Source organism: Squalius cephalus (genome assembly GCF_949319135.1).
Source record: "Squalius cephalus genome assembly, chromosome: 10".
NCBI lineage: Eukaryota > Metazoa > Chordata > Actinopteri > Cypriniformes > Leuciscidae > Squalius > Squalius cephalus.
In genome coordinates this window covers 2,721,150-2,793,238 of record NC_137131.1, presented here as the reverse complement: position 1 = coordinate 2,793,238, position 72,089 = coordinate 2,721,150, and the positions used below count along the sequence as shown (strand labels likewise).

General features: G+C 36.9%; 3 protein-coding genes across 8 annotated transcripts; 2 read left to right on the top strand and 1 right to left on the bottom strand.

Moving 5' to 3' along the window:
• The first annotated feature begins 14,443 nt into the window (after positions 1–14,443).
• On the top strand, positions 14,444–57,538 carry rtf2 (replication termination factor 2). The gene is made up of 9 exons (XM_079884346.1): positions 14,444–14,643; positions 15,687–15,781; positions 18,651–18,744; positions 22,643–22,782; positions 24,250–24,328; positions 47,413–47,526; positions 47,755–47,806; positions 50,853–50,927; positions 56,905–57,538. The coding sequence occupies exons 1-9, from the start codon at positions 14,575–14,577 to the stop codon at positions 57,102–57,104; spliced, it is 918 nt and encodes a 305-aa protein (XP_079740472.1). The 5' UTR covers positions 14,444–14,574; the 3' UTR covers positions 57,105–57,538.
• gcnt7 (glucosaminyl (N-acetyl) transferase family member 7) lies at positions 30,184–42,981 on the bottom strand. Of its 3 annotated transcripts, none has more exons than XR_013822597.1 (4): positions 41,944–42,208; positions 36,234–37,211; positions 35,463–35,747; positions 30,184–34,386 (listed from the first exon to the last, which is right to left on the bottom strand). XR_013822597.1 is itself a non-coding variant. In XM_079884345.1 (4 exons), exons 2-4 carry the CDS (start codon positions 37,174–37,176, stop codon positions 34,139–34,141), a joined length of 1,287 nt encoding a protein of 428 aa, XP_079740471.1. In that variant the 5' UTR covers positions 37,177–37,211; positions 42,877–42,981; the 3' UTR covers positions 30,184–34,138. The 3 variants fall into 3 exon arrangements, 2 of the variants coding, with proteins under 2 accessions (XP_079740471.1, XP_079740470.1); XM_079884345.1 differs by lacking the exon at positions 41,944–42,208 and adding an exon at positions 42,877–42,981 and having other exon boundaries at positions 35,652–35,747; XM_079884344.1 differs by having other exon boundaries at positions 35,652–35,747.
• A 1,212-nt stretch (positions 57,539–58,750) lies between the features above and the next one.
• tfap2c (transcription factor AP-2 gamma (activating enhancer binding protein 2 gamma)) lies at positions 58,751–71,445 on the top strand. Of its 4 annotated transcripts, none has more exons than XM_079883773.1 (7): positions 58,751–58,847; positions 63,006–63,411; positions 63,519–63,602; positions 66,114–66,336; positions 68,084–68,202; positions 70,042–70,183; positions 70,394–71,445. In XM_079883773.1, the coding sequence occupies exons 1-7, from the start codon at positions 58,818–58,820 to the stop codon at positions 70,686–70,688; spliced, it is 1,299 nt and encodes a 432-aa protein (XP_079739899.1). In that variant the 5' UTR covers positions 58,751–58,817; the 3' UTR covers positions 70,689–71,445. The 4 variants fall into 4 exon arrangements, with proteins under 4 accessions (XP_079739899.1, XP_079739898.1, XP_079739896.1 ...); XM_079883772.1 differs by having other exon boundaries at positions 63,006–63,461; positions 63,551–63,602; XM_079883770.1 differs by lacking the exon at positions 58,751–58,847 and adding an exon at positions 61,295–61,635 and having other exon boundaries at positions 63,006–63,461; positions 63,551–63,602.
• Positions 71,446–72,089: the final 644 nt, after the last annotated feature.

The following is a 72,089-nucleotide window of genomic DNA, read 5'->3' as shown; positions in this document are numbered from 1 at the left end:
CTCTTCATGCAACACTGAAAACAGGCTCGCTGCCATGATAATGATGATGATGATGAAAGCAAAACTGATCTCATTTACTTTCTGAATAAAATGCACATCATTGCAAAGAATAAAAGAAATTGTGATCTTTCAAATGAAGATGAACTTTCTCCACCTAAATTGTTTAATATTTTTGTGATCCTGATGGATAAATTCGAACTCCTTGCTTAATATTGTTACGATTGGAAATGTATCATATTATAGAAACATTTAATTGTGTTGCAAACACTGTTTTGTGCTAATGCTGTAAAATATTTAAGTAATAAATAATAATTTCAACAAAAAATAATAATAATTTGAATTTAAATATTTAATTTATTTAAAAAAAAGTTAACTTTCACAACTGCTTAATAAATCGAAAATATATCTAATAAATAAAAATAAATATTGTATTACAGAAACATTTAATTGTGTTGCGAATACAGGTTTATGTTAATTATGTGAAATATATCATATTTCTAATGAAGTTAAGATTGGTGGGTTTCGAGCGAAATAAACTAATAGAACTAATAGTGTTGTTTGTTTGCACATGCTGTCTATGTTGTTTTAGCACCCCACTGACTAAAGGAATTATGCAAATTAGGTAACATCGCAAACACGCTCACAAAATTAGTGCTGAATGCAATTAACATGACGCCATTTCCCATCTTGCAGGCTGGATTTGAGTGGAGGATGTCGAGATGCTGAAAGTGCACTTGACTATACTTAAGTCTATACACAGACTATAACTGACTATACACAGACTATAACTGACTATACACAGACTATAACTGCATAAGGACAGTCTTTAATAATCCTCATTTACATAGAAAACATGTTTGTTTGTTGTATTCCTCATTAAGTAGCTTTAGAGAAAAGCATCTGCTAAATGAATAAATAAAAGAAATCATAATTTATTGTAAATAATGACATAAATACTCACATTGGAGCGCTATTCCAGCACAGATGCTTTGTTTAGTTTGTCTGTGGGTGATTAGTGAAGAAAATGCATGTGCACATAAATATAGCAGATACAGTGAAGTTTTCAGTGAACTTGGACCTTTGAGTTTAAGGATTTTGAACTCACTTTAAGTTGCATCTTCATTGCAAGTAGCATTGGATAAAAGCTTCTGCCTCACGAATAAATGTACATTATTTATTGTCATTAAGGATATAAATACATAAATACTCAGTGCAGTGCTATTACCATCACAAATGCATTTTGTTTAGTTTGGGCAATGGATAAAATGCATGTTTTTGCACTTAAATAGCAACGTTTAGTGAGCTTGCAACTTGATTAGATACAGATTTTAAACTCACTGAAAGTTGCATCGTTCTTGTTTCTGACATCACGCCGCTCTGAAAGCATGGCACAGCCGTGATGCCCCGGGAGCCTGAATATAAACCACAAACCTGAGACGACTGCCAAAGCAAATGAACTGCAAAGCCTGTTTGGAGAGAGAGATGGATGGCAAATACGCTCACCGAAATTAAGGCCATCAAACCTTTCAAAATAGTCATTTTGCACGCTGTCCAGTTCCGCAGAGCTCTTCATTGTTCCACCATGACATCTTCTTCTCTCAGTGTAGACGTGACGGTGGGTAGAAAGCCCATACGTTGGCGTGCCTCCATCGGGGCACAGAGAGAGCTGAGGGTAATTGGTAAAGACAGATGTTTGATTTAGTGAGGTGTCGGGCTGTGCTGTGCGCTCGCTGCAGGAGAACGTGTGTGTTTCTTGTGTTTGGCTGTAGTTTACGGTGACTGTGTGTTCGAGTAAACGGAGAATGTGTGCTGGCGAAGCAGACGAGAGGAAGAGGCAAAGAACATGAAGAACTAGTCCAAACAAAAAATGACACTACGATGCTTGGGCCAGTAAGGTAAGGCCATATTCAGGTGTCTAAAATATAAAGGTTCTTTATTGATGGTTCCATGAAGAACCTTTAACATCCATGGAACCTTTCCATTGCACAAAAGGTTCTTCATAAGGTTCTGAAGATTTAAAATATGTAGCAAAGAAAAAAGTGGTTCTTTTAAGAACTGTTCACTGAAAAAATGTATTTGTAAATGCATGAGTATTTTTTCTCCCATGTTTTATCCACCAGGTCCAAGCACACCTTTAATTAAATGTTTTAAAGACTATTAATATCTAGTAATATTATCGATTTAACTGCACTGACACTATTGGAAAAGAACTGAATTGAGCCGAATAATAACACTATTATCTTCTAAAGCGCTGCTGAAATTGAATTTATTTTATAATTGATTAAAATTTACAACAATAACCCATAACATGGATACGTTCTCAGAAACTTCTCTCAAAGTTATAAACTTCTTTCAATTGCATTAATAGAATGTTCATTTAACGGCACTGATAACGTTCTTAAAATGTTCTTGGACGTTCGTCTATCATATTCAAAATGTTCAGACATTCTATTATGTTTGCAAATGTATAAAATGGAATGTTCGCATATGCACGAAAAATAAGTAATAACATTTTCCTAACATATTTTTGCTTGCTTGAAACAATCTGTATTGTATAAAGCACTATATAAATAAATGTGACTTAACTGACGAGCTTGATTTGAGGCATCATTCATGTCCGTATAATAAAGTTTAATGGTAGACTAGATCAGCACTAAACCAGCAAATAGAAATATACTAGATATACACTCACCTAAAGTATTATTAGGAACACCATACTAATACTGTGTTTGACCCCCTTTCGCCTTCAGAACTGCCTTAATTCTACATGGCATTGATTCAACAAGGTGCTGAAAGCATTCTTTAGAAATGTTGGCCCATATTGATAGGATAGCATCTTGCAGTTGATGGAGATTTGTGGGATGCACATCCAGGGCACGAAGCTCCCGTTCCACCACATCCCAAAGATGCTCTATTGGGTTGAGATCTGGTGACTGTGGGGGCCATTTTAGTACAGTGAACTCATTGTCATGTTCAAGAAAGCAATTTGAAATGATTCGAGCTTTGTGACATGGTGCATTATCCTGCTGGAAGTAGCCATCAGAGGATGGGTACATGGTGGTCATAAAAGGATGGACATGGTCAGAAACAATGCTCAGGTAGGCCGTGGCATTTAAACGATGCCTAATTGGCACTAAGGGGCCTAAAGTGTGCCAAGAAAACATCCCCCACACCATTACACCACCACCACCACCAGCCTGCACAGTGGTAACAAGGCATGATGGATCCATGTTCTCATTCTGTTTACGCCAAATTCTGACTCTACCATCTGAATGTCTCAACAGAAATGGAGACTCATCAGACCAGGCAACATTTTTCCAGTCTTCAACTGTCCAATTTTGGTGAGCTCGTGCAAATTGCAGCCTTTTTTCCTATTTGTAGTGGAGATGAGTGGTACCCGGTGGGGTCTTCTGCTGTTGTAGCCCACCCGCCTCAAGGTTGTGCGTGTTGTGGCTTCACAAATGCTTTGCTGCATACCTCGGTTGTAACGAGTGGTTATTTCAGTCAAAGTTGCTCTTCTATCAGCTTGAATCAGTCGGGCCATTCTCCTCTGACCTCTAGCATCAACAAGGCATTTTCGCCCACAGGACTGCCGCATACTGGATGTTTTTCCCTTTTCACCGCATTCTTTGTAAACCCTAGAAATGGTTGTGCGTGAAAATCCCAGTAACTCTTGGTTTAGTTAAATAATTCTTTGTCAGAAAACATGATTTGTACATGCAAATTGAACGTAATGAAACAAATGAGTTTATCATACATTAAGAGTATAGAGCTATAAAATGAACGTGGATGTCACACATATTAGTTTCGTTTTCATGGACTTTTAGTTTGTATTCATTAGTCACATGTGTTCCTTTGTCTTAGTTTCCCGCCACTTTAATATCTTTCATTTTTAAGTGACCCAAATAGCATCAGTATGATTTTACATCCTCATTATTATTAATAAGTTGTACCAGCTAGAAAGGTTACAGGTTTGCGAGCTACATAAACAATTGTTGAAGTTACTGTAAATTATAGGCTACTGTACTGAGTAAAGTGTACATGACATACTGTAACATATTAGAAACTATTCTAAATCCCAATATTAAACACTTTAAACTTAAACTACTAAACTACTTAGAAAAACAAATGCAAAAACAAATGAACCCTGTTGTCCACACAAATGAATTAAGTAAACTTCCTTTTGACAATTTAAGTGGATTGAATGCAATGAAATTAAGTTGTGGCAAAATCATGAAGAATAGTGTTGCATTAACTCATTTAATAATATTAATAATAACAATAATAATAGCAATAATCAGCACTCATTTTCATGTCACTCAGATCAGACTCACTCATTATGACTGGTTGTTGCTATTGGCTAGTGTACAAACATGTCTGTGATTGGTTATGATGCTCCATCACTGCAAACAACAACAGCAAAAACACTAGATCCCAATGCTATAATCAACACTTTCACAGCTAGTTAACCACCAGTCGTTATCATTGTCCTTATTATTTATTTAATTAATGTGCAGCACAGCCTCATTGACTCAATAAAGTGTGATATTTTTCTCTCACACGTCATCGTGACAGGTCACCGAGGAGGAGTGACATGGAAAGATCTTCAGAGCTCTGGTGTGTGTGTGTGTGTGTGTGCGAGAGAGAGAGAGAGAGAGAGAGAGAGAGAGAGAGAGAGAGAGAGAGAGAGAGAGAGAGTGAATAATGAGGTGTGTGCTAGCACGACATTCATGATTTGCAGATCACTTCACACATACGGACCATTAAAGTTCTGAAATATGTCAGTATGTTGGACTGGCAGGACTAACCGCTGTTAGGCGTACAGTAGCCCACAAACAGCAGGCAATTTATAACACTTTCTGACAACCCAGCAGTCACGGTTGGGATTATTTTATTTTATTTCATTATTTTTGTTATTTATTTTATTTTAGGCTGATTTTAGTGGTATTTTCTTCACGGGTTTATTCAGGGAGGTCCTGAAACCAAATTTTCTGCCATGTTTATTATTATTATTATTATTATTTTGATATGTGTCTGGGTTAACACCCGATGCAGTAATATGTTTACTTTTATTCTAAACCTCATTCGTTTATTTGATTTGATTTTGTTTAATTTTATTTTATTGTAATGTCATATGATGCAGTGATTTCACATTTTAAAAGGTAATATTTTGTTTTTCAAGAGTAAATCTTGGGAGGTCCTGAAATTGAATTTGCTGCAGTCCAATTTTTTTCTCTCATTTTATTTTCTTATTTCTTTTTATTTGAAATGTGTCAGAGTTAACACCCAGTGCAGTAATGTTTATTTTCTTTCTAAAACACATTAGTTTGAATTTGATGCTGTTTCAACAACTTTAAATAAAAATAAAATAAAAATTAATATATATATATATTTTTTTTTTAAATGAATGAATGATTTAATTCACTCTTAAAAATAGGTATCTTGCCTGCTTGGAGGAAATGTGTTTGTTTTATCTGTATGCCACACAGACGGTTGCTCTGACATCATAAAAGTGAGAATGAAAGCTCTTTCACGCATCTCCTCATCTGTCTCCTCTCCTCTCCTCTCCTCTCCTCTCCTCTCCTCTCCTCTCCTCTAATCTCATCTCATCTCATCTCATCTCATCTCATCTCATCTCATCTCATCTCATCTCATCTCCTCTCCTCTCCTCTCCTCTCCTCTCCTCTCCTCTCCTCTCCTCTCCTCTCCTCTCCTCTCCTCTTCTCTTCTCTCCTCACCTCTCCTCTCCTCACCTCTCCTCTCCTCTCCTCTCCTCTCCTCTCCTCTCCTCTCCTCTCCTCTCCTCTCCTCTAATCTCATCTCCTCTCCTCTCCTCTCCTCTCCTGTGTCCTCTCCACTCCTCTCCTCATCTCTCCTCTCCTGTCCTCTCCTCTCCTGTCCTCTCCTCTCCTCTCCTCTCCTCTCCTCTCCTCTCCTCTCCTCTCCTCTCCTCTCCTCTCCTCTCCTCTCCTCTCCTCATCTGTCTCCTCTCCTCTCCTCTCCTCTCCTCTCCTCTCCTCTCCTCTCCTCTCCTCTAATCTCCTCTCCTCTCCTCTCCTCTCCTCTCCTCTCCTCTCCTCTCCTCTCCTCTCCTCTCCTGTCCTCTCCTCTCCTGTCCTCTCCTCTCCTGTCCTGTCCTCTCCTCTCCTCTCCTCTCCTCTCCTCTCCTCTCCTCTCCTCTCCTCTCCTCTCCTCTCCTCTCCTCTCCTCTCCTCTCCTCTCCTCTCCTCTCCTCTAATCTCATCTAATCTCCTCTCCTCTCCTCTCCTCATCTGTGTCCTCTCCTCTCCTCTCCTCTCCTCTCCTCTCCTCTCCTCTCCTCTCCTCTCCTCTCCTCTCCTCTCCTCTCCTCTCCTCTCCTCTCCTCTCCTCTCCTCTCCTCTCCTCTCCTCTCCTCTCCTCTCCTCATCTGTGTCCTCTCCACTCCTCTCCTCTCCTCTCCTCTCCTCTCCTCTCCTCTCCTCTCCTCTCCTCTCCTCTCCTCTCCTCTCCTCTCCTCTAATCCCCTCTCCTCTCCTCTCCTCTCCTCTCCTCTCCTCTCCTCTCCTCTCCTCTCCTCTCCTCTCCTCTCCTCTCCTCTCCTCTCCTCTCCTCTCCTCTCCTCTCCTCTCCTCTCCTCACATCTCCTCTCCTCTCCTCTCCTCTCCTCTCCTCTCCTCTCCTCTCCTCTCCTCTCCTCTCCTCTCCTCTCCTCATCTGTGTCCTCTCCTCTCCTCTAATCTCCTCTCCTCTAATCTCCTCTCCTCTCCTCTCCTCTCCTCTCTCCTCTCCTCTCCTCTCCTCTCCTCTCCTCTCCTCTCCTCTCCTCTCCTCTCCTCTCCTCTCCTCTCCTCTCCTCTCCTCTAATCTCCTCTCCTCTCCTCTAATCTCCTCTCCTCTCCTCTCCTCTCCTCTCCTCACCTCTCCTCTCCTCTCCTCTCCTCTCCTCTCCTCTCCTCTCCTCTCCTCTCCTCTCCTCTCCTCTCCTCTCCTCTCCTCTCCTCTAATCTCCTCTCCTCTCCTCTCCTCTCCTCTCCTCTCCTCTCCTCTCCTCTCCTCTCCTCTCCTCTCCTCTCCTCTCCTCTCCTCTCCTGGAGTGTGTAAAGGTCTGAGTGACCCGGGCTGACCCCAAGAGCTCCCTCCTCTCCTCATCTCGGGGAACAACCGCCCCCTGGCCAGCGCAGGTGAACTGCTTAAATCAGCTTTAACTGCTGACTAACCAGCCAGGATGAATGGTGTGGGAAAGTGAGAGGACGTGACATTTATAGGCTCAAAGGCCGAGCGCTTGAGAACGATAACAGAAAGCAGAAGAGGCGAAGCTTGCTGAAGAAATATAAAAAACCTGAGCGGAGCAGTAAAATGTGACATTCAGAGGCTTATATGAACTGTTGTTCACTTTGTGGCTGTGCTGAAAAGATGGAATTACTCTAAAGAACATTTTGTCACTCACAGGTTGCTCTTTAATGGCTTAATTAAACTTTGTCTGAAAATGTATAATAAATGAGTCATAAAATTGATTTGGAGAAATAAAAACTGCAAATGAGTCAATAGTTAGATTATAGAGGAATTAAAATGAATGTGGAGAGCAGCTCAGATCGTTTAATCTTGGAGATCTCTGCACTGCAAAAAAAAAAAAAAAAAAAAAAAAGTATATTTGTCTTGTTTCCAGTCCAAATATAAAAAAAAAAAAATGCAAGATGCATTTACTAAAGTAGTAAAATGCCATAAGATATTATGTCTTGTTTTCTGGGGAAATAAATCAAAAGTTTCAGCAAAATTATCTGTCCATGGGGTAAGAAAAATAATCTTGTTTCTGTTTGAATATTAAGATTATTTTTCTTACCCCATGGACAGATAATTTCACTTGTTTTAAGCAAAAACTTATATTCAAAAAGATAATATCTTATCTAATTTGACTTATCTAGTAAATGCATCTTGATTTAAGAATTTTTAGATATTTGGACTGGAAACCAGACAAAAACACTAAGTAAGAAAAGCATTTTTTTGCAGTGTGACTTTTAATTGCAGACTTTAATATCTTGGCAAATCTGAGAATATTGTCTCTTTTGTAAGGATTATATTTAATTTGATCAACTAAATATCATTACACCACACTACAGATTTCTGTAGCACAAAACATAAAAATGTTGCTTATAAATTTTATTTTGGTAAAAGGTTTGGTTTTAAATGAATTTTACTGTTGTTTTTGGCTTGCTCATTAGTAGTGCTATAAGGCACTGTTTATCTTTTTATATTTAATTTAATTTAAGTTTTATTTATGCTTAAAACATTATTTTTGTACAGAATAGTGTCATGGCATATTGGGGTTGAACAGACATAATTTTGTATTTTCTCAGAAAATGCATTAAGCGTTTTATAAAAAGGCAGTATATACACATGCATCTTGTTATTATACTTCTGTCTCTTTCTCTCTCTCAGTTCCAGACCGCCAGCTCCTGATGATCTTCCTCATGTGAGCTACTCTCAACTCTGCAAATTTATTGACAGCCTTTAAAAATATTTACCCGTACACTTCCTCTTCCCAAAGGGCGCCTGGCCCATAATCCTCCTGCCCCTTTATTAGATCATTTGTCAAACCCTAGAGCTCTTTACTTGTCTTCTCTTTCTCTCTGGCCCCTCCTTCCCATCCCTCTCCTGTCTTCTGAGAGAGTTGTTGTGTAATGGCCGTTGGTGGTTTAACTCCTTGTCTCCTTCTCCTTTTTAAAAGAAAAATTTACAGCTGATTAGTCTGTGCTGTAAAGACAGAGCCTGTCCTGAGAGGAAAGCACAGGAACATGTATGCAAGACTAGACGCTCAATTTGATGAGAAACACATGGAAAGACAGAAAGATTGCTGCAAACATTATGAATATTGGAGAAAACCCGAGACTCTGTTTCAAAACTATAGTGAGCGTTGACTAGACGGCATCATAGACATGCGCTTAATGCAAAAACTTATGCTGCCTTAAATAAGTAACTTTGTTTTGGCCAAAAATAAAACAAGAAACATATATATATATATTTATAAAAGTTTCTCAGGGGAACACAAAACTTTAGCAAACGGGCGCAAAGGCATCAAAACATATTTTCCCCCCATCATATATTTTTTTCCATCAGCATGTCCCTTTAGCGGCCCCGTACAAAAACACTGAGTACGAATTTTTTTTGTTTGTTTTTTTTGCAGTGAAAATGCAAATAAGCTCAAGATGACACAATGGCCAAAAACGATGGTTTTACAGACGTGCATGCAAACTAACAATCAAAAACTATCTCAGATGGACATGAACATGTGTTTGAGCACCTATCAGGACAGCATGACAGTTTACTACGTTTTAAAACAGAACGACGGTTTCATTTGTTCAAGACACCATAATAAACACAGCAAAGTTGTGCATACGTGAGAGCTAAACCTCATGGAAATTCACAGACAAGCGTCTTCCCCATACGACTAGCGTAAAATGGCATCCATGTTCATCCATTTGGCAAACACACACATGCAGATTCCCAATGTGGAGAATTTCCCTCTCGGAGTGGTGAATGTGGAAAAGCAAAGTACTCCTCATTGATATGCAGAAGCATGCACTCAGACAGGGAGTGTGTTATTATTGGGGTGCGCGGAGAGGAGGTCTGGCACGGCTCTGCGCATGTCTGCCAAGCTCTCAAACACACACACACACACACTCGCCCCAGCCACAGGTATGTCCCGGGCCCGGTGGGTAACCTCTGCCTGGCCAAGGAGCTGTCAGAAACCCTCTCCTCTCCCATCAGCCTAACTGGAGTGGAAAAGGCCTGAGCAGCCGGTGAGGAGTTGGGGGTTGCTCACCGATGCACTTTCAGACGTATGGGTTTCCCTCTGTACTCGAGGCTTCAGGAGTTCTTTATTAGCCAATTACGGATATTCCACTGCAGTGGAAACAACAACTTTATCCTGATGAGGGAAAATTGGTGCGAGCGTGCATCATCCGTATGGATATAATATTCGCTGGAATACTCTGTGGTGGGCCTTCCCGTTTTGGTGATCCTAAACAATCTGGAAAATTTCAACCACTGGACTACGTTACCCACAATGCACCACAAAGACCCAGCAGATGGTGAAGTGATGCATTGAAAGCATGCAATCTAATTCAGACGAAGGACATTTTGACTTAGATAATAGGAGTTTGTCACGAGTTGTATTTCCTAACTTTGCAGAAGTGAGTTTTGATAACTCAGGAGACACAGGAGAAGAAAAACGAGGGTGGAGTGATGATCAACGTGTTATAGGCCCACAGTCCCCCCCCCCCCCCCCCAAACCTTGTCTTGAAAACTTGGAAAAATGTGTGGCATTGTCTTTGTAATTGCATATTTCGTTATTGTTCTTAGTAAAATGAACTACAAGCAAAACCATTGTTTTTTCATACACTGGTCAATTTTGAAACTTTGGGATATTTTGCTTCCATATAACTTGACATATATAACATCTATATAATTCAGACTAGTGGAAAGAAAACATCCAAAGTACATATTTAAGTATTTATTTTATCTATTAGATATCCCTCTATAAAATCCTTTAAATCTAATATGTCAACAAAATGAAACAATCCAATGTTCATATTTCTGTTCTGGAAATGTATACAAGTGTGTGGCTCATTTGCATATTTAAACATAACATTTCAGAATACAAGTAATACAAAACAAATGTCTTCATGTAATTAATCAACTGGGGAAGTATATATCTGTTAGTTAAAACACTTGCTTTAATGCTGTGTGGGATTTTTGTGCACTTAAACAATATTGTTCATTGACGTGACTGTGACATATGCAACACTGAGTTATTAAAAGAATGAATGATATGCAATCCGATTATTGAAAAACTCACCAGCACAAGATACTAACATTTGTTAAAGTTACTACAGTATATGTGGTTACAAGATGTTATAATATGACAGTATTCAACACAAACTGATAAACCCTGAATGCATTGCAAACTGCTGTAAAGTGGTTGTTATAAAGTGACTACCAAATAAATTAACATAATACAGTCTTTTGCTCTGACTGGTTGCTTACTGGCCAAAGTGAAGAGACTTTGTGATATTCTAGCAAGTATTGTAAGTCTGTGGGGGTTTTGTCCATTTTTAAGTCATAAACATTAGCAAGAACTACTACTAATTATTATAAATGATTCATAGGAAATTAAGTCTGTATTGGCCCTGTACTAATGAGCTCTTTCTGGAGCGAATTATAATGACTGTTATTTAATGACCTCCTTAAAAATCCACAAATATTTGCCGTAATAACTGACAAATTGGCTCCATCCCTCCTTTATCCAGGTGCATCCAGAGGAAATAAGGCGCAGAAAGCCTCTCGTTTTCAAAGTGTCTGCCGTGAAATGCACATGGCCCTCGATATTTTGATGGACTACTTCTTGAAACCTAATCAAGATACGCCTCCCCCTCCCTGAACGCACTATGAGGCTTATTATTTTAACCCTGAATGCGCTGCATGATGTCTATACAGTTTCTGCCGGCCAAGATTTCTTCGGTATGCTACGCTTCCTGCTAAAGCATGAAAGAAAAAAAAAGAAAAATCAGCATTCCTCTGGGTTTCACAATTTGGCCTGCAGAAGACCGGTCGAGTTGGGATGGGACACGGCCAGTCCAAACACTGGGATGCCTGGCCAATTAGACATGCTACATGCATTTGATTCAGTGCCCTGTGAACCCTGATGTGTTCAATTAAACACGCTTCATCTCCACGCGCCCGTTCAACCTGATTACACCTCGGCTGAAGCTAAACGTCTCAATCGCTCCGAGATTCTCTTGAAACACATTTTACTTGATGTGGTTTCACATGAGGGTTTGATGTAGTCACAGCATTTTTAAATAAATATAAAACACAGTTCTGATCTCTTTTACTTCCATCATTTGACATATTTCTTAAACAGTGAGACAGTAAGCTTGAACTTGACTTGATCTAGTTAACTTTTTTAGCACCTGCTGGTAAATTACCATTGTGCACAAAGAGCTTATTTCTCTATTGACAAGCATTTAAAAGTAGCCATGTATTTTAAATTTTTTTTTAAATAGAATTTGCATCAATGTCTTTATATTGAAGTTTCAAAACTGACCATTTTTGATGACTTGACGACATTTTTTGATAAAGAGTGATCAGTCACAACACATTTTTCTCAAAAAATCTCAAAAGAAGTCTCTTCTGCTCACCACAGCTGCAATTATTTGATCAAAAATACAGTAATATTGTGAAATATTATTGCAATCTTAAAGATCTGTTTTCTACATGACTATGTTTAAAAAATATTATTGATTTTCTGTGATCAAAGTTGAATTTTCAGCATCATTACTCCAGTTTTCACTGTCACATGATCCTTCAGAATCAATGATATTCTAATATATTTCTGATTATGATCAATGTTGAAAACAGTTGCGCTGCTTCATATATTTGTGGAAACTGATCCATTTTATTTTTTCAGGATCCTTTGATGAACAGAAAGTTCAAAAGAACATAATTTATTATATTTTGTAACGTCGTAACTTTTGATGCATCCTTGAAGAATAAATTTTGCTATTGTTTTGAAATACCTTTGGAATCACGTGCACAGTAAAACCAGGAACATGCATAAGAAAGTGCATGAGGTCAGTTTTGATTTCATGTTGACTTCAAGCTAAACTCAATTTGAAGGGTAAATGTAGTGGCAATTAAATTCAGATAAATGGCTGTACTTCTAAGAGCGCGCTCAGACGTGAGTCTAAGGGAGTGAATTTGTTTATTACAGCTTGAGAGCGCAAGAAAACGCATATGGATCCGCACCACTGTGTTGAAAGACACTTTAAAGTATTTGAAAGAGTGTACTAACAGATTAGAGCACTCCTTGATCTAATGAAAATCCATATTGCAAAACATTTAGCCATGAGAGAGGCATACATAATCTAATAAGACTCATAACGTAATTTCTGAATTACTGGTAGAGCAAATAGATAATGGAGATGAACTATATGGGCTTTATTTGATAAAGTCAAACTAAATGAAAAATGACCCATAAATATTCTCATATTCATTATTATTATATCTCATATTATAAAAAATAAACACACATTGTCATTAACACTGACTTAACCTTACTCATGTTTTACACCATGCACTGTAATGAATTATATAGCCACAGTCGTACCTTACATACCACTGCACAAACTAATGGTCACTCTGATGTGCACGTCAATGTTAAACCAATCAGTCGTTCCTGAAGGCACAGGAAATAGACTTTATTAGCACTCACCTCCTCTCCTAAGACAACTTTTAGCTCTCATCTACACAATTAGACTAAGTGGCCTGTCACTGACCATTTCGATTCATATTCATTGTCCACACAGCGCCAGAATTGCCATGCAAACACTGCAACATGGATGGGTCTGGTCGTACACGCATGTGACCTCAGATTAAGAGTCGGTCAAGCCATTCCTAAAAGACATCAGTTTGCTGAAGAGCCAAAACAGGGTGACTTAACATGCATTAAACACATTTGCAAGCTTGTTGCAACACCTTTTTCTTACTATGGCAGTACAGTGATGGTATGAAAACATTATGGAACTCTCATTTTAGCATAGTAGCCTACATAAAACACGAAATAACAATGGTACAAAATACAAAAAAGTAATAGTTATGCTACTTTTTTGCAGTGCATTTCAAGGTATAAGCCTATACTATCAAAATACAATGATAACATCACTGACTGCAAGTAGATTTGGCCATGTACCATACCATGGTATTCTTGGAAGTACCTTGGGGAGCCATGTAAGAACCATAATAGAACATATTTTATTACGAATAACCATAGTAGTCAGGTAGAACTTTAGTATTGTTGTTAGTGTTTTGTGCAGGATCAAGAACTGGAGCTCTGAAGAACAATATTCACGTCACATACGTCTCCAATATGTCTTTTAAAGAGCGCTTCATCTGGATACACATCTGATAAGAGCACTTCATCTGGATAAACATCTTTTAAAAAGCAGTTTTACATACATTATAAATCATAAACATCTTCAAAACATCTTCCAAATGTCTATAGCCTATAACATCTGACATGAAACGTCTTTGAGACGTATTGCAGATGAGCAAACACTAAAAAATACATCTTGAAATAGACGTCTGTGTGCTATCAGTGTATTAGGCCTATTGTTATTCTTTAGCTCATGAATGTAATTTAACTCGTTGTTTTTTTATCCCAGTTGCACAAGGATATGTAAACTATTTGTATTCTTTATGCCATTATCAGCTGCACGACATTATATTAAAGGCAATGATTATTTAATTCCAAAATAGTAAATATAACTGTTTCTGAACTCAAAGATCGCTTTCGTCATTTCCTTTCCCGTCATGTGATTTGATCTCGACCCTCTAGCGCCATCAAGTGGTGTGTGTTTAGATTAACATGTAACTGAAGTGCACTTTTTAAACCGCCCTCTAGGCGGCGGTATCTGAAAAACAAACGGAAACTCACAGCTGACGCTCCTCACTGAAGCTCCTCGGTTGTTTACAGTTACTCTGTTAGCTTCAGCCATAGAGTTCTCTCAGTAAAATCGTTTAAAACGTATTTTCAACATGGGATGCGACGGCGGAACCATTCCCAAAAGACACGAACTAGTTAAAGGACCGAAAAAGGTTGAAAAGGTAAAAAACTTGCTTTAAACGCTCGATTATTTGTCATTAAACCTCATGATATTAGCATGTAGCTTTGTAGCACGACTTGCCTATAGCTAGTGAGTTGACTTTAAACATTTATATTCTGTAGAATTTATATATACATACATACATAAATACATACTAACAAACACACATACTAACAAACACACTATACATACTAACAAACACACTGTAGTATCTTGAAATACACAATAATACTACCGTATAATTTTTTTGTAAGTGATGTTTAGCCTATATTATGGTAATGTTACATGAATGTCAGTATCATGACATAAGTATTGCCATAGTACAATGGCATTTCTTACAGTACAGTTTAAATACCTTGATTTATGAGTATGGAAATGCAACAGTACCGTCATAAATATTAAAATACTTAACTATGTTATTTATTTGCATTTATAAACCCTTCCAAAGTTACAGATACTGAACAACATGCAAATACATACAATGAGGTTCACAAATAAATGTAACATTTTACACAAAAAATAGATTCACACAAATCAAATATTATATTTAATGTTAAATATTTAAGTATAATAATTATCAGTATCATTTTACTGTTTCATGTCAACATAAGTTAATGCTTTTGACTAACAATGAGCAATATATTTTTACAGCATATATTTGTTAATTACTTAAAATAAATGTTCATGTTAGTTTGTATACAATCATTGATCTTAAAAATGGCATGCATTAGTACATGTTGAGATTAACATGATCTAAGATTAATTAGTGCTGTATAAGTAGTATTAATTGTTAGTTCATGTGAAGTGTTACCAAATTATGTAACTTTGGAATTGAATACTTGTAAATGCGATTAATTTTTTTTTATCTCACAAACTTCACTACATTCATTTATAGAGTCTGTATTAAGGCTTTTTGTGAGTGCCGTTAATATTTGTAAATCTCATTCTGTTGTTAGTGTCATTTTATTTAGGGCCCCTCATAAATCAGACATCTTTAATTTCTAGTAGTATTATGGCTAATAAATCCGAACTTGTGTTTTACAGGTCGATAAAAATGCAGAACTCGCTGCCAAATGGAAATACTGTGCATTGAGTCAGGAGAAGCTGAAGCGGCCTATAGTCGCCTGTGAGCTGGGCAGGTACTGATTCATTTATCTTCATGATTTACTTGTGTGTTGTGCTTAAAGGGATACTTCTCCGATTAGCATTAAGCTTTGTATCAGTAGAAACCCGGTAGTATTCTGGAATGACTGTGCTTCCCTCCCTCATGTCCCCCTGAGACGAGAGATTTCTGGATTGTGTGTCTGGAAAAAAAACTCAGATGATGCAAAAATCATCATTTAGCATCATCAGAGGCTCTTTTGTCCAGAGGCGAGAGACTCCAGCCAGTAGGAGGAGCTCGTCCCGCATGTCTTTAACCCGCCCATAGGGGGGTCTCACCATAAAACGCCATCTTTTCAGTTTCGAGTCGACTAGTCATCATTTCTCCTGATACTGCCCTCTGTAACCGGGAGGCGTGGCTTGGGAGTGTCCTCGTAGGGCAGCGAAGCAAGTGCATTCTGGGAGTTGTTGTCTTTCATCCACATGAGCCAAAAACACATTTTCTGGCTTTTCTCAGTCTAGAAGGCACCAACTTACTAAAATAATTTCACATTTCTACTACATAAATGACCCAATTTAAATACACATTCATCTTTCCAGCGGTGAAATATCCCTTTAAGTCTTTCGTGGTCCAATTTTTACTATTAAAGGGGGGGTGAAATGCTCATTTTCACTCAATCTCCTGTTAATCTTGAGTACCTATAGAGTAATATTGCATCCTTCATATCTCCAAAAAGTATTTTGTTTTATTAAATTTTTAACATAAAGATAGGCTGTACCGAGTCTTTCCGGAAAAAACCGAGCGGCTGGGGGCGGGCCCTGTGGGCGAAGCTTAGCTGTGCTAACGCGCCAAGCTAGTGACAACACACAGAGACATTTGTTCAACAAACAGTTTTACTCACCGTCCGGTTCCAACGCACGACCGCAAATTTTTATCATTGTGACTGCTCGATCCTTAAGCATTAGACGATCTGCAAATCCGTAGATCTGGGCTTTGTTTATAAAACAATCATCGTCGAAATGCAGGGAACAACAGTCTTTACACAACTCCGTTTATGCTCAGGAAAACAAACTCCATCCACGGGTTCCTTAACGCTGGGTTCTTTGGGAATCTGTGCAGGGTTGTCTTGCCCTGGCCACCAAAAACACACTTCTTTGGTGACATTGACTTCCCAAAAGCCGGGCAGGGCGCTTTGATGGCGAACTGCTTTCACTCTCTTGCTCTGGTCTACGAGTGCGCGCGCGGCCGTGATCTTACCGGAGAAGTGCCCTTAGGACCCGTATAAGGAAATTCCGCCCTATCTTACGTAAGACAGAGCCATAATCGAAAAAAACTTTCCGAAACTTGTGACAAACCGGAAGGAGTATTTTTGGAACAAAAATACTCCTTCAAACGTACAACTTAGTTTTTGAAACTTTGTCCATGTTTAGCATGGGAATCCAACTCTTTACCAGTGTAAAAAACTCAGTATGCATGAAATAGCATTTCACCCCCCCTTATGACTTTTGCCTCAATAAACTCATAATTACTGCTTATTATTGCTTATATTAATAGTTAGTTAGGTATTTGTTGAAATATGAGGTGAAATATCCCTTTAAGCACAGCCAGTTAAAGCAGTTGTTTTTCTAGTTTAAGGTTTTTGACATCATGTGGCCTGGTAAAATAATTCACTGTGCCAGTTCGATGTTCATATGTACAAGTAATACGCAGGATGAATGCATAACAGAATTATCATCCGATGGGCATTACCGCAAAATTAAAACCCTTCAGGCTGATACAAGACCTCTGCTTAATGTCATGATTACCTTGTTGGGATTTATTTGGACAGCTAATGACATTCTACCTTACATAACCTCTGTTATAAAGATTTACCATCATTCTTGCATAAAAAAACCCAGCCATTGTTTAAATGTGGTATCTGAAATAAGATCTGAGTAACCACAGGTCAAGCCATGGATGGATCCTCACGAAAAAGCCCCACAGTTTTCAATAGGATTTGAATTTTTATTTTGAATAAGCATCTTTCAGCAACCAATAAGATTTTACCATATTTAAATCCATTCTCTGCAGAATTTAATCTATTACACCTAAATCAGTGTGAAATGATGGTCATTTTTTTTTTCTCTTCATTATTTAGTATGTACATATAATATTTCTGTCAAAACACTGTTACTTACTATAGTGTTAATATATGGGTCAATGACGTGACGGGTCATTTTTTTTGTCCAAAGGCCTTAATAATAATAAAAAAACAAATATATAACATCCAAAGTATGTAAGGTAGTACAACTTGATCTCTTTTACTGAATCCAAAAGGTTTTAATTATATTTTACTACATATAAAGGTATTTTAAAGATTTTGAAGTGTCAAAAAGTCATTCGGCAAAACCGATATAGTAAATATTTAAATGGAATAATATTGTTTTTAATAACTAAAGACTACAATAATACAAATATAAAGCAGATAAGGCTCTTTTTTTTTACATTTCTCCTTTTCTCCTTTCCCTGTGCAATGTTTTATTTGAATATGTTGGAGTGTTTAGAGTAGTCCAATAAATGATTACATTTATGAGATCAGTGATAATTTGTTTTAATATTTCTTCTGTGGTACACACTATATACCATCTCAACAACAATGTCAAATCAGTTTTTAACTTTCAAATCAGTGGTTAAACCGAATGACTTTTTTGGTGACATTTCTTCCATCTTGTAAAAAATGACAAAAAAACAGTGTAAATTAATTGTACAAACCACAAAATCTTAAACTAAAAAAACTAAGTAAACTAATAAAATGGTTTCAAATATAGCTATATCTCCATTCTATTTTTTTACACTTTTAAAAACCTTATTCGTCAATGACCCATATAGTAAAGCAATTTAAAGTAAAGTATTTTTTCTCCCTCCAGACTGTATAATAAAGATGCGATCATTGAGTACTTGCTGGATAAATCAGCGGAGAGGCCGAACACTGAGGTTGTGACGCACATTCGTGGCATCAAGGTCGGTATACACTGACAAATGATCAATGACAGGCTGTGAAAATAAGCTTTTCATCGGGCGATACGCCTCCACACGTGTGTTTCAGTGTTATTATAGCATCATAGTTTCTTTTCAAAAAACACGGCTGAATAAGGTCTCATTTGTTAACATTAGTTAACTAACATGAACTAATAAAGAGTTATTTTTACAGCATTTATTAAACTTTGTTAATGTTAGTAAAAAAAAAAAAAATCATATTCATGTTAGTTCACAGTGCATTTAGCGAATGTTAACAGATAGGCCTAACTTTTGATCTTAAAAAATTAAGATTAACATTAGCTAAGATTTATAAATGCTGTAGAAGTATTTTTCATTGTTACCGGTTTTATACATATATTTTCTATTTTAATTTTGGTCACACTTTAGATTAGGGTCCAATTCTCACTATTAACTAACTATTAACTATGACTTTTGCCTCAATAAACTCCTAATTACTGATTATTAATAGTTATCAGGGTAGTTGTTAAGTTTAGGTATTGGGTAATTACTGTGTGCTTGAGACAACACCTTTTTTGCAGATTTGTGCTGTTGTGAGGGATTCTGTTCACGGGTTGAATAATTTTGAGACTGCAGAAGTCATTAAAAGTTGCATTTTCAGTTGAATTTGGGGAAACCACTTGAAACATTTGTTGTGTTGAGCTATTTCAATTACTTTTTTTTTATTTGTTCATTGCAAACAGCTGAAATTCTGTAAATTTTGCCAATAAACCTGATTTGCAATGGGGGTTGAATAATTTCGATTGAAACTGTATATACATAAGCCGCTTTCCGACCGGAGAAACCTTTTCACAGTTCCTAGAACTATTGGCTAAAGTACCCGTATGTTCCTGCGGTGCGAACACGCCGACTTGGAACGACTTTAGTTCTAGGAACTCCATTTGGAGGAACTAATTTAGCTCCTACTTCAGAGTAGGGTCTAAACCAGCACTATAGGAACTACCCGGGACGTTTAGTGTACGCTGATGACCAAACGCACGCAAAACACCAGCACCTGCCATTTTTAAAACAGCTATATGTAAACACACAGATTATAGCCTATATATTTACTCCAGAAACTAGATACAAACATGGAAAACAGTGATAGATGGGTCTCTAAACCTTTATGCTGAAGAGAAAATCCAACGCAACTTTGAGGGGACCAAGTCAAACATGATTATGTATTTCTGCTCAGCAACACTGGACATCAACCACACGGAATAGGCTAATAACTTTTTTTTCATATACTGTGTACTTTCTATAACAATTCTATCTAATAACATGTTAAAGCTACACTGTGTGATTTTTACCCCCATCTAGCGGTGAAATTGCATATGACTACCCAGTGAAAATTAGTTTCTGTTCCTCTCAATTCCGGGGGCGTTTTAACTCCTACGGTGGCCGTATTATTCCAAGATTAACATGGCTTCCAGTTATCACTTCGTCCATGACAATAATAAACAATACGTCTAAAATGAATAAAACTACAGGACAGATGTCAGGAGGTAAACGTCACCCTTGGAATCGGCTATCCCAGCATAATCAGATTAGGCTAATGTTACAATGTGTACAAAGTAAAAGCAATTAAAAATAACTAAAATTTACAGTGTCCTTTTTTTATATAGCTTAAAAAATTGCACCTTTAAAACTATTCATTACCTGTGATCTGTCGCAGCACAGATTTATGTTACAAGGTAAACAATACTTTTTCCCCATTGATGCGAGGATGAAGTTATACTAGAGGTCGTTCTGGCGTTATGCACAACCATGCTATGGTTAGACAAGCAACTATAAAACTTCGAATTTACACAAATGAATTACAACAGGCTGAATTACCTAAGAAAGCAGGCAACCTCGGCGTCCATTTTAAAATATTTTCTCCTCATGAGCTCTTTCCATCTGGGAAAAGTTACTCCAATATTGACTACGGTCTTGCTGATTTGTCTGTCGCGTTGACGTTTTAATTCTCTCTTTCAAATGTGAGTACGCACGCACACACACACACACACACACCACACTATCTTTCAAATCTGCCGGCACTCGCGAGTAATCTCCCCCTCGCATTCGTCTCTGAGTCACTGAGTGTAAAGCGCGAAAGGCGAAGCTTGAATTTACAGGTATGTCCCTCTTTGGCTAATGTAGTTTCAAGATGGAGGGGCAACATGGCGACCGGCATACGAACCCCTCACCCGTATGTACTTTCAATGGCAGATTATAAACTTAAGAGAATACTTTATTACTTGAAAGAAGTAAATATACATTAATGAGCACATATATTTTTGAAAGAACTAAGTGTTTTTTGCTAAGAATCAACTAAAAAAGTTACACAGTGTAGCTTTAAGCAGTACTGTTAGACAGATCGCTAACTAATGAACACAGAGAATGCGAGCATTGTTTGCTCTGGCGTTCTTAGCGCCCCTAAAATAAAGGTCCGTCGCTCCGTCAAAATAAAAGTCGCCGTGCTTGCGTTACTCCCTTACCCCTCCTACCAGTTCCTATGGCCACTTGGCCAGTGCGAACGCAAACAGCAAAACCGAGTTTGGGGGAGAGTAGTTCATAGAACTGTTTAGAAGTGGACAGTTCCTATAACTAAGTTCCTGTAACTACTTGGTCGGAAAGCGGCTATAGATCCCTCATTAGCAGCCCATTGAAACGACGCTAATTCTAGAGGATTTAATATATATCTATGGTTTCTACAAGCGAAAACCACGCATATTATTACGTCATTGATAGCCGACAACGACAAGGGACGAGACATTATTTAAAACTGGAATTTCTCTGGATTTACAAATCCTTGGGAACTTTTGGGATAATTTAAATACACAACTGCATGAAATAAACACACTGTGAAAGTGAAAGAATATTTTATTACAAATATCCTACATATTGTACCTTTAAAGTCGATTAGTCTGTTCAACCCCTATTGCATACAACATTTCTTCCACATGCTGGAAACTAGAGTTTGCTTGAGCACATAGTTATACACTTTCAGAGACAGAATTCAGAACAAAAAACTCAAAAGCGCCTTTTGTTGGTCGGGCAACATACAATAATATTTATTATTTTCAGCAGTGTTTTATGTAATTTCAAAGGTTTTCTTGCAAAATGACACCAAAATTGTGCATTTACTTTTTTTTAAAGGGGAGGTTTATTATGATTTGACTTTTCTAACTTTAGTTAGTGTGTAATGTTGCTGTTTCGACACTCAAAGTTCAAAGCAAAGGGATATATTTGCTTTTAGAGAAATCGCTTTCTAAGGACTACAACAAACGGCTGGTAGAGACTACACGACATTCCTCCATGGTTAGTGACCTCACCAACCCTACAATTTACATAAACCCCGCCCTCGGGAATGCAGATTATCATGACAGAATATGCTAATCAATGACTAGAAGATAACTACAGATCATCTACATAAATTCATCAACTAACCATTCAGAAATGTCCTGTTGCTTCTACATGTTGTCACTTCTTCTTGAGTCTCTCCATCATCTGACTCCAGCTTGACCATAAAAGGCTAAAAGTTTTTGAAATTTTCAGTGCATGTCTGTGTGAGGTAAAAGGACACAAGCTGTTGAAGCTCCGCCCCCTGTGCCGGGAGCAGCAACTCATTTGCATTTAAAGGGACAGACACAAAAACGGTTTTTTTTTTTTGCTCGCCCTCAAAAAGTGACAATTTTAACATGCTATATAAAAATATCTGTTGGCTATTTTGAGCTAAAACTTCACATACACACTCTGGGGACATCAAAGACTTATTTTACAACTTGTGAAAAGGGGATTTTACCACCCCTTTAATGTATAGTAGGTAGGGCAAAATCAGGTGGAAATCCCCTATTAGAGATTCACAGGTTAACTATAATAATCCTGGTGTGTTTCACAGGACGTGAAGGAGCTGAATCTCACTGATAACTCTGCATGGGAGGGTGAGAGGAGGAACATTAAAGGGGACTGTTATGAAGACATGAACCTCGCCATGTTCATCTGTCCTGTGGTGGGACTGGAAATGAATGGAAAACACAAGTAAGGCCACATCCGTTCAAGCGCAGTGGCTGTTGACTTCAACCACAATGCAACTGAATCTTCTTTTGATAGCAGCGATCATATTTCAGGGCTCGACATTAAGCCTTGTCCCGTGCTTGTCTTTCGGACAAGTAAATGGTCATTCGCTTGCTTGTCCGATTAAAGACGTTAATGTCGAACCCGGATGTATACTATGCATGTATGATCATCACCTGTTTTTTTAAGCAATCGATACTGAAAACACTTGCTTTTAACGGGCAATACCAATTGGCTGATACATCGGTGCACTCCTATTAAACATTATTAAATCTTATTGCATAAATAGAAAATACACTAAAACTTTACAATATGTTAAATTGATTAACATTAGTTAATGCATTTGGTATCATGAAATAACAGAACAATTTTACAGCATTTATTAATCTTATTAATCATTTATTAATATTAAAATAATATTAGTTTAAAAATACTGTTAATTCATGCTCATTAATAGTGCATTAACCAGTGTTAATTTACACAACTGTTAAAAATGTATTATGTAGAAGATTATTAAATAAATGCAGTACAAGTATTGTTTATTGTTAGATCATGACACCTGACGTATAAACTGTTAACAAATTTAACCTTATTGTAAAGTGTTACTGAAAATATCAAAGCGAATGTCATCTAAAACTAATGCGGCTAGAGCTTTTCTCAGAACGAATGCTTTATATTAATTAGTTTGATCTGTGAACAACAGCATTTATTAATAGTTGATGTTCATTTCAGCATTTGCTAACTCATTATTAAAATCAAAAGTTGTATCTGTTTACATAAGTTAATGCACTGTGAGCTAACATGAACAACAAATAATAAATGCGGTAAAAAATATAGATTTCTCATTGTGAGATAATGTTAGCTTAGCTAATGCATTAACTGATGTTAAAATATCATTTTATTAACTACTGAAATATTGGTATAATGACAATATTGGTATATTGACCCTGTTTCTAGCTATTTGTGATTTAATATTATATTAATATTAATGTGATTAATATTTAATAACTAATGTGATTTACCGTATACTGTTACTGTGATATTACCGGTACTTACACCATGATAGAAGATTTTGGTCATACTTTCGACACCAATTTGTGCTGTTTCTTAAAAAGAAAGATTTCTCAATTTGATATTTTTCTTGGTATTGATATATCTAATAACATTCATACATTTTAAAGTGTGACATTTTAAAATGTGACTAAAGTGCAACAGTAAAATTGTTATACTTGTTCCTTGTGGTTATTGACATGACATACAAAAAAACCATAACTATAGATGCTTCTTTAAATTTGAAGCAACTGTTTACTAAATGGAAAATGTGTGCATGTTCAGCCTCTTAACTCGCATATCAAACCTGCTCTTGATGTTTTCCTGTTTCCGTGAGATGGCTCTTGTGGTTTCATTGCAGTTTGTTTTTCTTTCTTTGAGGTTTTTCTACCTGCAGACCTGTGGGTGTGTTTTCTCGGAACGAGCTGTCAAAGAAGTCAAGACAGAGATTTGCCACAAGGTGAGTGAAAAGCAAGTCAAGTCAAGTCATCTTCATTTATATAGCGCTTTTAACAATGTAGATTGTTTCAAAGCAGCTTTACAGAGATAAACGTATAATTTAAGGTAACAGAGATTGTTTTGGCTTTATAGCGGTTCTTTAATAAAGTTATTTTCCAGCTAAAGTTAGTTTTGATTGATTCGCTTCCGTCGCAACGATCATTTGTTATTAAATTATGGGCCGCTAAGACGACACCATTCTCTCTACACAGACTTTAAATGCGAACCTGTGAGAAACGCTGATGGCGTTCACATGCGCATTAAGAATTGGTTCTATAGTTATGTGCGTTTGAATATATGTGCGCAGGTTTGGAATTCCCTACAAACCAAGCCTAAACAAAGTACTGGTGTTTCCTTATAATTTTTGATACAGAATTTTATTTTATTTGATCAATTCGGGGTAGATACGCGAATTGAGTTTCCCGACGACGCTTTATCTGTAGAGTGGTAAAGGGATCCTCCATAGGGAGAGACTAGTTGGCACTTCAGCATCGGCATTGTCATTGGGTCCAGGCGAAGGTCCTTCATCAGATCTGGATACGGCCTGGATCCGGCAGGCTGCGGGAAAACCTCGGGATAAACAAAAGACACTAAAATTAGCGTAGATGCCATTCTTCTTATGATGTAACGAGTACATCAGGATTTATGGGAAGTGTTCCCGGTTCCAATGATAGCAATGCTATCATTTTCTTAAAGGGATACTTCACCGATTAGCATTATGCTTTGTATCAGTAGAAACCCGGTAGTATATTGGAATGACTGTGCTTCCCTCCCTCATGTCCCCCTGAGACGAGAGATTTCTGGATTGTGTGTCTGGAAAAAAAACTCAGATGACGCAAAAGTCATCATTTAGCATCATCAGAGGCTTTTTTGTCCAGAGGCGAGAGACTACAGCCAGTAGGAGGAGCTCGTCCCGCATGTCTTCAACATGGGGGGATCTCACCATAAAACGCCATCTTTTCAGTTTCGAGTCGACTAGTCATCATTTCTCCTGATACTGCCCTCTGTAACCGGTAGGCGTGGCTTGGGAGTGGCCTCGTAGGGCAGCGAAGCAAGTGCATTCTGGGAGTTGTTGTCCAAAAATAAATTTTCTGGCTTTTCTCAGTCTAGAAGGTACCAACTTACTAAAATAATTTCTACTACATATATTACCCAATTTAAATACACATTCATCTTTCCAGCGGTGAAATATCCCTTAAAGTCTTTCGTGGTCTGTTTTCATTTTCGTCTGACAAATGCTCACAATGACTAATACAGAAAAGTAAGCCTAGAATAGTCTTCTTAGCCTTCCTAAAATTATGGTCATACTTTAGATTAGGGTCCAATTTTCACTATTAACTATGACTTTTGCCTCAATAAACTCATAATTACTGCTTATTAATAGTTAGTTAGGTAGTTGTTAAGTTTAGGTATTTAGTCGGATTAAGGGATATAGAATATAGTCATGCAGAATAAGGCATTAATATGTGCTTTATAAGTACTAATAAACAGCCAATATTATAGTAATATGCATGCTGATAAGCAACTAGTTAATAGTTAGACTGGGTAAACCCAGCCCGATCTGCTGGCGATTTGATTTTTGAACCTGTACTTTCTTCTATCCTGCTACTAGGGCTGGGTAAAAAATATCGATTTCTATATTTTAATCGATTCTCATTTTTATGAACCGATATCGATTCTTAAATCCCAAGAATCGATTAGTCATCCTGTTTTCAGATGATGAATGAATGTAACATTGTAGCGCGCATGAATGAGCATCTGAAAGTGTGTTAAAAGGTAGAGTACTACTTATCGAAATCCGTATCATGTGACATGGAATCGCTCAATCAGTGTTTCAACCGTGGAAAGACGTCAGTAAATCAGCTTGTAAACAATGTCATGTAACGTCACATTTACCTCAGAAAAACCATATATCCAGTGACCATAAACTCGTTAGTCAGCTAGAAAAATTAACTCTAGAGAGGAGCATTTTGCTAAATATATGCACCATATTACATATTCATTATAATTTTTTATATTCTTCAATTTTTAATGCATGTTTGAATAAATCTGGCAGGTTTTTATGACAGCCACCATTTAAATGTTTATATTTCATATAACTTTATTATTATAAAAATAAATAAAAGTGTAATTTAAGTGTTTGTATACAAATCAGTAAATTTTTACCTTCAATATTATAGTAGGCTAATGAAGCCTAGTAGACTACCACTGACTCCCATAGTTTACAGCATTAGTTAAGAGATTTGTTTTCCTTGAGAAAATTTGCCATGTATTGTACCCAGGGTCCGAAATTAACTTTTTGGCTCACCTGCCACGGGGACTGGTAGATGAAAAAATCCACCAGCCAAGCATATTTTTTACCGGCCAAAATAATAAACAGCCTTTTTTTTTTGGCACATTGTCACATTCATTTCAGTACATTTAATTGAGATAATAAGGTATTATGTTGAATATAAACGTAAAAAAATTGTCCAGAGCAAAATTTGAAATGTATAATAAAAAAAAATCTATATATTGATCAAAATGAGAGAAATATATGAAATATTACTATCATTGGGGTGAAATAAAAAAAAAAAAATTGTCAGTTTTGTTACCTGACTCATGTGGAAGGGAAGGCAGAACGTAGCCTACTCGGTTACTTGCGTAACCTCGGTTCCCTGAGAGATAAGGGAACGAGTATTGCGTTGCAAACGCTATGAGAAAACTCCTTTTCGTGAGAAAAAACGGCCATGGTGTGTAAAGCAGAAGCAGCCTGGCCAGCGGCGGAGTATGCACGATCCGCGAGTGCTGAAGACGTTCTGCGCGGCTTAGATGGGTGTGCGGCCTTTGCTCTCCGCTTCTTCCAGTGGCGGGAGCTTCACATATCCTTTTTCCTCAGCGCCGTCAACAGATGAGAGCGCGTGCGCGCTGAATATTTCATATTTTGGTATGAACATTCACCCGCCAATGTGGCGGATAGCCTTTTGAGATTTACTCGCCAAACGGAAAATCTACCCGCATTTGGCGCTTGGCGGGTGTTCATTTCGGACCCTGATTGTACCTGATATCCAAAATAATCAATATTGAATCGGATCGAATTGAAAGCTTGTGAATCGAAATCGAATTGTGAAATTTGTGTCAATACCCAGCCCGCTTCCGTTACAAATTTGCGGGGACCAATCACAAACTGGTTTATGCACCTGGCGCAGGTTTAATCCAATCCAATTCCTTTTAACCTCTTGACAATGCTCAATGGCTTCTTTAGTTCAGCAAACAAATCGCTCGAGTGGGTGTAAATACCACTCACTTTTTTTGTGCACAACCTGCAAAAATTGCTCGATGCCATTGCTGCTTCTGCAAACCGCTGATCAATGCTGCAAACCAATATGCTTGACACGTTTCTTGCTTGGAGTTTCCGCTGCAAAGTATGTCACCTGGATCGTTGGTCTGATTGGTTGAAGGACTATCAAATTGCGTACAAAGTCATTTGAACTATGCCCGTTGATCACGCCTCTTGTGCAGTAGAAAATACTGATAGCCAGACTAGTTAATAGTGAGAGTTGGACCCTAAACTAAAGTGTTAACAAAATGATTTATATAATTCACTTGCCAGCATGTATAATTTGTCAAGTCATGGATGTTTGCAGCACAAATCTGACTTTTTCATTTTATTTAATCTATGGTTTGTTAGATCTAGAATTCTGAAGTGAAATAAAGTAGTGCTGTGATATTACATTTATTTAAATGAATTAACAAGAGAGAAAGATATACATTAATAGTGTAGATGAGAGTTTAATTACAAAAACAGCAAAGTTATATCACCACGTCGCTGAGAAAGATAAGGTAAGGTAAACTTTATTATCCTCGAAGGGGGAATTTAGATTACAGGCAGCAGTAACAAATATATTAATCAAACAACAACAATAAACACAACCACAAAAGAACATAATTTAAATATGAATTTACAGGGTATTGTTAACAATGGTGATTGTCGGAACAGTCGTAATAAATGACTTTTTTAATCTGTTTGTTCTGCATCGCAGCAGACTATATCTGCGCCCGGATGGCAGCAGCATAAATTCATTCCACAAGGGATGACTATGGTCAGCCAGGATGGCTCTCGCCTTCTTCAAGGATCTGACCTTATACCGGTCATTTAAAAGTGTGTCAACAATTTTGCTGCATACCTTTACAATACCTTGCATGCGATTTTTCTGTTTAATAGAAAGTGACCCGTACCAACAGATAAAAGAGAAAGTGAGAACTGATTCAATAAAACAGGAATAAAACATTTCCATAAAAACAGTGTCAACATTAAAACTGCGAAGCTTACGAAGAAAGTGCATGCGCTGATGTGCTTTTTTACACACAGCATCAACCTGGGACTCAAAGCACATTTTATTGTCGATTACAGTCCCAAGATATTTGTACTGCTGCACTAGTTCAACTGGCTGATTGTCCATCACAACAGGGGAAATGACAGTGGGATTTCTTCTGAAGTCGATACACATCTCTTTAGTTTTTTCCACATTAATGTTTAAAAAGGAGGATTTGCACCAATCCATAAAATCATTCACTACAGGACCGTGTTCGGGGTCATCACTACTGAGGAGGGACACAATGACAGAATCATCCGCAAATTTAATAATATGGCGCCGTTCATGATGGCTTTGGCATTCATTTGTGTATAAAACAAATAAAAGAGGGGAGAGGACACAGCCTTGGGGGGACCCAGTAGAAGAAAAAAGTGCATCTGATAAGACACTGTTCACTCTCACCCTTTGTGACCTCACTGTTAAAAAATCCATTAGCCAGCAGATCAGTCCAGTATCAATGTTATAAGTGTTCTTCAACCTTTCTGCTAAAACATGGGGCTGAATACAATTAAAAGCAGAGGAGAAGTCAATAAATAGTAGACGGACAAGGGACTTGGCCCCCTTAAGATGTTTAAAAACCATGTTTAAAAGTGTCCCTATTGCGTCGTCCACACCTCTGCCCGACCTATAGGCGAACTGGAGAGGGTCTAACTTATCCTGTACAGTGTCCAAAAGTGCATCCTTCACTAGCCTTTCAAAAGCTTTCATGACAAGAGATGTAAGTGCCACTGGTCTGTAGTCATTGAGGGTCTTAGGAGTTTGAATCTTAGGCACAGGAACAATTATTGAGTCCTTCCAAAGACAAGGGACCCTATGCAGCTGTAGTGACAACTGAAAAATGAAGCAGAAGATGTCTGCCAGCTGGACAGCACAGTTCTTCAGAACACGACCCCCGATCCCATCGGGACCTGGACTTTTCCTTTCTTTTACACCACAAGAGTTTCAAGACCATGAATTTATCAATGGGCACAATAATATTCACAGGATTTAAATCAACATTTTTAAAAACAGACATCTCCTCACTAAAATCATGGGTATTAAAACGATACGTGTCCGGGGGTGCAAGAATTATTATTATTTTTTTAATAACCCCTTAAACCATGAATTCTGGCAAGTTTTGTGGATAGAAATGGACATTTTGAGACATACAAATTTGACATACCATCAACAGAAGGCATGATTATTGCAGCACGTACCTTGAACTGGTCACAAACAGGATTAGGACAGGATTATTCATGTTTTTCTTTTGTGTTAATTTTCAGATGTAAGGTAGAAATTTATAGTGGAAAAATGAAACTCTTTCCTCCCTCATCTGCACTACTGATCTTTTTTTCTGTAACACACTTTTGCACTTAGATACATCATCATGTAACCAGTACTTTCATTTATTTTATCCTGTAGACATTTTGAACATTAAAATCCAAATGAAACTTTTCATTTGTTTAAAAGGTGACTAGCTTGCATAGCCTATTTTACTTCACTAACCTCCAGGGACGTGCAAAGAGTTCATTAGGGGCAGGGGCTCAAATGTAAGAAAGACAATTTGCTGTGATTAATCGCAATTAATCGCATTTCCCCCAAACTTGTAATCATCAATATTTAAATATAGAATCACTAATTAAATTAAACAACACACAAAAAAGGGGGAAAAAAGAAAAGTGTCCACACAAATTGGACAGAAAATAGCCCTATATTAAAATATAAAACATCAATATATTATTCTTCATTCAGTTCTATGCAACATACTCAGATTTAACAGATTTATTTTTTGACTAATTATCAAAATAAAGTATAGTCATACAAAGCTCTTATTACCAGAGCATGTGATCAGAGCAGGTAATTTTACCATTGTTGCCCAGCATTGCTATACCAGCTCAGCAAACAGAAGTCTACTACTGAGAAATTTCACGTTATTTGAGCGGACTTTGAGAATGAAACCTAATCGCCGAACACGGAAGGGCGGGACAGCATATTTTCCATAGACAGTAAAAAAATGGACACAGCGACCCCATAGACTTAAACGGAGAAAACTTCGTACCGCTTTCTCCTTTCCACAAACACTTGCTCACTCTCCCGTGGCGTCTGTCATTGTGTCTGTCGCCGCGTCGCTTCTATTATGAGTGTGCTTTCCGCGCGCCCACATTTGAAATATTTTCATGTGAACGGCCCCTTATGACAACATGTGTAAGTCAATGTCGTGATATTACTGATCATGTGAAGATTTTGCAGCGGCGCTGAAAATCCATCGGCGCAATACATTGTAGGTGTCATTGTTACAGTGTAATTATAGATTTAAGTACTGAGTAATATTAAGCAACTACATGTACTTACTATAGGGTTAGGGTAGGATTAGGATTTGGTTGAGGGTTAATTGCATTGTAATTATGCATAAATTACTTGTATTACTATGGTAAGTACATGTAACATATATGTAACAAGGACACTGTAAAATGAAGTGTTACCCTGTTTTTTTCCTTTCAGGATTTGTTGTTAAATAGACCCTTAACCCCAGTTTTTGTGTGTGATGATTTAAGTTGACAAATTGATTCCTAATTTGAAATGTATGTAAATAGAACATTTAATTTACCAACAAACATATTTTTTGTATTTCTGCCTGGGAGTGATTCATAGAGGACTTTTACTGTATTTTTAATATAGCATGCGCTCAGTTGCGTTATGCCGTAAATACGTTAGTTTTATAACTGTGCCACACTTTCATCCACTCATCCAGTGCCAGCTGTGGACATGGATAATGATTTATTATCATAGGTGAAGATAAACTCTGTAGTTAAGCTGTCAGCAGCTTTGGCTATGTGCTTCTGTGTGCAGGTGATTTGTCATCTTGTAATGTGTGCACTTTCTATTGTGTGTGTGTTTGCATGTTTGCGGTCGGGATTGGACTGAGTTGGACCGTGGCTAATGAGTGCGACTTGTCTTTCGCTCTCAGTAGTGAATCATTAACCTCACAGTCCCCTGCCTCAGTCTAATTGTTTTCAGGCTCAGCTATCTGACGTTTCTCTGTGGCATTTGTCTCAATTAATTCAAGCATAATGGCGGAAATGGGGGGGGAACTGCATCCTGAAGTCCATCTCTTCTCCAAGCCTGCAGACTGGAGCGTGCCTGTTGTGCTGTGCTTGGACAAACATTCACCAACATTTGAATATAGAATATAAACCCCTAATGGTTATCCATTTCCAAGCAAATTTTTAACTATTCTTGGTGCTGTTAATCATAACCTGTGGTTATGTATTGTGTTACACGCATCTAGCTTTTTCTGTGTTGAACATCTGACCAGAAATCAGCAGAAATCACCCTGTAAATTATAAATATTTAGTAAAGTATCAGCTAGGGCTGCTTTTGGTAAATATGAACAAAGAAGCCTGTGAAAATAGATTTGGAGTGTTAATCCTTTTGATCTTTTATTTAAAAAATGGACAAAAATCAAACCTTTCATTGAAGTAAAACAATTGAAAAAAGGGGTAAAATCTCATTATGAAACATTCTCTAATTGGCCACAATTAATGGCACCCTTTTATTCAATACTTTTTGCAACCTCCTTTTGCTAAGATAACAGATGAGATGCCATTCCTCCATATAGAATCTCTCCAGATCCTTCAAATTCCCAAGTTCTTGTTGATATACTTTCCTCTTCAGTTTGCTAGAGTTCAGGTCAGGGGATTGGGATAGCCATGGCAGAACCTTAATTTTTTTAGTTAAGGTTGACCAAGTGACCAATTTTTTTATTAATTTTGAGGTTTGTTTTGGATCATCGTCCTGGTGGAAGATCCAACCACGGCCCATTATTTCTATTTCTATTTCAATCCATTATGCCATGTATCTGAACAAGATGTCCAGGATCTCTGGCAGAAAAATTGGCCCACAATTTCACCAATTTCTACTATGTAGATCCAGCGTTAGGAATGCACCGATACCATTTTTTCAGAACCGATCCGATCCAATACCAAAAATTCTGAGTATCGGCCGATACCGATCCGATACCAGCGCAGTTCTTTTTTTAATTAAGTAGAATTTCTCTGTGTTGAACTCATAATCACTCTTTTGTGTGTTAAATACAATCCACTTAATACAGACAACTTCATTATAAAGAAAAACAACAAATCATAAATATATATGGTCATAATCTATGACAAAAATGCTATTATAAACTAGATTAGTGGATAATTCAGCAGTAAAATTTACTCTAGAAAAATCACGAGTGCACAATAATTTTATAAAATCTGAACATTTAGTGAAAAAAACATTATTTAGTGGGGAACAAATAAGAGACAATAAGTGTAGCACTAAATCATGAAAAACAAGATAAAAAATCTAAAAGATATAAACATTTTTGGCTATATATACTATAAAATTAAGACTTTTTTTAAATGTATAGCACAGCTGTTTAATGAGGCAGCAACATATGATAGGACAGAACAAGAAAGGCTATTAATATTCTTTCATTGCGCAAAAGTATTATGATACTCTCTACTCCAGTGTTGTTGTGAACAGACACCTGATAGAAAGTAACATGATTAAGGTACAGCAATACAGTCCAGCAAGATAAAGTAATTTTATGTGAAACCATAGACCTTTATCTACAGATCAAGTATAATAATAGTAACATTGAATCACCTTGGAGAGAGTTTCAACGTGTTGACTGTCGTGACCGAGCTGTTTGATGCTGAATGGAGAATGACTGACAGCCGCAGCTGAGGGAAGAGTTTACGTGAACTTGAATTTAACGACTTAAATATTCATTTCTACCTCACATTATACTATAGAATGGCTTCAGAACACTTATAATAAACTTTTTAAATATAAACTCTTATAATAAACTTTTTATAATAAAAATTAAAGCTAATTTGCATTGGCTCCATGTTGTAAAAGAGAATTTTCTAAAGTTACTAAAGAGGCACATTTATTAAGACCACAGTGGAAATGAAAGTACTTGATGTATACAGCAGTTGAATGACAGCGCTAAAATATGTGAACAATGTTGAAATCATAATTTCACAATATTTACTTCTTTAGAGATGTTAATTTCAAAGGAATTTTACAGTTTATCAAATTGAGAAACAGTGCATTATACAGCAGTTAATAAATAAAATAAATTACTAAATGTACACCACAATACTCAACACTCACATAACAATCAGTGTGTTTACAACATTTAAACATCATGAGCTGCACTGCCACGTGACGTGAATATTGTCATGACACATTTACACTCTAAAGCAAAAAATGTTTCTGGTAATCCTATTTCACCATGCACAATGTGGTGATGGTAGTTTGACCTCAAGGGGAACTGACATTTGCTGTTTTTTGAGGTTTGTGAGCATGCAGAAGTTGAAAAGTCTGTAAACGGTGTGAAATTCTCTTTCTTTGTGACTTGTCTCTGTCATTTCTGTGATTATTGGTCAGACACAGTCCTCAGGAGTTAAAGTGAGAGTGCTGTTGCTGATTTCCACCTCTGTGGTGAGACGCCATGATGGCTGAATGGGAACAGAAGCTTGCTGGAGAACTTTATGCCTGTGCCACAGTTCCAGACAATCCACGGCCTCTGGGAAGCTTGCGGTCTCAAATTTATTAGCAAACATACCATCTCTTTCGATAATCCATGGTAAATCGCCAGTCCCGAAAATGCAGATATCTCTGATGTATTTTCCTGTAGAAACAAACAGTTTTTTTGATATCCATTCACACGAAATTGCAACCCTATGTCTACCTCAGGAAAATAAAGTCTGTTATTGGGAAGTTGGGTAAATGGTAAATGGACTGCTTTTAAACTATACTTAAATGGGTAATTACACTGTAACAATGACACCTTAAAATAAAGGGTTACACTTTATTTTAAGGTGTCATTGTTACAGTGTAATTATACATTTAAGTACTGAGTAATATTAATTAACAACATGTACTTACTATAGGGATAGGGAAGGCTTAGGATTTGGTTGAGGGTTAGTTGCAGGTAATGATGCATAATTTACTGTTATTATTATGGTAAGTACATTTAACATATGTAACAAGGACACTGTAAAATAAAGTGTTAGCAAATAAAGTGTAACCGGAATAAACTACATAAACTTAAGCCTGCATTTAAGCGGTTAAATGCACTTGAATCACCAAATGCTTTAATGATGCATAATTAATGTATATAAAGTTTTTACTTATGTCTTAAGGACAGGACAAAACATCTGGGGCCAGATTTACTAAACGGAGCAAATTAGCGTGAGATCGCAATCCCATAAACAGATTGCAGTGGAAAGGTCTGCGGTGGATCTACTGATGATGCACAAATTAAAGGTCACAGATGCAGCTGCTAATTTCCATTACAACCAATGCAATCTACCAAGAGCAGCGCAAATTAACTTAAAAAGAGTAGCGGCGATGATAATAGTTGCAGGTAATCTACTAACAACATGCACGGCACATTAAAAATAACGTGGATTGGCAAACGATATGTTCGGATAACATCTTCCTCTGGCATTCCATGTAAATAAACACGAGTGGAGAAAAGTCTCTCACACGCTCTTGTTCTCTTGCGGTTTCTCCTCCTATAGCAGCATGTCAAGCGCAAAATGTTTTAAGACATGCGGCGTTAAGTAATGCTTCAAATTGACTTCTGCAAATCACGTCGCATGATTTATTTAAATGCTCTCCGCCCATTAATTTGCCGTATGAAAGGGAAACTACTGCAAATGCATATGCAATAAGTTCAGTTGCAAAAATACCTGTCCACACCTTTTCATTAATTTTCTCACTGCATTTCTCTATTGAATCCTGACTTGTAGTTTTTTAGTGCCAAAGGAGGGTTTGTGCTGGCACAAGCTGATAGTAAATCTGGAATCAGAATCGGATCTGATCGTGAGGTGCCTAAAGATTCCCACCACTTGATATAAATCCAATGTTTTAGTCAAGAAGTGTTTGCACCTTTACATCCCTGGTGTGTTCTTCCTTCTTGGTCCCTCCATTTGATTGCACGAATGTTACCTTCCCATTCGCCGTCTACGCGGCTGCCAGGTGCTTCTAAAACAAAAAAACAAAAAACATGGAAGATGAGTTTTATGATTTGGAGATTATATGCTTCTGAACAGTTCTTTGTCATCAGTATTACTTCTCATATCTTGCTTGATCTCTTGAACTAACATGCAGTCAACAGCGCTTCTAAAAACCACCCAGTCTTATGATTATTGACCACACTGACACTATCACATGAGAGCACGACTTAAACTAAATTGAGCTGCGTGATGGCACTATTGTTTTTTTAGAGCTACTTTATGGCTGAATTAAATTTGTTTCATAACTGATAAATTTCTCAGCATTGACTGTTATTGAACTGAATTGAATCAACGCTGAACTGCTTGAGCTGAATAATAGACACTATTATCTTTTTCGAGCTGCTTTACAACAGAATTTGTCTCCTATTTGATCAAGTTTGCATCATTGGTTGGTTATTGCTGTGAAGCTGCTTTAAAGCGATTGGCTTGACCTGATTATTGCATTTTGGCTTACCCTTAATGTGGTTTAGCGTCACCCAGTAATGCTCATCTGGGCTGAAGGTGTCTCTAGACCACTCCAGCAAGTCTTTGGCCACTGGGTCGCTGAGGACAAACTCCACAAACGGTCTCGTCAAAGAATAATAAGCGGTCCCGAAGTAAATGGTCAGATTGTGTGGAGGTGGTCCCTTCTTTGGACCTTTGGCCCTTGGTGCCACATGGTTGCCCTTTTCAACATATGAAAACACTGTCCTGTGCTTCATACTGGGTGGCTGCTTGACTCCCGGCGTCATGTTCCTGTCTTTCCATTCAGATCCTTGGCTATACCGGATTAACTCCAGGTTGCTCTGGGTGGGGAAGTCCTGGCCACACAAATTTATAACTCTTCTCCATTTTATGGGAGACTTCACCAGGTCTTTCATGCAGTTGATGTCAGCCTGCAGACGGGAAAAGCCAGCATAGGTCACCTTTTCGCTGACGGACGCCAGGAAGACGTTCGGGAAGCACCCAGATAGGCTTCTGACCCTTGTCTTGTATTCTTCCAGCGCTTTATCGTCGATGTGAATGCAGTAGACGTTCTGCGGCGCGTAGATGGCTCTCAGTAGCCGCACAAACGTTTCCAGCTCTTTGTGTATGGTGATGATGAAAGCCAAAGGAAAGTCTTCCTCTTCTTTGCTCAGTGGTGCCATAATAAAGTGTAGCTCTGACTGCAGTCGAGTGCAGTTTGAGTCTGGTTTAGGCTCATAGCTGATTCTCTTACAGTCTTTTCGCTGCCATTGAAACCCAGGAGTTGCAGGTGGAAGAATGTCACAGGTCTTGGAGGCTGACAGAGATTGGCTGTCATTTGTAGGAATGGGTGCATTGGATATATTGGCTTTCAGGTAGATGGCAGAACATATTAGGACACAGATTCCCAGGCAGAAGAGAAAACTGCACTTGGTGTTCTCAAGCTGGACCATAATAGTCCAACATCTGAAAAGCAGCTATAGACCTCCTAAAACAGAACAGAAGAGCAAAATAATCAGAGAAGCAATTATCTCAACAAGGGGGAGTATTAAAACATTAATTGCAATCTATATAATTCCCTTTCCACCTAGAAAAGTAGTTCTAACTCTAAGGTTTAAACATCTAAACATGCAAAAAACTAATCAAATCATCTAATTATGCCTTCAGACAATGACATAAAGGTGGATAATGAACATTAAACTCCCAAGCAGCTTTAGAGTAGATGTGTGTTTGAGCTCTCCTCTAAGCTGTTTTGTGAATTCATGGGCAGAAGTAATCATATCATTAAGTACATGAAGAAACATCTGCAGTATTTTTGAACAGGGTGTCTTCATTCCTCAGGAGCATTTTTATCTCTCATAATGACGCATAGTGATAAAATATCTCAGTGAGAGGACGAACGTCTTCTCCCCTGGATATAACTCTCTCGTGTCACTCTTTTCTAAGCACAGAAACCCTCGGGGTTCGTTTTAATAGCGCCCCAGAGAGCTGCGTTCACCACGAGGTCTGGTAAAGGTCCCAGTTGCTGGACACAAAGGAGCTGTGGATATCAGTTTTGTCTTGGTAATGTAAGTTGTTTAATGAACCCGCGGGGGCTTGTATAGCACGCTGACATGGTCCATTGGCACATTAAAGAATGAAAAGCACACACTGTTCTATCAGCATCATATAGTGTTTAGAAGTTTAAGATATGGCAAAATCAGTTCTAGTTTAAAGCCATCCAGCGGAGTGAAAAAATGGTGTAGTGGGATTTTAAGAACATATTTTCGATGATAGCACCGTATGACATAACATTTAATTAGAAGGTGTGACTGTGAGTTTCACTTGATGTATAATGTACACTTTGTAATAAATAAGATTATTATAATTTTTTTTTAAGTAGTATTTTGTGCTCACCATAGCTGCATTTATTTGATTATAAAATACAGTAATATATGTGAAATAATATTATAATTTAAAAAAACTGTTTTCTAATTTAGTAAAATGTAATTTATTCCTGTGCTGCAAAGTTGAATTTTCAGCATCATTACTCCAGTCTTCAGTGTCACATGATCCTTCAGAAATCATTCTAATATACTGATGTCTTTTGACCGATAGTGAACGTCACAATATAGTAAGGGTGTTTTGCGATGAACAAAATAACAAATCAAAGATTGGAGATGGTTTCATTTCAAACTATTTTATCAATACATTTTATTATTGAAGGATTAACTACTTGTTCTGCACAGAACGCTTATTAATGCTTGCTGCTTCTCATTGTGTAGAGTGCAAATCAGCAAAAACATCAGAATTGCAGGAAGGATGCTGTGGGTTTTCACGAGCATTTTTGAGAGTTCAAAATGGAGAACAACACTAGTTGATGCTTGTTTGTTTTTTGAAACACACATTTGCACAGATAAGCTGATTAATGAATTATTAATTATAATTTTTTCTTGTAATAGTTGCTCAGTATTGTTGAAAAAACAATTGAAACATCTAAAGCAAATGTTTATAGTTTCAAAAGTAAGCCATTTTATATCTCGGAATGATTAATTAAGGCAATGTTTAGATGAAACATGAACTTGAACTATAAACTCGTACCTAATCTACAGCAAAATGTACTTAGTGCTGTATGTATGTTTCAGGCACTTTGAATTAGTGTTGGTACGATACTGGAATTGCCTAATTCGATACGATACCTTGAAAAATATTGATATTTGTTACCATTTTCAATACCACAGGAAAAACTGTCATATATATTCCGACATGCAGATCTCAATTTTTTTTGATAATTTGGGTAATTTTGTTCTAATAGCTTACACACCACACAGGGAAGCTTTATTTGAATCGTTGACTTACATTTACCAAAGAAGACAAGTAAGCAGTCAGTAATAAAATTAGAACAAATAAACAAATAGCAAATGATAGCGCAAATAAATACAATAGATTAAAGAGACAAGATAAGTAAACATGGCTTTAAGTTTTTTCAGGTGGGTCTGACCGTATCGTATATTCAGGTAAGAAATACTACAGAAATGAAAGGAATCAAATGGTTTAGTAGGAATTTACACAACATTCAATTTATTTTTCAACTATTTACGTTCCAAAACTGACTGTATTTACCTGAATGCCCAGCAAGACAGGCATTTTTGATGTGTTTGACCATTTAAACACAATACGCCACAAAAAAGAAGTACATTTTGTTCTCCCAGTACCACTTCTATAGATCAGTGGTGTGCGCACGAAACAATTATGCACAATACAAGCACTATTAACCCTCTGGGCTTCTTCGCCCGAAAACGGGCGAAAACTTGAACGTTTCGAATTGTTTAATTTTTTTGCTTCATCGGATGGGGGTGAAACTTGGTGACTTTTCTTTTATTACCTATATGAACACACAAAAAAATCAAGGAGATGATTCTGATATGTTAAAGGGTCGTAAAAAAAAAAGTCACACTTAGCTTCCTCCCGCCAGAAAACGGGCGACATAGGAAATGAATGGGAAATACGAAAAAATAGGAAAACTCAGAGAAACTTTTGGTGGTACAAGCTACAGATCAGCCACTGTGCTGAAAAAAAGTGTACAGCAATGAAGGGGTGACACTCTAAAACATCAAGAGTGCAAAAAAGACACCCTCCCCCCCCCCACACACACACCTACACACACAAACACACACACACACACACACACACACACACACACAGAGAAATGAACTGGTAAGACTGAAACAGCACATTTTGCCCCAAACTATATAAAAATTATATAATCATAATAACTCCAAAACTATAACAAGGAGAGTCAAAAGGTAGGTATCGTTTGAAAGAACTCTTTTTAAATTTTTTGAAAATATAAATTACATTACATTTGGACATTGTCCTGCCAAGAAACGGCGGATAAAAGACAATATATATATATAATTTTTATTATGATTTTGCATATCTTTCTTATTTGTCATGGAATAACTCAGGAAGGAAATAAGGTAGGAGGAAAATTCTTTTTTAGTGAAGTCCCCCTACATGTTAGCTGCATCTGGATAAAAAATTAATAATTTTTGGATAAAGGAATAAAAAATTACAGCATTTTGAAAAGAGATAGCCTTTTTGTACAGTCTTTGACCCCCTTATGGGCAATTTTTTCTCCATGAAGAATATCTTGTCATAAAAGCAATAGATTATGTTAATTTTGGGCTCATTTTAATTGTAATAATATGCTGTAAAAAATGAAGTGCCATTTTCAATTATCTGAGAATGTTTCATGAGCTGTATGATGTTTTTGACACATTGCAGTACATTATTTTATAGATTATGAAAAAAAAGAAATTCTATTTATCAGCAAATTACTCAGCAATACTTAAGAGTTTTTCAAAGTGGATACATTCACTGTAAAGTTCAGACTCTAAGCTTTCAAATGACATCAACTTTGTGTTAATCAAGGCAAGATTTTTGAAAAATATGGTAATGAATATTTTCGCAGCTAGGTGGCGCCTGCTGGCGGTACACTTGGTTTTAGAGGGATTACTCAGCACTCGTTAGGAATTAATAAATGTAATTAGATGCATTAATAAGATGAGCTCCTAAGCTTTAAAATGATATATAATTTGTGTTGTTCCATTCAGTGGTTGATTAGTAATAAATTGTTTTCTTTCCGAATGGGAATAAATCAAATAAATAAATAAAAAAGCTATAGGCCGCCTATAGGCGGTTATAGGACATGACACAAATTAATAAATTTTGAAGCCACTAGGTGGCGCTCTTCTCACTTGAAAATTTTTTTTTTTAGGCCTGCACTCTAATTTGATGTGAAATGTTGCATTTATTGAAAAATAAAATAAATAAAATAAAAATATATATATTAATTCTAATGGAAAAAATAGCTAATAAAAATTATATAATTAATGCAAACTATCATAAAAAATTCTAAAAATTCTAAATAATAATCAGAAAACATTATAGAACAAAAATATATTTGATTGGTTATCCTGGGAAAAAGTAAAGTAAGATTTTAAGGCTTCGCCCGTTTTCGGGCGGGAGGAAGCTAAGTGTGACTATTATACGAAGAAGCCCAGAGGGTTAAACCGCAGCGAATGAGACGACCAAGAGAGGATGTGAGAGGAGGCTGGTGTGTGTGTCGATTTGCCATCAGAGAGAAGTGAGCAAGAATGCACAGTTGATAGCAGTGTATCGATCCTATGGAAAAGGAGTATTGGAACCGTTTCAGATAATATCAAAATATTTATATTGACAACACTACTTTGAAAAGAAAAACACCTGTGCTGTGCTAGATTTTTATTGGTAATGCAATCTCTTGCTTTGTATTGAAACATGATTCATGTGAATTTTTTTTTCTTTTCTTTTTTTTCTAACGGAGTAGTTGTTAGATATCAAACAGACTTGTAAAGCACCTGCTAAATTTACAAAAGTAAATGTACAATCAAAGATCAGCAGAATTAGAGTATCGATTTCATGAGGTAACAACGTGCTGATGGAAAGACATTAACAGGTTTTCGGTTTGTCGTTTTACTAATAGTGTATAACCAGCCTTTAAATGCAGATTAACATTTTTATGTATTTTTATATATCAAATTAAATGCCTGATTTTTTTTTTTTTTTTTCTTAGATTTATTTGTAGTTACAAGGAAAACAAAACCTCTACACAGTCTCTCTTCTACATGTTTTGGTTTTCTGAAACATAAGCAAGTGTTTTTAGACAGCCCAACAAATCCATGATTCAGTGACCCTACCTTTTAGCTCAAGCCGTATCCACTCCTGTTAATGGGAAATGTGATTAAGCATTCACAGATGTACTCGGGGACGCCGACTTCCGCATTACCTCTATCTAAAGTGCTCCACCTTGACTAGAAATCCACATCTAAGCAGCTACTGTCAGTGCATCTGCGTTTCTGAGAGGAAATGGCTTCGGGTGTTGTTATGATGTCGACACTGTCCTCCCACGACTGTGTGATTTGGCTGCTCGGTTACACTCCCCGTGAGAGGAGAGGAGGAGCATAAGGAGGTGAAAAATGGTTGGTCCAGCTCAAGCAGTAATTTGCACCTCTTTTGGTCTTTAACACTCCCACGTTTCTTGTCTCAGAAGATTGTAACAGTAATGGCAGTTTAATATTAGCAATGTCTAACCCGTTCTGTAACCTGTTGTGTTGAGAACTGGTTTATCCACATCCAACTTTACGTGGTTTCAGACTTGCCAAGTTGCCTAGTGAACGGCTTTGGGGGATTAGTTGCTAATTGGTTTGACTCATGCATAAAATTAAAATTCTGTCAATATTTTATTCATTTATTTAACCTTTATTTAACCAGGAGAGAACTTAAAATCTCTTTTACAGGAGTGTTATCTAAATACACATATAACAAAAAAAAACAATACAACACTCAATAAGATATCATTGAAAGTACAATCTTTGATCTTTGAATGTGAACATGGACTGTCAAGCTTTAAAAAAAAGAAGAAAACAAAAAAGAAGCCCTGTAAAAATATCCCATACAACTACTTCAGCTGTCCATATGAATTAGCTTTGTGTAAATAAAAGATCAACATGTACATTATCGCAAAACAATTTGGAATGATGTGCATTGACTAAATTGACTACGATATGATCAGGTTTTGTATCATTTGTTTAGCAGATGTGTTGCAGATTTGTTTCTCTCTCCATTTTTACCTTCATACTTTTCAACTCCGTTTGCTCGCTCCGCCTCCTGTACTCTTTGTCAGGCACTTGGTTTCCAGATAAATTTGATTCCAGAAGCATTACCTCCTTGTTTTTTCCCACCTGAGCACAGAGAGAGAAAAGATGTGACCTGTTGTGAGCCCAAGAGCCGACAGCCAGTGTTTGCTGATCAGCGAGAGAGATTAGCGCTTTTGTGTTTGCCAGAACTGCTTGTGTGCAAGACAATGGCTACTGCTGAATTCCTCACATTAGAGTGTGTGTGTGTTTGGCTTTCAGTTAACTTAGTCATTGGTGAAACATTTTTTCTGTTTTTCAAGCATAGCAGGTTTACCTGATTTGTACGACATTTTCATATCTGCTTTTTGACCCATTTTGTGACTAGAGTTGGGAATGTAATATCAACTCCAGTTCTGGAATCTTACTTAAAGTCAGGAATTGGATTCCTCTTATCAATTCCTTTGTGTGCATTTTAAAACAATTCAAGCTTAAATTATAGTGTGTGCAACTACTGGATTTTGAGATCTTATATATGTGTTTGTTTCCTATCAAAGGGAGTGAAGTGCAAACTAATAATCGAAGACCAAATTTACTACATGTTTGTTCTCCTTGCACCCACAGTTGGAGTACTTTGTGGGTCTAGCTCAGTCACCCAGTATATCATTTTCTGAACAGTACTTGCACAATAATAACATAAGAAATTAGTAAAAGTCCCCCCCCCCCCCACAAGATATTTTGATCTTTGTTAAAAGGCCTTTCTGATACAAGAGATTTTATTCTCCTACAGAAAGGAAGAAATTAAATTGTTTGATTTAGTAAATAAACTCTTTCTTATAAAAGAAGGAATATTTGAAAAATAAGTACAGTAAGCATGGGGCAATTCCACGCAAAACTGTCACATCCATAACGCCAACTCAATACCATGGCATTGAGTTGGCGTTATGGATGTGACAGTTTTGCGTGGAATTGCCCCATGGCAAAACTGACATTTTAACTAGATTAACACGGTAAATACAAAGGTAAACTGGACCACTTCATTAAATCATATTTACAACGACCTAAGAGTGGGCAAAAGTTAGCTTTGAACAAATCAGTAAATTATCATGTGACTTGTATACCCATGTACTTAAAACCCTCATGCACCACTCTAAACGGGATAGAGGAATAATCTATGCGGAGAGACGGACTGGGAATAAATCACTTTTATGCATGTTGAGCTAATAGCTTGAGAATTCCAAGCTCCTGTAAAATTGAGGTAATATGGGCTACTGATGAATCTGCATTAGAGACATATAGCAAAATATAATTTGTATATAATGAAATGTAATGCTCAATCCCATTCTGAGTAAAGCTGTCAGACTGACAAAGTGCTACGGCCAAGGGTTTAATCGAAATCGACAGAAACACCTGTCTGGTGACTCTGCAAAGAATATGTATAATTTGTGCACACAGAAGCTACTGGGGAAGCATTTAACAACCTAATTTAAGAATCGAAGTCTTCTGAAAAGCCAAACTGTTTAAAAGTGTTCCTCTCTACTCTGTCGAATGCCTGGAGAGAGATTATAACTTCGTTTATCTGGCTGAGAATTTGTTTATATAACATTATAAAGACGATGCAAATGTTTAAAAGCGTTATGACTATGAATAAATGGCATTTGATCACTTTAACATATTAGCCAATAAGTCCTTGCAATGAGTAAAGAGCCCGTTCTTCCAACTATAATTTAAAATCGACATTTAAAAATGAAAGTGAAAATGACCTGTAAGAACAAAGGGTAGGATCTTTTTTTAGCTTTTCGAAGAAAAGAAAGTGAAGCTTGTGTGAGTGTTGGAGGAAAGCTGAGGAAAAAAGAAGAGGGGGCATGATTGAACATGACAATACTTTGATGCGTGCTTGTTGTAAAAGATGATATGATACTCTTATCTAAGAAATCATCTATACAACTGTAGGAGTGGTGAACAAGGGGGAAAAAATGAAAACACTTTAGAGGAGGGGAAAAGAAATCTTCATTGGTCCAGCAACCTATATTGCTCACAGAAATTTTGAATGCACAATTTTGTTTGAGGATCTGTCAAAAGATGTGTTCAAAATACAGTTAAAATCCCCACCTATAATTAATGCGTAATCTTCGAGAGGGTGAATAGTAGCAAAGACTTTACTGGAAAAAATTATCATCAAAATTCAGAGCATATCTATAAATGTGCTCATTTCTATAAATGAGAGGAAATCCTATTTCTCTTCATGACAGTATTCATGCCTTTTATGTCGTAAAATCTAAGTCAGATTTATTAAGCTTGGACGTAATCAGAAAATTAACTGTTCACATGTCTACAGAACTAAATGTACTGAACCAATCATAATAAACAACATAAGTGCATTGATGCAGATTAACATAAACTAAAAAGTAAACTTACAGGACCAAATGCCCAGTTGCTTTTTCAAATGCACGTTATAAGCGACTCAAACTCGCAGTGCTTTCAGATTGAACAGCATTTACTACTGATCACAGAGCCGTGCTTCACTGACAAGCTGCACATAAGACATATATCAGTTTAAGTGCGATTTCGGGATAATTGCGATTAATCGTGCAGCCCTACCACCATTTTACCGGAAGTCCAGTCGCTGTTCTTGACTGAATAACTGTATGTTTTATTTACATTGTGGAGTTTTATTTTACATTTGAATATAGTTTCTGTACCTGAATACCTGAAAATCTTAAAACACTGTTTATTTCAATCGTATCTTTGTTCAGTTGTATTTATTTGTGAGATTGCTAATATGTTTATTTGTTCTTTTTTAATTACGGAGTGTTTACGTGTCTTTAATAATGCTCGAAATTTATATTAGTTATGCTAGTTATTTTTTCTATGGTATTTTTAAACATATTCAGCTTCAATGAAATGTTTTTCTAGAAGACTTAGAATAAATGTGAATGATATCTAATTATTATGATTATTATTATTTTATTTTATTTATTTATTTATTTATTTATTTATTTTTACCTTATTGGAATCGAAATTAGAAATCGATTAGAATCGAAATCGATAAGCAGAATCGCATTCGGAATTGTTAATATTCAAACGATACCCAGCCTTATTTGTGACTTATTATTATTATTATTATTATTATTATTATTACATTTTGGTGACTTCAGAATTCATATACTTCCATTATATAATATTTTGATGACTTGTGCTACTTGTGTGGAAAATAATTAAGTCTGAGTAGATATGTCCAAAAGATTGACTAGATGTGTGTATTTTCACCAAAGTACAGGATCATCTTATCACCTTCAGGAGAGGTTTGTTTTTTAGTAGTTATCAATGTTTGTGTGCCAGTAACTTTTGCAAATAAGACATGTAGGTTACGTCATCTTCCAGTGAAAGCTGTATTATCTATTGCTTAGATCTTAAGCCAGGTTTGATTGCTCTATAATTTCTACTGTTTTAAAATGCAATGCAAATCCCTTCTAATGCCATTGATTTTTCTTCTCTCCAAGACAGTGCCATGAATATATTTCCATGTGTAAATAGCATAACTTTGAATGAATCATACGCCTCATTTAGTCTCGTACAACATTTCAGCAAAGTTTGAGCCCAGTGGTAAAGGTTGCTCATGCCTCAAGTCAATAATTATGTCATGATTTGTACAATTTTTCTACAATGTGCTAATAACTAACTAGTCAAACCTTAAAACGCAAGTACTTTAGTTGTATCAGAGAACACCGTGATCTCAGTGGTTGATAGGCCTTTATCACAACACAATAGAACGCCGGAAGTAGCCGCGAAGCAGTGTACAGCCTCTTCCGGTTATTGCATTCACCATGGCTCCATGTTAATTATCACTGGACTACTTCGCTCTCGCGTCTCCCAAAAGTTTTTTTTTTTTTTGTTTGTTTTCTTGATTCCATTTGAATGGTTTAATTAAATTGTTATAACCAATTGTTTAAAATGTAATGATTTAAGCAAAAATTTCTTCAAAGGTTAACCAAACTTTTATTTTGACGGGTTGCCGTGTAGACCTTCTCTCTGTGTTTTATGATGATAGTTTCTCTCAAATGAAGCTAAAAAATGCTGCTGAAGTGACTCTCAGAGCGGCTGTGTTGATGAAGTGCATTAATGTTAATAAGTAAGGCTGAAAAAAATCGCGAGCGTCATGCGTGCCTCAGTGTGTGTGTGTGTGTGTGGTAAATGAAACGCGTCGGTGCCATTCATTCACAGAGACACGCAGAACATGCACGATTCCTATTTAAATAGTCTTTATGCGGTTTAATATTGACAGACACTGGTCTATATCGCGATTTTATTTAAGTTTACTGACCTACTTTTCATCTAAATGTGTAACCACCGGAAGTGCGAGTACACTGCTTGGCGATTTCGAACGTTCCGAAACCAGGAAATGAGATAAAGGCCTATTGAAACTAATTGAGGTTTTTTTTTGTGTGTGTGTGTCAAAAACAGTCATTTATTTAAATAATGAAATGTTTAATTCATTTAAATTTTCATGTTCTTGTTGTGTTTTTTTTATAGTGCGGAGATCCTTTCCAAGAAGACGACCTTGTGGTTCTGAATGGGACTAAAGAGGAAGTGGAAAAGCTGCAGAAGGCCATGGAGGAGCGTCGAACAAAGGCTAAAACTGCGAAAGTAAACTGATGCCTTGCTGGTGTAGAATTACTGTGGTGTTTGGGATGTGCTTGATGGGAAATGAGATTTAAAAACCACCATTAATGCAAACCCATATCCGTAATCTAATTCACTGAGAGGAGAGAAAATGAAAACGCTAAACCGACTGAACGATCACAAACATTCACTTCATTTTTGAAAGCACTGTTTATGTGTTGAAAACTATTCTTATTTTTTCTTACTTTGCAGAAATCAAAGAAGAGCAAAGATACTAAAGTCTCCAAGAAGCAGGATTCAGCAGGTACAGTAACACATATGGTAAAAATCACATTAAAGTTCTGACTTTCTGATCAGTATTTCTTGTACAAATGAATCCTTATCAGTGACGTCATTCATCCTTAGCCAAATTAAAGGAAAAGTTCACTCAAATGAAAATTTGGTATCATTTACTCACCCATTTCTCATTCCATGCTTTGATTATTTGTCAGTGAATAGAATAAATAAATGAATACGTGTTCCACCATAGAGTTCGAACCTCTTTTGTCATAAGACTTGATTTCTTGATAATATTTGATTCCACTGAATTTCTGTGATGATACATATTGAGCAATACAATTCTAAAGAAGCCTACATGCATGAATGAATTTAAGAGCTCAGGAATTTTAGAGGAAGATTTTCAGCGGATAACTTTCATCTGTTCCTCACACAAAACTTATCATTTGGCTTCAGAAGACTTTGTGTATAATATACAAAAATCCACTTTAGTTCTGCCTAAAATCTCAGTTTTGTTGTTAGAGCTGTTAAGTTTCCTAAGAATGTTTAGTTATGCATTACAGAGATAATTCCAGTGGGTGAATTTCTCTCTTTGTAAACAGCCCCTTTCCCTTGTGGGGAAGTTGTATTGGGTTTACCGGCTTTACTGGCTTTACTGGCATTGTATCATCAAGACAGCTGTGTTGAAAGATCGAAAGTAATTCATGTCATCTCATGTTAACACATACTCTACTGTTCAAAAATGTGGGCGCAGTAAGGTTTTTTTCTTTTTATTCAACAAGGATGCATTAAATTGATCAAAAGTGACACTAAAGGCATTTATAATGTTACAAAAGATTTCTATTTCGAATGCTGCTCCTTTGATCAAAGAAAACAAATGATCATGGTTTCAAAAATGAAAAAAAAAAAAAAAAAAGATCATGGTTTCCACAAAAATATGAAGCAGCGCAACTGTTCTCAACATTGATGATAAGAAATGTTTCTTGAGCATCAGTTCAGCATATTAGAATGATTTCTGAAGGATCATGTGACACTGATGCTGAAAATTCAGCTTTGATCACAGGAATAAATTGTATTTTATTGTACGTTCCCATAGAAAACGGTTATTTTAAGTCGTGATAATTCACAATATTAATTTTTTTACCTTTTTTATCAATGAAAAGTAGCCTTTTGTGAGCACAAGAGACCCCAAACTTTTGATTGGTAGTGTATAAGGGCAAAGTAAACGTCTATGACCAGATGAGCATTCTCACTGTAAGGACATGATCTTAAAACAAATCCGCCCCTGTTCTATTGAACAAAGTTAGACTTTAACTCTGCAAGTTAAACCTCAAAGTAACCACTTCACAAATGCATAACTGGACCGAAGTAAAGCTTGTGATGAATTTCTGCTTTTATGTCAATCACACTGAATTCTGAAGAAGGGGTTTTAATACAGCTCGAGTGTTACGGGCAATATCTGTGACATGCTGTTGATGTCCACAGAAAATAATTTACTTTTGTGCTAACAAGCACACGTACGATGAAAGTCAAGGCTCGTCAATAATTGACAAGGCACTGAGTTAAGCACATGGTTTCCAAAGTATAGCCACAAAACCTAAGCATTTTATGTATTAAAATAGGATTAGTGTGAGAAAATTGCTTGTTAATCTTGTCTGTGAACACGGTAGCTTTTGCACAAAACCAAGCAGCGAAGGATACCAGAAGGGTCTTTATAGATACAAATTCAACACTGCTTTAACATAAGATTAAATAAAAAAAAATATATAAAAAAAGCCCCATAGACCTCTAATTTAAGTGCATTTTTACTAAACCAAGGGGCAAGTCTGTGGTGTTTGACAGTATGCCACAAATTCTGTGGAAAGTACTTTTATTGAACCCATAGCATTCCTGTATAACTGTACAAGTAAATACGTGAGGCTTGAATAAAGGTTAAACTTTGCATAGAAATAACTGACTGGAGTTATCAATGTAGGACAAATGTCAATATTAACAGAATTTTATTTTATCCACCCTTTTAGTTTTGCTTCAGCATAACTCAGGCTAAAGTAAAGTGTACATGTGATTGATTATCCATATCCATATCCCTCCACACACACACACACACACACACACACACACACACACACACACACACACACACACACACACACACACACACACACACACACACACACACACACACACCCTGGCAATGGTTAAACGAGTTAAAAAAGAAGCTGAGAAGCTTCTTCACTGTTCAAAGGTTTTTAACAGAGCATTTGATGAAAGTACAATGCCGTGTTTCATACTATTGGATATATATATATATATATATATATATATATATATATATATATATATATATATATATATATATTGTATGTTTTCTGTGTTGGTATGCATAACTGTATGAGGGTAGAAGATGCATAATATGTCCGTGAGCTTTTCTAACATCAGGATGTTAGATTAAAACATGAACATGTATACATTTTTTTAAAATAGACATGCAGTGTGGCTAACTAAACTTTAAACATTTAATATTAGCTTTAACAAAATGCTGTATAGAATAATTTGTGAATGAGACTACACGCAAGTATCCATAAGCATCAACTCAACCTTATTATCATGCATATTCTCAGAAAACAATGTTTTATGCTGTTTAAATAATGATTAGAAGGTAACACTTTACAATAAGGTTCATTAGTTAACATTATTTAATGTATTAACTAAAATGAACTAGCAATGATCAATACATGTGTTACTGTATTAGCTAATCTTTGTTAAGGTTAGTTAATAAAAATACAGCTATTCATTGTTTGTTCATGTTAGTTCACAGTGCATCAACTAATGTTAACAAATACAACCTTTGATTTTAATAATGTATTAGTAAATGTTGAAATTAATATTAACTAAGATTAATAAATGCTGTAGAAGTAATGTTCATTTTTAGTTCATGTTAACTAAGGTTGTTAACTAATGCACCTTATTGTAAATTGTGACAGATTAAACAACTTATTTTTAGTACTTTACTAAACTAGTGAAACTACTTAATATTTAATTGTGTTTTTTCTTCTTTTCTCTTCTAATGGCAGAAAGCTGTGATTTACCCAAAGACACATCAGAGACTAAATCTACATCACTGAATGGAGACGACGGCAGTGAATCAGGTATCCCAGCATGCCAGGGTACAGAAGGGCTGTGGCTAGATTTACATTTTAGATTGAATGTAAATGGTTTAGAAAGCTCAATTGTGTAAGTGTTGGTTTCTGAAAAGAGGAATCTGTATCTGTACGGGAGGGGCCGAATGAATGCATGTAGATGTGATGTATTTCATCATCGTTTAGGAGGAAGGAAAGGAGAACTCCTCATGGAAACATGTTGCAGTTTAAATTTGAAAGAAATATATTGCAATTGCATTCATTCCTGAGATCACGCAACGTAGTCTGGTCATGTGAAACATTTATCATTGCATACTGGTTCACATATTATTTATAAATAGCAAGGAGTATATACAGTGTTATATAGTACTGTAAGCACTGTCATATTTTATTTTTGTTATATCCATGACAGCAGTGGAAGAGAACTCATGTGTCACATGTCACTGAAACATGACTATGCGTTCATAAATGATTAATAAGTGATATGTTCATTATTGTATGTATGTTTTGTATATTTAGTTGTAAGACATTTACAATTGATTAGTTAATGATTAACTAATCATTTACATAACATGAATATGCGGTTCATAAATGTTTAATAAATTGTTATTTTTTTGGTATGTATGTAGCAATTAGAGTGTGCAGAAAGTGTTGTAAATGCCTTGAATACACGTACAGATCATTTGTAACAGGTCAGGAACAGTGTTCAACACAATGATGTGTAAACGCATGAATAAATCATTTACAACACTTTCTGCATCCCCTAATCTAAAGTGTACACTATTAATCACTTGTAAATGTGTTACACATCATTCGTAGATTACCACTTCAAGAATCAGTAAGGCATAAGATCAACGAATCGTATTTACAAATGATGTGTAACACATTTACAAGTGATGAATAGTTTACACTTTAGATTAGGGGACACAGAAAGTGTTGTAAATGATTTATTCATGCGTTTACACATCTATAACAGGTGTTGAACACTGTAGTGTAGTGTGTACTGCAGTGTAAGTGCTGACTGCTGAGGGTATAGACAGCTGACTTCTGTAGTGTAGTGTAGTGTGTAGTATAGTGTGTAGTGTAGTGTGTACTGCAGTGTAGTGTGTAGTATAGTGTGTAGTGTGTACTGCAGTGTAGTGTGTAGTGTAGTGTAGTGTGTAGTATAGTGTGTACTGCAGTGTAGTGTGTAGTGTAGTGTGTACTGCAGTGTAGTGTGTAGTATAGTGTGTAGTGTGTACTGCAGTGTAGTGTGTAGTGTAGTGTAGTGTGTACTGCATTGTAAGTGCTGACTGCTGAGGGTATAGACAGCTGTCTTCTGTAGTGTAGTGTAGTGTGTAGTATAGTGTGTAGTGTAGTGTAGTGTGTACTGCAGTGTAAGTGCTGACTGCTGAGGGTATAGTCAGCTGTCTTCTGTAGTGTAGTGTGTAGTATAGTGTAGTGTGTAGTATAGTGTGTAGTGTAGTGTGTACTGCAGTGTAAGTGCTGACTGCTGAGGGTATAGACAGCTGTCTTCTGTAGTGTAGTGTAGTGTGTAGTATAGTGTGTAGTGTAGTGTGTACTGCAGTGTAGTGTGTAGTATAGTGTGTAGTGTAGTGTGTACTGCAGTGTAAGTGCTGACTGCTGAGGGTATAGACAGCTGTCTTCTGTAGTGTAGTGTAGTGTGTAGTGTAGTGTAGTGTGTACTGCAGTGTAAGTGCTGACTGCTGAGGGTATAGTCAGCTGTCTTCTGTAGTGTAGTGTAGTGTGTAGTATAGTGTGTAGTGTAGTGTGGTGTAGTGTGTACTGCAGTGTAAGTGCTGACTGCTGAGGGTATAGTCAGCTGTCTTCTGTAGTGTAGTGTAGTGTGTAGTATAGTGTGTAGTGTAGTGTGGTGTAGTGTGTACTGCAGTGTAAGTGCTGACTGGTGAGGGTATAGACATCTGTCTTCTGTAGTGTAGTGTGTGGTGTAGTGTGTACTGCAGTGTAAGTGCTGACTGCTGAGGGTATAGACATCTGTCTTCTGTAGTGTAGTGTAGTGTGTAGTGTAGTGTGTAGTATAGTGTGTAGTGTAGTGTGGTGTAGTGTTTACTGCAGTGTAAGTGCTGACTGGTGAGGGTATAGACATCTGTCTTCTGTAGTGTGTGGTGTAGTGTGTACTGCAGTGTAAGTGCTGACTGCTGAGGGTATAGACATCTGTCTTCTGTAGTGTGTAGCGTAGTGTGCACTGCAGTGTAAGTGCTGACTGGTGAGGGTATAGACAGCTGTCTTCTGTAGTGTGTAGTGTGCACTGCAGTGTAAGTGCTGACTGGTGAGGGTATAGACATCTGTCTTCTGTAGTGTGGTGTAGTGTGTACTGCAGTGTAAGTGCTGACTGCTGAGGGTATAGACATCTGTCTTCTGTAGTGTAGTGTGTTGTGTAGTGTAGTGTGTAGTGTAGTGTGTACTGCAGTGTAAGTGCTGACTGCTGAGGGTATAGACAGCTGTCTTCTCTGAAACACATGGAGTCTAACCACTGTGTACCTAACAGAGGTGTGGACTCGAGTCATGTGACTTGGACTCGAGTCAGACTCGAGTCATGAATTTGATGACTTCAGACTCGACTCGACAAAATGTACAAAGACTTGCAACTCGACTTGGACTTTAACATCAAATAATGACTCGTGACTTCACTTGGACTTGCGCCTTTTGACTCGAGAAGACTTGCTACTTCCCATGAAAACTGGGGAAAAAAATGTCCACACGGCCGCGCCGCTCTCAGTTTATCTGCATCTGTGGAAAAAATGTGCACCACCTGTATGCATGCAGAGAGCACGCGCGCTACCTGCACGACATCCAATCACTGTAGTCCCACGTTGTTTTGATTCGACAGCATCTAACGCCCGTTTCACACATACTCCATTTGCAGTGCGTATGCGCCAGCGGTGCGTATTTTTTTCCGTACCCATGTTGAAGTCCGTCGATCCGTTCCAGGAGCGGTGCGTATACAGCAGTGCCGCGATCGTTTCCGCACCGAGTCTATTTCTGCTGTGCTGCAAACGCTGAATTAAAGTGACAGCGCATGTTTCGTGGTCAAAAAAATGAACACAGATTGACCTAAAAATGTAGTAATTTCACCATAAATGCGATTAATTAAATAAAATGTAGTAATCTCACCATAAATGTATTTAATTAAATACTATTTTCACTTTAAGACCAGGGTAAAGCAAGGAAAACTACAATTTACCTCAACAAGGCGACATAATGAAGTTGAACGACACTCGTCTCATTCGTGGAGGTGGAAAAACATGTTCCTTGTGACATGCGAGATTTATTGTATTAATTTAAATATAAAAGAAAAGGCATGAGAGTCGGCTGTTTTTTATATAAGTAGCCTACATGGTTAAATATTTTACCACTTGCTTTAGGAACTTAATATAAGTAAGTAATGCATTGAATAATAGGCCTACGTTGTTTAAATTGTGTTTAAACGTGCATACGTCTATTAAAGAGTGTATATGTGTACAAAGAGAATCGCAATGCTGAGACGTTAAGACCAGGGTAAATCAAGGGAAAATACATAGCCTATTTCAACAAGGCAACATAATGAACACTTGTCTCATTCGTGGAGGTGGAAAAACAAGTTCTTTGTGACATGCAAGATTTATTGTATAAAGATTTAAATTATGCAAAAGAAAGAGTATAAGTCTGCTGTTTTTGTCAATTTTAAGTTTTAATTTAAAATGTAGGCTATTCGATTTTAATATAAGTACATGGTTAAATATTTTACCACTTGCTTGAGCAACTTAATATATAATTATATAAGAGTAATGCATTAAATAATACGTTGTTTAAATTGTATTTAAACGTGAATACGTCTATTAAAGAGTGTATACGTGTGTACAAAGAGAATCGCAATGCTGACAAAAAAAACTTTTTTTAAATAAAAGTTGTTAATAACTTCTGGATTTGAAATACAAATAGTGAGTATGTATTTGTGGTACAGCCGCGGATCACGCACTGCAAACGCAGCATATGTGAAAGCACTATTGTGTGTGCTGGTCTTGCACCGCTTACGCACTGCACACGGAGTATGTGTGAAACGGCGTAAGCTGGCACATTGCAAGACAACCAATGAAGCGCAACAAGCAACAACGCGCCAGTTGGCAAAATGATACCGAAGGTAGTTTCGTTTGGCTATAAAAATTACGAGGTAGTCGACAAAAAACGAGTTGCAATTTGAAGTTGCCTGAAGTTGCACAAAGAAAGGTAAGTTTTGAACGAATGCTATAGCACCTTATCGGATGTAGGCTACCGTAAAACTTCAAATAATAGCCGAGTGCCCAATCGACGCCTGTCTCTTTTAAACTGTCTTCTCTCTCTCTCTCTCTCTCTCTCTCTCTCTCTCTCTCTCTCTCTCTCTCTCTCTCTCTCTCTCTCTCTCTCTCTCTCATACACACCAGTCTCTATGGAGGCATTCCAATTATATTATCAGGTTGGTCCAGTTTTTCAGAAGTGATGGTTTAGGCTAAAACGACCCATGTCTATTTGAAAGTTAAACTGTTTTGCAATATGAGGTCAATACAATACAGGACTGAAGCTGCATGCTGTGCATTGTTCTAGTGCAATATGCTGTTGAAATACAAGCATTTTTTGTGAAAATTAAATTTTCAGTTTTTTACGGTATTTGATTAATGTCATTGTATAAAAAGAGGTTTAAATAAATACAAATCTTACAGACATACATGATTTGTATAAATTTTATTTCTGTGGTAAGAGGACTTGAAATGACTCGAAACTAAAATGGTAGGACTTTGGACTTGACTTGAGACTTGTTGGCTTTGACTTTTGACTCGACTCGGGACTTGCCTCATCTTTGACTCGACTTGACTCGGGACTCGAGGGCAAAGACTTGAGACTTACTTGTGACTTGCATAACAATGACTTTGTCCCACCTCTGGTACCTAATGTGAGCAAAACATACAAAAATGTGAAAAAATGTACCGGTATTAAACATTTATGAATGCATAGTCATGTTTCGTAAATAATTAATCATTTACTAATCACTTGTAAATGACTTGTAACAGAATTTACAAAACATACATAACATGTTAGTATATCACTTGCTAATCATTTATGAATGTTTTGTAAATGATTAGTTCATCATTAACTAACCACTTATTAATGACTTACAACTGAACGTTATTATAAAGTGTTACCGAAATCAAACATTTCTGATTATTATCAGACGAATTTGTGGAAACTGTGATTCATTTTTTTCAGGATTCATTGATGAATAGATTGTTCAAAAAAACTATTTATTTGATATAGAAACTTTTGTAACATTCTAAATGTCTCTTAGTGTCACTTTTGATCAAGTGAATGCATCTTTGCTGAATAAAAGTAATTTCTTTCTAAAATAAATCTTGACCCCAAATTTTTGTACGGCAATGCGTTTTTAAAATTTATAATTATATGCATTTATGCATTTGACATACGCTTTTATCCAAAGTGACTTATATGCATCTATTTAAGTCCACATTTGGTGTATTAAATGCATGCATATGGAAGCATAGGTCCACTGTGACCCTTAATGCTTATATATGCAGTAAAAATATAATCAATAACAAAACATCTTACTTGCCGTCCTTTCCTCTAACTGTGGAGCTCTCATGTGAATCTGTGGCAGCCACATGGGAATTTACTGGCAAATTATTTACCCCCATATGCAAATTAAGTGGTGAATTCATCTAGGGACAAGTCAGGCCTCTGGATCTTTTTTATCTCAAAAAAAAAAAAAAAGGAGAGAGATAGCAGCCTGTATGTGCACAGAGAGAACAAAACGAATTTAAGAAAAGATCATAATCTTTTCTAGAGACTTTTTATGTTTTTATGACAACATTAAACACAGAGGTCAGTCGTGCAGAATTATGGATGAGGGTCCATGATAGTTAGTGGTTTGCATGTAACATCTCATCCTGACACTTATGAATGCTTAATAATGGATATGTGTGTTTTTCCCGCTCAGCTCCGGGACCGTCCACATCCAGTGAGAGCTCGAAGACGTTAAAGGCGCCCGTGGGGCTCGCCGTCGGCAGCAAAAGATCAATCCAAGCCATGAGTGATAAATCTGAGACCTACAAGTCTCTGTTCACGTCCCACAGCTCTGCCAAACGCACCAAAGACCAGATCTCCAACTGGGTCACACACACCCCGTACCACTTCTGAGTGAAGCTCGCCCTCTAGTGGTCAGGCACTTCACACCACACTGTCTGCTGGATTAGTGCATTTCTTTTTCACCATCAGTAACATTGCATTTTGTATTTGCCTTGATTCGATCATCTTAATTTTGTTGCATGATTAAGTGTTTGTTTAGTATAACTGTCTTTGCCATTATCATTACTTTACTGGATTGTGCTTTGCAGCAATATCTTATTTTAAACCACTTAATTGCAGTAAAACAAGTTTATAGTCAGATATCTTTGTATGTTTTCCATCCTCAGGAACATGAGTGTGTGTTCCTGAAAGAGCTTGTTGTATCTAAAGAGTGTTTCTTGTTACGGTATAACTGAAATCACCCACTAGTTACAGTAGTCATGCATTGTACTTTTAAAGATGCGTTATTTGTGGATACAATAAAGGTCAAATCTGGGAAAAACATGCACCATTTCTTTGTATTTGTTAGTTATGGCACTCAAATTGTGCTTTTGACCACAGGGTGGCAGTAGATGTCTATGAATAAGCGCTTTCCCAGTCAATCCCTGTTAGATGAGATGTATCTGACTCTTGACTGCAGTTTCTTTATGTCCATCTGACAGGAGAATTAATAAATCTAGAATCCTCATTTATTTTCAGGTATGTGTCTTAAGTCCTGTGTGTGTGTGTTGCCTGGTAAACTCTACATTATTGGGACATAATGTCCCCACAAAGATGGCAATATCCAAAATCCTAGTCCTTGTGGGGACATTTTTAAACAAAACGGCTTATAAATCAGACTAAGTCATGTTTTATTTATTTATTTTATGTAAAACTGCAAAATGGTAAAACAGGTTTTAATGGTAGGGTTATTTTAGTGGGAAAGAATGTACAGTATAAAAGTCATTGTCTATGGAAAGTCCCCATAAAATATGAAAACTCAACGTGTGTGTGTGTGTGTGTCAGCAATTACAGCAATGTGCGTGAGAAAGCTTGAGAAATACATACCTAGAATGTCAGTCAAACTTTAAAATGCCTTGTATTAATTACTGTCAGACTTTTGTACATGTTCTGGAACATGTTTAAGAAAGAAGCTGTTAAATATAAAGATACATATTTAAATATAAAGCTTATTTAAAGAAAGCCTTGCAGGCCTAAAGAAATAATAGCCTATAATATAGGCTGAGGAAGATTGAAAACCTGGAAATATCAGGTAGCTAATTTTGAAATGTAACTTCAAATATGTCACACTGTGAAAAATTAAATGATGACAACACGTGTTTTTACATTGCTTTAACTCATCACAATAAGTTAAGCAATTTTTCAACTTTTTTAAAATAAATACAAGATTCAACTCATTTTTTTAAAGTCAGTTTAATGTAATTTAAGTTGAAATGACTTACAATAAGTTAATTGTACCTACAAAAAATGAAGGCAGCAACTCTTAATTAGTACAATCATTCTCATAAATCCTTATCCTGTTTAACAAACGATTAGACCAAATGTGTGGGAATTCATTTGATGTTCTAGTCTTGCTTTTTAATTAAAGCGGCGTTGTGCAAGAGTGTGTTGCTCCTCCACAGAGCCGGGATGACTAATCATCCTCATCGATCGGAATGTTCAGGTGTTCGAGAGTCCGCGCATGCGCTCTGCCTGTCCTGCGCATCCAGGTGTACTGAAGGACAGGCGCGCGCGTGATGAGAGCATTCCCGGCTTCACTGCGGGACTGAACAGCGAGCAAAGCAGATGTCGATGCTGGAGAGGCTGGACTGGCGGGTAAGCTTGCAATTCAATTCTTTATATGCAAGGAGAAAGAAAAAAAAAGGCGATTTTTAATAATCGACCTTTCATTGGTTTTGTTCATTTGTGAATAGCCTATATTAAATGGATTAAATTCGTGTAAACTGGTGCCAGAACCTTCTGCTTGCGTTTGCAGAACGTGTAGCCTAAAGATATTACCAACAACTATTATTCATAATACTACTACTAATAATAGCAAAATTGCTGAGCTTTTATGTTCGGGTGTAAACCTTAACCAGTTAATCCCTGCATTCTCTCAGAGAAGACAATAGGAATCAATGCATTGGTCTAACGATCTAAACATTTATTGGCTAATTCGGTCTTATTATTTGATCAGGCGCCTTATGCAAATTAAGAAGAAAGAAAAAAAACACAAGCACTTAATCATAATTTCACATTTACAGTAGGAGACCGGGTAATTAAACACCCAACAGTTTAGCCAATTAGAAATGAGCTACTATGTGAAAGCTAATGAAGGATTTACTAATTAAATCTGCTGATTTGAGATTGTAAAAATAAAACAACTACATTTTGCTTATTGGTTATAATTTGATTTGTGATCATGTTAACGAATGTTACATAACAAACAATACACCTTTTGATTTAGCAGATTATCTTCGCTAATTTGATAGATAACATCTCATCTTTCATCTAAATTATTTTTAAAAGGCTAAATATGCCGCAATGTTTTTGTGTCGCATACACATTTGTTTAGTCACAAGTGTTAAAGTGACTAACATGCACACAAACACACATATCTGAAGTATTATAACACGTTTTAAAGGAATACATTTCCGTAGATGTTTCTCTTAATTAAAATGCTTAAATTGAAATGCGCTTGAGGTTAATAATGGGTTTTATTAGATCATTCTGAAGTATATTTAATAAAATAACTAAAGTTCAAGATTTCAAATGCTTTTTCTTTTTTGTCCCCTTGTTTCTCTCTTAATGTGACACGGTTACAACTCAACTTTCAGTGGCAGATAATTGTGAGAATACAAGTTTATGAAGTTTATGTTACAACCATCCCCGGTTTCCGACTTAATTTATATATTAACACTATATGTGTAAATAAACAAATGATTAAACACAGAATGTATATTATATTTATTTTGATTGTATTTGATAGCGCTTTCCATTGTTCCGTGCAGCGCAGGGCCTGTACTTCATTTGAAAAGTGCTTCAATTTTTGTATTTCTTTTTTAATTTTTATTTTATACAAGGCTAATTAATTCCTTTAATTATTACGAATTTTTTTTACAAAGCAAATTATATTTTTTTGAGACAAATTAATTTGTAAATGTCACATCTGATGTTAATTTCGGGACGGTGAGTTTTGAGCTGAAATGAAACACTGAATGACAGTTAGGCCTTACTTACAATTATTACAATGTCATATTGATGATTTAGCCTACCATCTAATTATTAAATAATTCGTAGTGATTCCGTTTTGCACCAGCGGCACAAATGTAGAGTTTTGCGCTCCAGGCTCTTTTAACTCTAGACTCTCCAGGCCTCTATGTAAATAATAGCCGAATAATAATAATAATAATTATGATTGTCTTATGACAACTGGCATTCCTGCATCTTAGTATCGCCTTGAGTGGAAGTGTAACTTGCGATTTGAGCAGGTTATATAAGAAGATGTTTCTCCCTCGGGGTTACAGTAGTTTCTGATGTGTGAAAGATCTGACAGTAACAGACACTCGCGCTGCAGAAGATTCTTTCTTTCTTTCTTTCTTTCTTTCTTTCTTTCTTTCTTTCTTTCTTTCTTTCTGTATTTATTAATTATTATTATTATTATTATTATTATTATTAGCCTACTATTATTAGCCTATATTTGATTTATTTGCTAAAACCATTTTAGTATTTTATGTAGCATTTGATTTTCTAATGATACATAAAATATTATTTTCAGAAAATAAATATTCTTTATTTTCTTTTTTTCTTTTTAATGCATTTTCTTTACAAAGTGTATAATCAGCATATAAATGGAATGAAAAAGATTACATTAATATTTCTATCTATCGATCTATCTATTTATCTATCTATTTATCTATCGATCGATCGATCGATCTATCTATCGTGCAATCTATCTGTCTTTTTAATTCAAGGGGAAAACAAATATTTATTATTATTATTATTATGAATGATCGCAATTATTATAATGTAGTAAATGGCATTTAGTTTCAATAATAATAATTAGTGCGTAATTTAACATGCTTTGTTTGTAGAATTAGTTTCAGTGAACAGCAAAACATCGCAACTTCTCGTCCAGGACAGATTTGCCCTCTGCACAGACGGATCGTTCTGTGATTGGTCCATCGCTCTGACAGTGACCAATCAGCAGCGGGGTCCTCGCTCTGACGTAACCAGTGCATTAAGTCACCGCCCACCGCTGGTTCATCCAAATATAGTAGTGAGACTGTAAAGAGAGTCAGAGAGTCGAGCCTGAGTTTGAGTTTGAGTCCGTCAGAGGGAGTCGAGTGCTTCTGTTCAGCGTGTCTGTTTGGACCGGAACCCTCCAATTCGTTGCGCACAATTAGTTGTCGTCTCGAGCTGCATGAGTTTCTCTTCCTTCATCCTCCTTCTTCAACACTGAGTTGATGCTTCACTTCTGCGCAGCGCGCGCCGGACTCTCTGGATTATATTCTAGAACACGAGCAATAATCTCCACATCGCCACACATCTGAAACTCACGCGCGACAAACACAACATGCTGTGGAAATTAGCAGATAACGTGAAGTATGAGGATGACTGCGAGGTAAGAGGAAGAATCTGGGTAAAGAATTAAGCATATGCGTTGTCTGTTTATAATAAAAAAAAATAAAAAAAGGACATTCGACATTTTCTATTTCCAAATAACATGCAAAGTGAGCTCTGGAAAAAGATAACTATGCTCTGGTGATGGCTGGTTAGTCATGCACGAAGTTGCATTATTGTGGTAGGAAAATATATGCTATTGTTTTTTAAAGCTTTTTACAACAACAACAACAAAAATTTAATTAGATATTTAAAATCTGACCTCGCGCAGATTTACAACCATGCAAAGACCAAAATGCGTTCGTTTAATAGACGTGAAAAAGATTTGACTGCATGTGTTCATTTAGCCAATTCTAAATGCATTGTAAATTCATAAAGAATTGCATAATAATATTTATTTTTTGCAATGTAGTTCCGCAGTTAAAAATAGGCTAATGATAATAACCATACTAATAATAAGGCTGTTGGCCTAAAAAATATGCGCAATGACAGCAATAATAAATTGAATTTGAAACGCAATCATTGCACGTGGTTTTTATTTTCGTCCAGATTTGACTGCATCTTTATAATGTGATTCCATAAAAAAGTGAATTTCCCTCCTTACCTTTTTTTTTATATTCACAATATAATCCAGTTGCGCAGGCATGATTGTTTTCGAATATCGGTTTTCAATATGAATATGAGTGAAAACTCTCAAGTGTAATTCATGTGGTCTCCATTAAGCTGTCTAGAAATGGCCCGCCGCTCATTGTCATTCATGTGTCTCTGGTGACAGTAACTATCGAGCAACTTTGCCAGACAATAGGAGGCATGAAAGCACTGGAGAGCTGAAAGACCAGCACGTCTGGAGATGTTTAATTCATGTGAATTAGAAAGAGAACAAATGACACTGTAAAAATGTTTGGTTAGGTAACCTAAGGTTGCATATGATAACATGTAAGTTAGCTGGCTAGAGTCAAAAATTCGTTATGAATACATTGGGTTAAATGAACAAAGTTGCATTTTATAAGGGTCTAAAAACTGCATGTTTCAAGAAAACATTTATTCAGATGTTTTTGAGCTTGCATATAATTTTGCCTCTTGCATAAATTAAAGCACATGCAAAGACTAAAGTTCTTAATTTGCATAAAAAATAATTATGCCTGTATCCATAATTTCCAAGCCCAATAATGTTAAGGAAACCAAATTAAGCATATTCTTTCTATTTAGACTGATTTTTTTTTTTAAATTAAAACATTTTTATCACCTCAGATATGAATGAAATACATGCATTTATGTCAGATTGCTTCTCTTCTCCAAAGACATGCATGCCATCAGTCTGTATAAATGAGATATACGCATTGGTTTAACGTGGTGCACTCTCTATTTTAGCAGGAAAGACATGATGTTAGCAGCAATGGGAACTCGCGGTTACCTCACATCCCAGCGGTGAGCCAGCACCTCTACAGCCCGCCACCGTCCCTCTCACACACAGCCAGCTCAGACTTCCAGCCCCCGTACTTCCCCCCGCCTTACCAGCCCCTGCCGTACTCCCAGTCCAGCGACCCGTACTCTCACCTCGACCCGTTCAACATCAACTCGCTACACCAGACTGCGGCGTCTAACCAGCAACAGTCATGGCCGGGGCGGCAGGGTCAAGAGCCCATCGGGGGCCACGGGCGCGTCGGACTCGGGAGCCCCATCCTGGGCCTGGACGGGGGCTCGTCCGGGATGAGGCGGGATGGCTTCAGGAGACCAGATCTGCTGCCTCCACACATACACGGAATCGACTCCATAGGTGATAACATCGGATTGCACGATATAGGCCACGGGATGGATGATGTTCAGGTGAGTTGGTGTGATAAATGTTTATTTAATACTCTTCTCTTTTTTTGGGTTAAATAGATAGTGATGCATTTCCTGGTCATTTCTTGCAGCATGAAGGTGATCACAGTAGCGTAATTCCTGATCACACAGTCATCAAAAAAGGTTGGTTACATTTTTCTAACATGAATTTATCTCTTGCGTTGTTGTAGATTTAAGAATGTTTAAGATGTTTGTTTAAAATGTTTATGAAAGTTAAACTATTCCATGTAGCCTCTCAATAAATATGAGCTCATTAAAGCTGCGTACACAATAATTATAAAGAATTTGCATGCTATTTATAATAATCGGTCACACTTTAGATTAGGGTCCAATTCTCACTATTAGCTAACTATTAAATATGACTTTTGCCTCAATAATCTCATAATCACTGCTTATTAATAGTTATTAAGGTAGTTGTTAAGTTAAGTTATTAAGGGATATGGTCATGCAGAATAAGGCACTTTATAAGTACTAATAAAAAGCCAATAGTAATATGCATGCTAATAAGCAACTAGTTAATAGTGAGAGTTAGACCCTAAACTAAAGTGTTAACAAATAATATTATTTGCAGTTTAAGATTTCACACTGCAGGTCTTTCCAAAATTATTTTTAAATGTCAAAAAAACCCTCTGTAAATTGGTCAAAATTTGATTTGAATAAAATAAATCTTGATTCTTTCAAGCTAAATCATTTTGCATTTGCAATATTAGCTTTTACTCTTTACCTTGACCCAGAAGTGACATGATTAAACCGTGCTGAAGACTCAAATCTCACACCTTTGCTGTCATTGGGAAGTTTATGTGGAAAAACAAAGTGGGACTCCGGGTTTAGGAAGGCGTAGTTGAGGTGGTACTGGTTCATACATATATCACTAATCCTTTTGGTCATGTGTTCCATTTAACTAATCTGGCATTGATCCGCGGGGCATTCTGCCACTCTTTCAGCATGAATGGAAAGCCAAAGAAAGGATTTCTCTCAAAATGGCAGACTAGCCAAAGTTGTAGATGTTGGGCAATCCTTAAAATGGTGTTTGCTCAGAGAGAGGAGGCCTAGGCCTGCTTTTTAGAACACTGTCAGAACGCAATTCTGCCCCACTACACACACACACACACACGCATGCACACACACGCACACACGCACACACAGAAGAAGACAAGAATCAACTGTTGTCGGGGTGTGGCTGCTTTTAAACACGCATGGGTATTTTGTTCAGTCGTATGCTGTGACATGAAATCTTAAATAAGCGAAACCGAAAAACAGTTTTGAACGTCTGTTTGTTTTGTGGTATCACTCGCTGTTGAGATGAGTGGTTTGAATCAATGATTTATTTGCTTCAGGATGTCACAGCAAGCGGCGACCCAATTTAGGACTAAAATATAACGAAATAAAAATGCCTACATTTGCAACAGAGTGTCTTGGCAATGTTTGTTTAATGTCTTTTTGTTCATGGCTTTTGAGGTTGTCTAAGTTGACATCTAACTTCTCCAAATGCATGTGCACCACAAATACCATTGAGTTTAATTGGTCCTGCATGACCTTTGACATTTCTCCTTCCTTTTTAAAAGTTAATATTCTTATTTATTTTGCTACAATAACTATGCATGATCAGCTTTTTATAATAAGCATATATCAGAACAGGTTGAGAAACCCTGATTAATTCCACAAGCGTGTGAAGTTTTGCTCTTCGTACTTCTGAGATTCCTGCAAAGCTGTCAAATGGAAAAAATGAGAAGAATGTGTAAACACCCATAGATGCACTGAAGATTGAATTGAATGCAAAAACGCTATATTTTTGAGATGATTTCTTGCAGTATAATGAGGTTTTGGTTCGTAGCGTCTGTGGTGTGTTGTGGTCAGGAGTTGATTGACAGATTCTGCCATGCATTTTTGTCAGTCAGTAATTTAGATTTTCTTTCGAGTCTGAATTAATGTCTATGTCAATATTTTAGTCATGATTATAGCATGGATGACTGCTCTGCAGCACGCTGTCCCGTTCTGGTTCATGTCAAAATTTATGTCACATCATAATCGTCTTCATCTATACCATCTCAGCCTCCACTTTGCAAATACAGATAATATTTATTCTTATTCTCACTCTAAAGAATCTCTGAATACTGATCAAATATCTTATGCTAATTAAGCTAATTTCTCTTTATAGTCTATTCAGGTTGTTATTCGTAAAAAATTAGACAAAGTCTGCAGTCAAAATCTTGAATCTTTGTTAATATGAACTCAAATGATCTGGGCTGTTATCCACAATTATTTTTTTTTATTTATATAAGGTTTCATTTGTTAGCATTAGTTAACTACGTTAGTTGACAGCGAAAAACACTTCTAAAGCATTTATTAATCGTAGTTATTTCAATGTTTACTAATGCATTATTAAAATCAAAAGTTGTATCTGTTAAGGTTATTTATAACATTCACTAACAACAAACATCAACTAAGATGAATGAAAACTGGAACAAATGATTGTTAGGTAGTTAATGCATTATCCAACGTTAACTAATAGGACCTTATTTTAAAGTGTTTGACACAATTCAGAAGATTTTATCATAAAACCTGTTTATTACTTTCTCTTCTGTATTTCTGAAGCTGTTTGGTTGACGGCACCGATATGTTTCTCATCTCCAGGTCCGGTGTCTCTGCCAAAGGGAAATGCGTTTGGAATTCCCTTTCAGAAAGAGTCCCTGCTGGGAATGGTGTCAAATCCCACCGAGGTCTTCTGCTCCGTACCTGGCCGTCTCTCTCTTCTCAGCTCCACTTCCAAGTATAAAGTAACTGTGGCCGAAGTTCAGAGACGCTTGTCTCCACCCGAGTGTCTAAACGCATCTCTGCTCGGAGGGGTTTTACGCAGGTGAGCGGTTAGTGCACATGTACAGTCATATTTGAAAATCTATTTATATGACAATATCAGGAATATTCACGTGTAAGACTGGAGCAAATAACAAAAAGATAGGTGGGTGAATATTATGAACTTCGTCCAGGTCATATTTCATCCAAAATCCAAAGCGAATGAAGCATATACCACCGTGACATTATTTTCATAACAATTACACACATTTTTACCACAAATTATCATTATCATAATGCAACATAATGATGATGTGAAATAAAATCATAAAATATTTATATATTATGGTAGTATAAGACGTAATTTTAATTTATGCTGATTTCAATAAAAAGTATTACAATCATTTACTGTAATGCAGTGAAAAATGGCCACAGTAAAACATAATCTAATAAGAATCAGAATTGAAATGAATTGTTATAAACTCAAAAGTATGAAAATTGTCATGATGCAAAATGGTCTTAAAACAAGCTACATTTTCTATCTGAAAAAAATTTAATTTCTTATGTTTTGTCTCTTGATTTTGGGGAGAAATGTGACCTTTTTTGGGGAAATCATGTTAAACAAAAGGTTAGATTATATGTGTGTATGTAGATTCATGTTTCATACTATCTAGCTCCATTTGTGTGCGTGTAGATGAGATGTTGCTGATTTTAATTTCATTACAACAGACACAACCTACACTGTAAAAATAAAATAAAAAAATAGTTTGAACTTAAAAAAAAGTAATTGTTCATGCTGCTTTAAAATTTTAAGTTGAGTCAACTCAAATATCCATATTCACATTTCAAGTTGACTAAAATAAAAAATTTAATGCAACATGAACACTTTTTTTTTTTTCAGTGTAATAGCATTGCCCATTATTACTGGGAATATTTGACTGTTCCCATGTGTCTGACGCAAACACACTGATATTGGTTAAGTAGGTCATATAGCACAAGCGTTGGGAGGGGGAGGGGGAGGTGTCGGGCACTTACTCATGCCTCCTGCTAACAATCCCTTACCCCACAAGTGAAGGGTGATGCCAGGCCACAACTCTAGTCATGCATATCGCAGTGGCCGAAACAGCAAGTGGGCCTTTTGTCTGTGCTTGTGTGCGTTTTTGTTGCACTGCATTTTAAACACTTGAGCTGTGACATCATTTTGTTTCATGAGCCTGTTTATTCAAGATGAATCTGGTTCCAAAACCTCTTTCCATATTGGCCTCTAAGTTGTATAACATAAACAAAACAAATAAAATCCATGTGTTTCACCTGCGATAATTAAGCCTTTCGCTCTTGGGTACGGCACGGCTCGCTCAGGCGAGCTTTATAGAACATGCCGTTAAAACAAAAAAGTGCATATTTTGCTAAATGCTTACATGTTTTGGAAAGTGAAATCAAGTCAAGTCAAATGCATTTATATAGCGCTTTTCAAATCACATTTTCAGAGCAGCTTTACAGAAATTAATGTTTATATTATCTTAAGATCTTCATGCCTTATAGTTGCAATGAGCAGTTTACAGTATACGCGAGTAATCATGTATGCAGGTGAAGTTAGACATACTTTATATAAACACATGTGCAGTAATATAATAAAAAAGCTCAGCGATAATATAACCATGACTATAATAATATCTGGGTTTCTTAGCAAACATGCACAAAAGCTTGTCTGATAATGTGACTGCTAACATAGGATTGGCAGGTTTAGCAAAAGGTCACTAATGAAATTCGCAAATTTCAATGTGCTAATTTTTGTTAATTTTACTATAAAGGGCAAAGTCAAAGAACGGCGGCCGATCCCTGAGGGAGAAACTGGATAAAATTGGGCTGAACTTGCCAGCGGGTCGCAGAAAGGCTGCTAACGTCACCTTACTAACCGCCCTGGTGGAAGGTAAGCACTTTACTGTATATCAGTCAACTGTCCACCTCTGTTACTGTAAAACCAGCATGAATGCCAAGAACATTAGCATATTTTTGTCTACAAAATCTGTGGAGGATATCATGAAGTTCTAGACAGGAAAGTGAATGTTAAAGGCTGGAATAAGCTACATGATTTTTGCACAGATTTGCAGTTTGGGGGAGTCAGGAAAGTCAGAGATTTTGGGCAGTCTAAATTGACAGATTTCACAGAAAACTGTGTGTGATGAGCACAGACTTCAATATCTGAGCTTCAATCTAGTTGAAATTTTAGAACAAATATTGTTTGCATTTGTCACGCGGAAAAATAGTCACACTTGTATTGTTCGCGGTTCCCGAATTGGAAATTAATGGGAGACCAATTTCATCTAGTCGAAACATTTGGTACGGCGCACAAAAACAAATCTTACTGAAAGCTAATTTTGTGAGATATCAACCTCAAATTTGGAACACAGCTTGATTAGATTCATGGAAAATGTATATTTCATATAAAAATTGAAAATTGTATTTTTGTGCATTTTTCATAACAATAAATGTAAAATGTACAACTTTTTTATTCAAGTTAATAAGTGTCTTCTTTAAAAAGAGACCAAAATTCAGTCTGTGTTCCAAAGCATTCAACATGTATGACAGTTTAAGTTGGAAATTTCATTTTCAGGTCCATGCTCAAAAAGTCAATAAATGGATTATAACTGCTGCATAAATATAATTTAGTACCATAAGATCCCCTAAAAATACAAAATATGAAATTAAAAACATTATCAAACTAAAATATATAGTTCAATCATTTCATTGGAATTGAAAAGGCTAGAAACAAGGCGCATATTTCTGAGTGAGTTTGTTGTGTTGAGAACTACGTGAAAGTCTGACGATCCTCAGTCATTTAGTGCATGATGCCCAGTTGTACAAAGTCTGCAAATGTAGGATGTCTAGTGTTTTAAAATCTGTTCAGATTCTAAAAGTTGTGTAGTTTATTTCAGCCTTAAGTTGCACTAAATCCGTCTAAATTGGTTTAAATGACCTGCGACAAAACGGCCGGGTTAATCAATCCTCCCTGTGCTAAATGCTTAAACAAACGCTCTGGATTGATGTCTTGAAGTTCGATCGTAACAAACCTGTTACCAATTCAAACTTCCATAGAGCTAGTAATAATTCAAAGCGTAGATTGCATGCAAAGGTCATATATGTTAGCACTACTCATGTATTGGCAGCAGAGTCTCAAGTGTGCATGTAAGCGATCTTTAATTTCTTGACATTTCATCTCCACTTTTACCTTTTGCATGAGTATAGCGAACCGATGAGTCACCGAGACATTAGCGCAAAGATCACGAGTTAACTAGCACCAGGAGCGATGCAGAATACTTTTAGCTCTCTCTTTTAATGTCACCATTCTCACCACTAATGGGAGCATGGGTCTGAAGCAGGAACATGACTAGGAGGCGTAGTTATTTACAGACCTTCAAAGCTGAATTAGAGCTTGTTATCACATGTTCGCTAGCCAAGAGGAGAGACTGACCTTAAAGACGACGACTGTGAATAATGTGCTAGTCTATCAATAAGAGCCTGTTGGGTCTAGGGGACCGTTAGACGCCTTCAGCTACAAAGCCTCATTAAAGACACACAGTGTGACCACCACTATCCACAAGAGAGAGTCTATTCATCTGAATTCATCTTAGTTTAGAGAGCAAACGAGTCTTTCTGTGATGCCGCTTTGAGTCAGATCCAAACCGAAGGATCCGACGGTGACTCATGGTTGTGGTTCAGTCACACGCTATACGTGAGTCACCTGATTCACATCTGATCTTGTCTACAGGTGAGGCCGTACACCTGGCGAGAGATTTTGGGTATGTCTGTGAGACAGAGTTCCCCGCGAAGGCCATCGCGGAATACCTTGGCCGACCGCACGTGGAACGCAATGAGATCAACTCTCGCAAAACCATGCTCTTGGCAGCCAAGTGAGTAACCATCCGTTTGTTCCTCCCGTTTCTCATAAATCCCAACTCTTGAAGCATTAAGCTAAGAGTGGCCGAGCCCATTTTGATGGAGCCATTAAGAATGAGTCCCTTGCTTCTGATTGTGTCTCCGCCTAATCGAGAGCCTGTGAGAAAGCTTCTGAAATGTCTGCTTTATGGTTTAATACTTAAACTGGTCATCTAATCTTTCAGGCAAATCTGTAAGGAGTTCACCGACTTGCTGACTCAGGACCGATCTCCTCTGGGAAACTCTAGGCCAGCTCCCATTCTGGAGCCAGGGATTCAAAGCTGCCTGACTCACTTCAGCCTCATCACCCACGGCTTCGGCTCTCCGGCCATCTGTGCGGCCATGACCTCGCTGCAAAACTACCTCAACGAGGCGCTCAAACAGGTGGACAAAATGTACATGGGTTCGAGCGGGGACTCCTCGCAGGCCTCGTCCGATGGCACCAACAAAGTAGATAAGATGGACAAGCACAGAAAGTGAGACTTGTTGAGTTGAGGTTGAACTGGATTGGACCATTTGAACGAAATAACCGTTTTTGTAGCGGAATTACCAGTTTTTACCAGATCTGACACGTCGTCGTCGTTGTTGTTGTTGTTGTAGTTGTCGATTCTGTTTCCGTTCTGCTTTGTTTTTTCCCCACATCAAACTCAAAGCCCTCTTGGTCCAACGTCTCGGTCTTCCAGCACTTTCTCCTCCACAAAGACACAAAACACATTTCAATGCTTAGCCTTAGTCGAGAGAGTTGCGTGTCGGGCGATCGCCTCGATTCAGACCGTCATCAGGAAGTTGTCTCTCAGAGGGGAACTGCAAAGAGGAAGTTGTTGAGTTTCCCAAAGACACCATTTCAAGAGTTATTGTGGATTTTAAACAATGTTTTCTTTCGCTACCGATCTGGGAGGAGGAAGTTTTGTTTCTCTGTGTCCTCCTCCTTGGTGCTGACCTCCTTATGGACTTACCAATGATGTGATTATGTTTGAGACATTATAACTTGTTCTACGCTTGACTTCATTGGACGCAGTGTTATTGTTCTTCTGTTTGTGGGAGTGTTGTTAGCATGAGTGACAGTTTTGTGTGCATGGATATATATGATTACTAAACAACCCTACATCCCAATAGATCAATGGATTTTTATTACACAAGAAATTTGGCTTAAATTTCCACTTTTTGAACACCTGAGAACAATTGAAAAGTCCTTGTTGGAGTTTTGCTTCAGTTAAAATGATCAAATATCATACGGTTGTGTGTGTGTGTGTGTGTGTGTGTGTGTGTGTGTGTGTGTGCATGTTCAGTTTTGCATCTTTTTGATGCCTTTACGTCAGACTAGAAGTTACATTTTCCATTTGTCTTTCCCCAAATGTAAATATTTTCTAATTTATGTTGTAATTTAATGGGATTTGTAAATATTGGTACAATTATGGTGTTTGGTTCCACTTTTTAAAAAGATGTGTTAAGCTTTTATAAAGGGGTTTGTTTTTTTATCATATAGTGGTTAGGCTCTGGGATCGATATTCTTTATAGATATGTGTAATATTGGTTTGAAGCTGTAGGAATAAAAACTCAACACTCTTGAATTGCATTGACCAAGACTCCCCGTTTATGACGTTGAGTTGTACACTTCACTACACGCGTGCCAGTGAGGCATGCTGAACATAGACTATTCATGTGTGTAAAGATTCCCTTTTTAAGATAAATGTCAGCAATGCTCACAGACTCATTAAATATCAGTCGGTGTAAAAAAAAAAAAAAAAAGCAGGTCACCCGAAAGCTTTCCTCTGAGAAGACGCATGGACGCTCATGCTATTTGAAACACCTGTCTTACCTGGATTACTCTTTGAATGTTTGTTCGAAACAGACAGTTCCCTTCTGTTCATAACCACGCTT

What these genes read in the sequence shown, in the direction of transcription:
- rtf2 (XM_079884346.1), top strand. Translation starts at nt 14,575, where the DNA reads ATGGGATGCGACGGCGGAACCATTCCCAAAAGACACGAACTAGTTAAA. An exon ending in CGCACATTCGTGGCATCAAG is followed by an intron (nt 18,745 to 22,642) that starts GTCGGTATACAC and finishes TGTGTTTCACAG; the next exon opens with GACGTGAAGGAGCTGAATCT. An exon ending in AGACAGAGATTTGCCACAAG is followed by an intron (nt 24,329 to 47,412) that starts GTGAGTGAAAAG and finishes TTTTTTTTATAG; the next exon opens with TGCGGAGATCCTTTCCAAGA.
- gcnt7 (XM_079884345.1), bottom strand. Translation starts at nt 37,176, where the DNA reads ATGGTCCAGCTTGAGAACACCAAGTGCAGTTTTCTCTTCTGCCTGGGA. An exon ending in GACGCTAAACCACATTAAGG is followed by an intron (nt 35,748 to 36,233) that starts GTAAGCCAAAAT and finishes TTTTTGTTTTAG; the next exon opens with AAGCACCTGGCAGCCGCGTA. An exon ending in AACACACCAGGGATGTAAAG is followed by an intron (nt 34,387 to 35,651) that starts GTGCAAACACTT and finishes TTGTTTCTACAG; the next exon opens with GAAAATACATCAGAGATATC.
- tfap2c (XM_079883770.1), top strand. Translation starts at nt 61,588, where the DNA reads ATGCTGTGGAAATTAGCAGATAACGTGAAGTATGAGGATGACTGCGAG. An exon ending in AGTATGAGGATGACTGCGAG is followed by an intron (nt 61,636 to 63,005) that starts GTAAGAGGAAGA and finishes TCTCTATTTTAG; the next exon opens with CAGGAAAGACATGATGTTAG. An exon ending in CTCGGAGGGGTTTTACGCAG is followed by an intron (nt 66,337 to 68,083) that starts GTGAGCGGTTAG and finishes TTTACTATAAAG; the next exon opens with GGCAAAGTCAAAGAACGGCG.